The 72,089-nt window shown below is 40.3% G+C and overlaps 1 pseudogene; it reads left to right on the top strand.

Moving 5' to 3' along the window:
- Nucleotides 1-14,546: 14,546 nt before the first annotated feature.
- Nucleotides 14,547-40,951, top strand: LOC120858062 (annotated as a pseudogene).
- The last annotated feature ends 31,138 nt before the right edge of the window (nucleotides 40,952-72,089 follow it).

Below are 72,089 nucleotides of genomic sequence, written 5' to 3'. Positions count from 1 at the left end.
ACCACAAGGGCACTGAGGCTACTCACTGCAGTGAAAGTGAAAGTGTTAGTCGCCCAGCTGCTGCTACTGCTAAGTCACTTCAGTCGTGTCCAACTCTGTGCAACCCCATAGACGGCAGCCCATCAGGCTCCCCCATCCCTGGGATTCTCCAGGCTAGAACCCTGGAGTGTGGTGCCATTGCTTTCTCCAATGCACGAAAGTGAAAAGTGAAAGTCAAGTCGCTCAGTCATGTCCAACTCTTAGCAACCCCATGGACTGCAGCCCACCAGGCTCCTCCATCCATGGGATTTTCCAGGCAAGAGTACTGGAGTGGGGTGCCATTGCCTTCTCCCAGTTGCCCAGCAGTCCTGTCTAACTAACTATTTGTGACCTGCATGGACTGTAGTGCTGTAGGCTGACTGTTCATGGGATTCTCCAGACAAGAGTACTGGAGTGGGTTGCCATTCCCTTCTCTAGGAACGTTTCCGACCCAGGGATGAAACCCAGGTCTCCTGCATTGCAGGCAGATTCTTTACCATCTAAGCCACCAGGGAAGCCCAGTCACTGCAGCGATTCCCACTATTTTGTCCCAGGTGGCACTTTCTGCCACTGCTACTTGAGCTCCTTTTCAAGAAGAATGCAGCTCTCCCTGGGAAAGGAGTAAGAAGACCAAGGGACTATCACATCTGATCCTTTATCACCTCTTCCTGAACATAGAAGAAAAGTTCTATAGGAGGGAACCCTGAGAATTACTCCCAGCTTCATCCTAAACCTGGAATCCATACCTCTTTGCACTGGATTCGTGGTGTATTTTCTACCCAAATATGTGTCTGTCGTTACTGCAACTACCTTCTCTACCACCACAGCTCATCCATGTAACTATTAATAAAAGAGTATAGAGCATCTCTATGAGAATCAGCTGATAAATCCAGTGGGCAAAAATCCACCTAGCTAGGTGACTGAAGCTAGCTTAGACCGAGCACATCCAAGATTTCATTGATACAAGAAAGGGAACAGGCCTTGGTCCAGATGCCCCACCATCTGTTTGATGTCCATAAGAAAAGCATTCCTCATGGTCTTGAAGGATTCTTACTCAAAATGGCAGCAGGATAAAGAATACAAGGAAGCAAAGAATCACATGGGCTCCCAGAACTTGGTGTAGAATATAACGTGTCAGAAGGAGCAGAATCGCACACCCAGTGGTGTGGACCAGAAACTGTGCAAAGCATCCCTGCTTGGCAGCAAAGGAGATGAACGCCAAAAGCAACTCAGATCTGAAGCTGCCGACAAAGAAGGCTCTGTTAAATGAACCCCACTTCACGAGAGAGAGCAGGAAGCAGTTTGTAGTCTGAATGGAAACTAGTCTGCACAACAATGAAAACTTTCTCTGTATATTGTTTGTCTTAAAACTAATCATTTTTCATTGAAAATGAAAGTTTGGAATTTGGTAATTCTTACTCAATATCTCCCCCAACTTTACTTTTTTTCATTTTTCTGTGATTACTAAGAAATAATGGGTTTTAATTAAATATGCTATATTACTAAAGATTATCAAGTTATGCCTTAAATTTATAACTTAATTTGCTATCTTGAAAAACATTAGCAGCTGAGTTGAGGTTTACAAAATTCAAGGAAAGCAGGGAGGGAGGGAAAGAGAGAGGGGAGAGACGGGAAATAATCCACTTGTCTGAAAATTGCAGAATGGTAATCTATACAATGGAATATGTATAGAACCATTAAAATCATTTTCACAAAAAAATAGTCTATGTCATGGGGAAATGTTCATGATACAGAAAGTAAAAAATCCGAAATAATACATTACAAGACAATTTTTCTAAAAAAAAATAAAAATAAAACAACTTAAATACCTGGTAAAAATACCCCAAAATACTCACTTTTTCCCCTTGATGATATGATAGAGGGATTTTTATTTCCTTTATATTTTTCTGTGTGTGCATGCATGCTAAGTCGCTTCAGTCATGTCCAGCTCTTTGCAACCCCAAGTAGCCCTCTGTCCATGGGATTTCCGAGGCAAAATCCTGGAGTGGGTTGCCATGCCTTCCTCCAGGAGATCTTCCTGACCCAGGGATCAAACCTGCAGCTCCTGCATTGCAGGCAGATTCTTAACTGTTCAACCACCAGGGAAGCCCATGTTTTTCTGTATTTTCTACAATATATGTATGTACCTTTTATGTTCAAAAAAAAATAGTATTTTTAAAAGACTATCTCAATCATAAGACTTAAATCATAAGGATTTAAGCATATAAAAAGATAAGGAAAAGGATCAGAGAGGTAGATATTGGCCGTGACTTCCAAGTTCCATCTGGGGTATGACCCTGGAGATGACCCTAGCTGATATTAGGGGTAAGAGTAGCAGGCTGTCACTGACTGATGTTATTTAAGATTCAGATTAGAACCACCTCTTCATTTGGGGGGTTCACTGTTGCTGAAAAGTTCTTTTGAAATTCAGTTGTATTTGAATTAAGTGGGTAAAATTTCTAACCTGAGATTATTCCCTAATCTGGCCATGTCTTATGATTTTCTGCACTGATTAAGATAGGCTTTACAAGCCCAGAGATAAATTTCGTGCACCTATGGACACCTTATCTTTGACAAAGGAGGCAAGAATATACAATGGAGAAAAGACAATCTCTTTAACAAGTGGTGCTGGGAAAACTGGTCAGTTCAGTTCAGTTCAGTCGCTCAGTCGTGTCCGACTCTTTGGGACCCCATGAATCGCAGCACGTCAGGCCTCCCTGTCCATCACCATCTCCCGGAGTTCACTCAGACTCACGTCCATCGAGTCCATGATGCCATCCAGCCATCTCATCCTCTGTCGCCCCTTCTCCACCTGCCCCCAATCCCTCCCAGCATCAGAGTCTTTTCCAATGAGTCAACTCTTCACATGAGGTGGCCAAAGTACTGGACTTTCAGCTTTAGCATCATTCCTTCCAAAGAAATCCCAGGGTTGATCTCCTTCAGAATGGACTGGTTGGATCTCCTTGCAGTCCAAGGGACTCTCAAGAGTCTTCTCCAACACCACAGTTCAAAAGCATCAATTCTTGGGCTCTTAGCTTTCTTCACAGTCCAACTCTCACATCCATAGATGACTACTGGAAAAACCATAGCCTTGACTAGATGGACCTTTGTTGGCAAAGTAATGTCTCTGCTTTTCAATATGCTATCTAGGTTGGTCATAACTTTCCTTCCAAGGAGTAAGCATCTTTTAATTTCATGGCTGCAGTCAACATCTGCAGTGATTTTGGAGCCCAAAAATAGTTTGACACTGTTTCCACTGTTTCCCCATCTATTTCCCATGAAGTGATGGGACCAGATTCCATGATCTTCATTTTCTGAATGTTGACCTTTAAGCCGACTTTTTCACTCTCCTCTTTCACTTTCATCAAGAGGCTTTTTAGCTCCTCTTTACTTTCTGCCATAAGGGAGGTGTCATCTGCATATCTGAGGTTATTGATATTTCTCCGGGCAGTCTTGATTCCAGCTTGTGTTTCTTCCAGTCCAGCATTTCTCATGATGTACTCTGCATAGAAGTTAAATAAGCAGGGTGACAATATACAGCCTTAACATACTCTTTTTCTTATTTGGAATCAGTATGTTGTTCCATGTCCAGTTCTAACTGTTGCTTCGTGACCTGCATACAGATTTCTCAAGAGGCAGTTTAGGTGGTCTAGTATTCCGATCTCACTAAGAATTTTCCACAGTTTATTGTGATCCACACAGTCAAAGGCTTTGGCATAGTCAATAAAGCAGAAATAGATGTTTTTCTGGAACTCTCTTGCTTTTTCCATGATCCAGCAGATGTGGCAATTTGATCTCTGGTTCCTCTGCCTTTTCTAAAAGCAGCTTGAACATCAGGGAGTTCACGGTTCACGTATTGCTGAAGCCTGGCTTGGAGAATTTTGAGAATTACTTTACTAGCATGTGAGCTGAGTGCAATTGTGTGGTAGTTTGAGCATTCTTTGGCATTGCCTTTCTTTGGAATTGGAATGAAAACTGACCTTTTCCAGTCCTGTGGCCACTGCTGAGTTTTCCAAATTTGCTGGCATATTGAGTGCAGCACTTACACAGCATCATCTTTCAGGATTTGAAACAACTCAACTGGAATTCCATCACCTCCACTAGCTTTGTTCATAGTGATGCTTTCTAAGGCCCACTTGACTTCACTTTCCAAGATGTCTGGCTCTAGATTAGTGATCACATCATCATGATTATCTGGGTCGTGAAGATCTTTTTTGTACAGTTCTTCCGTGTATTCTTGCCACCCCTTCTTAATATCTTCTGCTTCTGTTAGGTCCATACCATTTCTGTCCTTTATTGAGCCCATCTTTGCATGAAATGTTCCCTTGGTATCTCTAATGTTCTTGAAGAGATCTCTAGTCTTTCCCATTCTGTTGTTTTCCTCTATTTCTTTGCATTGATTGCTGAGGAAGGCTTTCTTATCTCTTCTTGCTATTCTTTGGAACTCTGCATTCAGATGCTTATATCTTTCCTTTTCTCCTTTGCTTTTCGCCTCTCTTCTTTTCACAGCTATTTGTAAGGCCTCCCCGGACAGCCATTTTGCCTTTTTGCATTTCTTTTCCATGGGGATGGTCTTGATCCCTGTCTCCTGTACAATGTCACAAACCTCCATCCATAGTTCTTCAGGCACTCTATCTATCAGATCTAGTCCCTTAAATCTATTTCTCACTTCCACTGTATTATCATAAGGGATTTCATTTAGGTCATATCTGAATGGTCTAGTGGTTTTCCCTACTTTCTTCAATTTAAGTCTGAATTTGGTAATAAGGAGTTCATGATCTGAGCCACATTCAGCTCCTGGTCTTGTTTTTCCTGACTGTATAGAGCTTCTCCATCTTTGGCTGCAAAGAATATAATCAATCTGATTTCGGTGTTGACCATCTGGTGATGTCCATGTGTAGAGTCTTCTCTTGTGTTGTTGGAAGAGAGTGTTTGCTATGACCAGTGCATTTTCTTGGCAAAACTCTATTAGTCTTTGCCCTGCTTCATTCCGCATTCCAAGGCCAAATTTGCCTGTTACTCCAGGTGTTTCTTGACTTCCTACAATCACTTGTAAAAGAATGAAACTAGAACATTTTCTAACACCATACACAAAAACAAACTCAAAATGGATTAAAGATCTAAATGTAAAACCAGAAACTATAAAACTCCTAGAGGAAAACAAAGGCAAAACACTCTCCGCCATAAATCACAGCAGGATCCTCTATGACCCACCTCCCAGAATATTGGAAATAAAAGCAAAAATAAACAAATGGGACCTAACTAAAATTGAAAGCTTATAAGCAAGGTGAAAAGACAGCCTTCAGAATGGGAGAAAATAATAGCAAATGAAGCAACTGACAAACAACTAATCTCAAAAATATACAAGCAACTTATGCAGCTCAAGTCCAGAAAAATAAATGACCCAATCAAAAAATGGTCCAAAGAACTAAACAGACATTTCTCCAAAGAAGACATACAGATGGCTAACAACGTATGAAAAGATGCTCAACATCACTCATTATCAGAGAAATGCAAGTCAAAACCACAATGAGGTGCCATCTCACGCCGTTGGGAATGGCTGCAATCCAAAATTCTATAAGCAAATAAATGCTGGAGAAGGTGTGGAGAAAAGGGAACCCTTTTACACTGTTGGTGGGAATGCAAACTAGTGCAGCCACTATGGAGAACAGTGTGGAGATCCCTTTAAAAACTGGAAATAGAACTGCCATATGACCCAGCAATCCCACTGCTGGGCATACACACTGAGGAAACCAGAATTGAAAGAGACACGTGTACCCCACTGTTCATTGCAGCACTGTTTATAATAGCCAGGACATGGAAGCAACATCGATGTCCATCAGCAGATGAATGGATAAGAAAGCTGTTGGACATATACACAATGGAGTATTACTCAGCCATTAAAAAGAATACATTTGAATCAGTTCTAATGAGGTGGATGAAACTGGAGCCGATTATACAGAGTGAAGTAAGCCAGAAAGAAAAACACCAATACAGTATACTAACGCATATATATGGAATTTAGAAAGATGGTTATGATAACCCTGTATGTGAGACACCAAAAGAGACACAGATGTATAGAACAGTCTATTAGACATTGTGAGAGAAGGTGAGAGTGGGATGATCTGAGAGAATAGCAGTGAAACACGTATATTATTATATGTGAAACAGATTGCCAGTCCAAGTTCGATGAATGAGACAGGGTGCTCAGGGCTGGTGCACCAGGATGACCCAGAGGGATGGGATGGGGAAAGAGGGGAGAGGGGGTTCAGGATGGGGAACACATGTACACCCATGGCTGATTCATGTCAATGTATGGCAAAAACCACTACAATACTGTAAAGAAATTAGCCTCCAATTAAAATAAATAATTTTTTTTAAAAAAGGAAAGACAAACAAAAAAATAAGATAGGCTTTACAATCATAGAAGCTTTGTCTTACAATAAGATAATCAGACAGAAGACAGTGCCTATCTCTTCATATTGCATGGAAGAAAAATCCAATGAAAACATGTTTCTCAGGATGAAGAACAGAGAAATTAATCCATCTTAATTTTTCTCAAAATTTTTCATCTTCATTGACTGTTCAACTATCCAAGGCCCTTTGTTTGCACTATTAGATCATAAATCTAATTTAATAACATGCAAAAACTAAGCAATTTTAGGTCCAAATGGACTGTTTACTAGTTTTCCTTTCATTAAAAATCATTTTCTTCTTAAAGGAGACTCCTGCTTCTGATTTTACATTTTCTTTCTCGAAGAGGGAGCTGATATTGTTTCTACATACAACTTACATACTGGCAGCAGTAGTACCCAGCTTTATCGACAGTAGCCTTCAAGCCATGGTGTTCAAGGTGCTGGAGGCTCCATTTTCATAGGAATGGGATCTGGGTTAATACAGCAGATCACTGAGGCTGGGGAGGGCTAAGAATGTTTCTAGAGGACTTCTCAGAACTATCAGGCCTTAGTATCTCTGCATAGAACTTGTCCCCCACACCCTATCCTTCAGAGCCAACATTTCTCCAAAATCTGGCATTTGCAGCCCTCAAGGTTTAGATTCCTACTCAACATTTATCTGTGTTTTCCCAGTATCTAATAGAACTCATTCCCTAAACAGAAGCACATTGAGCATCTCCACTGTGCTCAACAGACACTGTGATAAGTGTTGGTTTGAAGGCACTGAACAAGACAGACCCAGCTGCCATTCTCAAGAGTTCATTCAGTAGGGAAAAATAGATGAGAAAAATACTTAAGCCCAATTTCAGTCAGAGTGAGTTCAGTGAGGAAAATCAAGCACAGTAATGAAATAGCAAGTTACAGGGGCAAGAGCTTAGGTTGGGTGAACAGGGAAGGCTCCATTGAGGAGGAAGAATTTAAGCTTAAATCTCAAACAGAGAAGGAGCTGCCATTAACAGAGCAAGGGAGGTGTGCACCAAGATGAGAACTCCAAATTCAAAAGGACTGAGGCAGAGCAAGTTTCGTTCACGAGAGGAACAAGCGGGGAGCTAGTCTGGCTAGCATCTAGGGAAAGGAGGGGCAGACAATATTAGAGAGGTAGACTGAGGCCAAATCATGCAAGATCTTGTAAGAAGGAAGCTCACATTTTATTTTAAACATGGATGGGAAGATGCCAAAGCTGTACTTTCACTGTCTGAAGAAGTTATCATCTCATCTATAAAACTTAGAAAGGATGATTCTGGTCTGTACCATTTTACTTCAAGGCACCCCCAGCACTGGGATTTCCTAACGGACACAGCTCCAGGGTATCTGAAGGTCTTAAAGATGCTCAAAGCCCTACAGTAGCTTCATGAATTAGAGGCAAGCCAATCAGTCCTTCTGTATTCATTTTAATCTAAAATACTTATGCTTTCCCTTTACTTTTGGAAGACATCACAAACTTTAATTGTGGTTAGAGAGAGTATAGCCAAGTTCCACATTCCCAACTGCCTCCACAAGTACCCCCAAGCTCAATCTCAACCCACTCCCACCTGTCCTTCTCTGAAACCCACCTCTCCCATAGCATCCTGCATCCAAGGACCAACAAATTCATTTCTCTAGTTTGAAAAGCCAAGATTTAGGAATTATCTAACACCTTGCACACCTTCACCTCTTATTTAATCCTCGCCGAGTCCTTATAAAACCCTCAATTCCATCTGCTTCTCTCCAGCTCAGTCACCATCATACAGCAAGTATTTCTGAACTGGTCTTCTCACAGTCACTTTTGTACTCCTGCAATACACTGCAGCCTGAAAGGTCTTAAAGATGCTCAAAGAGCTCTGCAACAGCTTTTCAATATGTTTAGGACAGCTACTGAGCCAGCCTACAAGGGTCTGTGTGGTCAGGCCACGTAACTCACTCGAGACTCACTTGTATATCTGTGCTCCAGCCACTCTGGCCCCAATCCATTCCTCAAATCATCTCGAAGTCTCTGCCCTTATTTTTACAACCCATGTCTTTGCTTCACTTGGTTAATGCCTACTGATTTTTAAGATGTCCCCACAAACATCACTTCGTTAGGAAGGCTTTCTTGGGTTTCCCTATTTGATTTTCTCACAGCTTGTATATTCATTTAGCTCTTATGAAAACAGTGGAAACACTGTGCAAAACTAATTCAATAATTTTTATTTCACTTCTTGATACATGCACATTCCAGCAAACTTAGGTTAACTGATGAGTAAGGAAGGACTGAAAGGAATAGGAACACTAGGTTGTCTGGTCTTTCCTTTTATGTTATCATTCTCAGTGTAAGCAACTGGCTAATGAAGGAAAGTAACCAAGTGAAATGGGCAAGATAGACTTCTCTGGTGTCTGACATTTCTTAGAATGCTATTGCTAACTCCCATCACTCAAAGCATGTTCTGGTTCAAATGCAAAGTGTGGCTTCGTGGGTAGGGTTGCCAGAGTTTGCAAATAAAAAATGCAAGACATTTAAATCTGGATCACAGATAAATAACAAATCATTTTTCAGTATAAGTACATCCCAGATATTGGCATGGGACATACTATATCTTAGGGCTGTTGATGCTCCCTGCTTCCTCAGTCCTAGGTATAACCCTTTTTTTCAATTGTGATAAAATACATGTAACATAAAATTTACCATACTAACCATTTCTATGACTCAGTTGCATTAACTACATTCACGTTGTGCAACCATCACCGCCAAACATCCACAGATCTTGCAAAACTGAAACTCCAAACCCCTTAAACACAAACTTCATTTTCCCCTCCCCAAAGTCCCTAGCAACCACCATTCTGCTCTGTGTCTCTATGGATTTAGCTACTCTAAGTGCTTCAAATGATTTAATCATAGAGGTTTGGTGGTGGTGTTTTTTTTTTTTTTACAGTATTTTATAGACAGACTATTTCAGTTAGCATAATATCTTCAAGGTTCACCTATGTTTGCCTAGTGTATGTCAAGATTTCTTTCCTTTTTTAAAAAAAAGAAATTTTAATCTTTTTTCAGCTTTATTGATGTATAATTGACAAAAATTGTATATTTCAAAGGTATACAATGTGATGGTTTCATGTAAGTATACATTGTGAAATGATCACCAAATCAAGCTAACTAGCATTCATTACCTCACATAATTACCTAGCCTCCTCCCCCTCTGGCAACCACCTGTTTGTTCTCCGTATCTATAATTTTGTTTCTGTTTTGTTATGTTTGTTCCTCTATTTTTTAGGCTCCATATATTAGTGAAATCATACCATATTTGTCCTTCTCTGTCTGACTTACTGTCTCACTTATGATACGACCTTCTAGGTTCATCCATGTTGCCAAAAATGGCAAAATTTCATTCTTCTTTATGATTAATATTCTATTACACACACCTACCATATCTTCTTTGCTCATCTATAAGTGGACACTTAGGTTGCTTCTACATCTTGGCCATTGCACACAATGCTGCAATGAATCTAGGGGTGCACACATATTTTTGAAATAGTGCTTTTCTTCAAAAAAGAGCCTGAAGTGGAATTGCTTTATCACATGGTAGCTCTATTTTTAATTTTTTAGGAAACTACATATTGCTTTCCATAGTGGCTACACCAATTTACTTTCCCACCAGTAGTACACAAGCATTCCCTTTTCTCCACATCATCATCAAGATTTGTTTTTTGTTGTCTTTGGGTGATAGATTCTGAGAAGTGTGAGGTAATATCTCATTGTGATTTTGAGTTGCATTTCCCTGATGATTAGCGATGTTGAGCATCTTTTCATGTGTCTTTTGGCCATTAGTAAGGATGTTAGGGAAATGTCTATTCAGGACCTCAGCCCATTTTTCAATCAGGTTGTTTGTTTTTTGATGCTGAGTTGTATGAGTTCTTGGCATATTTTGGATATTAACTCATCAGATATATCATTTGCAAATATCTTCTCCCATTAGTAGGCTACTTTTTCATTTTGTTGATAGTTTTCTTCATTATGCAAAAGCTATTCACTGTGATATAGTCCCATTTTGTTTCCCTGAGGAAATAGATCCAAAAAATATTCCTAAGATAAGGTCAAAGAGCATACTGCCTATGTTTTCTTCTTAGAGTTTTATGGTTTCAAGTCTTACCTTTAAGTCTAATCCATTTTGAGTTTCTTTTTGTACCTGGTGTGAGAAAGTAGTACAGTTTGATTCTTTTGCATATAGTTATCCAGTTTGGGGGTTTCCCTATTGTATAACTTCACTGTATTGTACTTTTCCTTTATATCATTTATGAGTATATTTTAAATTGAATTATTACATTATTCAATCAAGCTTTCCTACAAGTCTATGTGCTCCATGAGGATAAGGGTGTTGTCTTCTTAGTTAGCCATCGCCATGATCATCTAATATTGAGCTGAGCACCTAAGAGATGTTCGACAAATATTTGTTGACTGAATGAATGGGTTGTAACACCCAAGATTGCAATTGCATTCACATTCTATGCATAGCACAAGCTAGGTGCTATGGCAATGTAAAGGATCTAAGTGTGACCCTACCCTCAAGAGGATTTGGAGATGAAAACAGACACATAGTAACAGCGAAGGTGTGAGAAGCACATGAATAACAGAAGCAGCCAGAGAAGGGAGAGATTAACTCTCTAAAGGAGATGGAGGCAAACAGGAAATATGGTCTGAATCCCCAGCTTTCATCTAGGCTTTCGTCAGTCTCCTAACAGATTTTACATCCTACTCAACACTTTAGCTTTCCAAAATGAGGATCTAATTCTTTAATCTATTAATTTGTATATTGAACCAAAGTATATAAAGGTGAAATGGAAAAAAAAATTATCACTTTCATTTTCAAACCTGATATAGTCTTTCTTCTCTATCCAAAGCTGCTTGGGATGCCATTAGAAGATCTCAACACCAAGATCTCTGCTCCAACCTTGCTGTGTGTGTTAGTCAGCTCAGGCTGCCTTAACAAAATACTATAGACCAGGTAGGTGGTTTAGACAACAGACATTTATTTTCCCGCAGTTCTGGAGTCTAGAAGTTCAAGATCAGGTTGCCAGCATGGTCAGGCTCTGGTAAGAACTCTCTTCCTGGCCTGTAGATGGCCACTGTAGGGGATATTCACTGTTTTTACCTCTATCCTCACATTCTCAACACTTCAGATATCAGATACTTGGGGCTTTTTCCCTGACCAGTTTTCCAACCCCAGCTGAGTGTCCTACAACTCAATTCTGACACTAACTGGAGTTGCCACTAACCCCAGAGGATAAAGATTCAGTCCTATAAGACTGCTTCCCTCCTCAGATGTCAATCGCAAGTAGTAGGTTCCCAGGTTACTACCCACACCTCTGTCTGACTTGGCTATAAATCATGTCTCCCGACCTCCATTTCAGGTTTGAGAATTTGCTAGAGTGACTCACAGAACTCCAAAAACAGCTTACTTACAGCCCATTTAGTATAAGTGGTATTTTAAAGGATACAAATGACCCATCAGATGTAGAAATACATAAGTGAACTCTGGAAGCGTCTTTCTCTGTGAGGTTGGGGTGTGCCATGCTCCCAGCATGTGGGTTGTTCACCAGCCTGGAAACTCTATTAACCCTGTACTTTGGGAACTTTTATGGAGGTTTCATCACATAGGCTAGGCCAATTATTAACTCAACTTCTAGTCTTTCTGCCCTCTATGGAGAATGGGGGATGGGGCTGAAAGTTCCAAGCTTCTAGTCATGGCTTGGTCTTTCTGGTGACCAGCCCTCACCCAAGAACCCATCAAAAGTGGCCTTATTAGAATAACAGATACTTCTATGACATGGCTAGATTCCAAGGCATTTTAGGAGCTCTATGCCAGGAACCAGGGGCAGAGACAAGTAACTTTTCTATTATTTCACATCTGTTTTTTTTTTTTTTCCCTGTGTCCTCACATGGTGGAGAGAGAGAGAAAGAGATCAGGCTCTCTGGAGTCTCTCCTTACAAGGACAGTAATCTTACTATATCAGGGACCCAGCCTATGACTTCATTTAACCTTAATTATGTCTCTGTAGTCCCTATCCAGATATAATCACATTGGCAGTTAGGGCTTCCACATATGAATTGGAGGGTGGGGAACACAATTCAGTCCATATTTCTGTGATCTTAATCAAATGCCAAACTACTCCAGTCTTCATTTTCAACCAGAGCCCACAAGCTTCTTGTTTTTGTGTATAAAGTTTTATTGGAATGCAGCCATGCCCAGTCATTTACATGCTGTCTATGGCTGTGTTTGCACTTCAAAGGTGTAGTTGAATAATTCCAACAGTGATCTATCTAACAGCCGGCAAAGGCTAAAACACTGACTAACTGGCCCTATACAGAAAAATTTTGCTGACCTTGTACTTTAGTGATCCCTCAGGACTCTTTCAGCTTTAGGATCCTATTCATCCCTTCGACCTGGAATGTCTTTTAGTTCAAGTCTGCAGGTTCCATAAAAACATTAGTGACCTAATGACTGTTTTAGTGAGTATTAAATGCTTATACCAATAGAGATGTTTTCTTTAATCTCACACTGTAGCTAACCTCTGCACTGTTATTAAGTGAGCTTAAGTAGACATGGAACAAAGTCCTTCCACATAGTAAATGCATTTTATATCTCCATAGCCAAATACATTCCTGCTAAATCATTGTTTTAGGGGCTCTGTTGAGTGCCTAATGTAGCGAGAAAAAACAGAAGTAGAAGTGTTCTGGCCTCACTGGTCTCCCCTCTCTGCTCTTGCATAGCCCCTCTAATCTGCACCACACAGTCTGGGACAGAGATATGCCCCATTTTGAAGTGCTTTCTAGTCACGTCATGTGCATTAGCCTTGTATCCCACACTAGACAGTCAGCAGCTTGGGATCAGGGATCCTGCTTTCTGAATCAAAAAAGTACAGAACTATAGAATTAAAGAGCTGGAAGAGATATTAATAATCATAATCCAACCTTCTTGCTTCACACATGAATAAACCGAGGCCCAGACCAAATAAATAGCTTATCTTACTTCTCGTTAGCTGCCATAATACTTATCAAGTGCTTGATGCACCATTTCTGTGTGGCAAGGACTTGCAAAATGATTAGAGAAGGAAATTAGAAAAGGAAATTAAGAAGAAAGGAAATTTCCTGGGTCTTGACTTGAAAGACTTCTGGTGGTATGTTCTAGAAAGCAATCTAAACTCTACATTTTCAGGTACCTTTAACACAGCATTTTCTCACATGAACACCAACCACAAGAGATACTTCAAGAAAATACGGTCTGATAGTTAAGTAAGTTTGGAAAAGGCCTCATACTGTATAGCTGCCTGGAGAACCATATGTGTATCATTATATCAAGGCTCTGAGAAGCTCTGAGGTAAATATACCTGATTTACACCAAGATGCACAAATACCTGGCAACAAAGCAACTTTTTTTTCATAGAATATCTATCGTCTTCTCAGAAACACAGGGAAATATACAAGAAAGACAAAGTCAGACAAACGTGGAATTTGGTTAAACCCGTGGATAACTGCCCACTATCTAATAATAGGTGAACTCTTTCAAGTCAGGCCAGTACACTGAATAGATTTTCACTCCCACAACCTACATACAACTGAAACACTGATGTTCAGTTCAAAAAGGCAATTATTTTCTTCTCAAAATGAGTGCAATAATATCTTTCCAGTTAAAAGTAGAATCCACTCTATTGGCACCCTGCTAAAGAGTAAATTGAGCTGATGAAGACAGCTATCAGTAATAACCATGGGTGTCAAATGGTAAAAGTAACAAATTAATGGAATATATTTTGAGAGAAGAAAAGGTCTATTTAGGAACTACATGTAACTTGCTCTTCAGGCTTGGTCACAGTACTAATAAGTTGGTGTTTAAAACACCAGAGACTCCCACTGCTGGCCAAGACCGGATAGCAAGGACCAGATTTACCTTCCTAACTAAATCAAAAAGTGGACAAGTATATGAAATAATAGTTTTCAAGGCATAGGACACAGGCAACAAAGAACAATGATTCCTGAAACACAGAAAACAAATGAGGTGAACCATACAATTGACCTAGCTTACTGCCTTGAAAAAGCTCCATGACGCAACACAGAGAGAGGGAATCATGACAGAGCCCAGTAGACAAACTGAGACAAAGAGAGAGCTGGAGTACGGGAAGACCAAGACAGCTAGAATCCATGAGACAGAGTATCAGAGAGAAGAGGTATGAGACATAACTCCAGATATCTGAAGAAGCCACCTGAGAAGATTAAAGGGAGCAATGCCCAGCTGTTCCCACCATCCAGACTGGAAAACCTCATGACTCATGGGGCACTGAGTAGAATGGCTTGCACAGAAGTGACTTGCACTGAGAATAGGGAATAACTGTTTAGTTGCCAAGTCTTGCCTGACTCTTTTGCGACCCCATGGATGTAGCCAGAGGGAATAATTAACCCAAGACTAAATGCTGCCCTGCTCCTCAAAATAACCTTAAAAGCAAGACCCCAAAAGAACAAATGTTTTCAAGTAAGTTAATTGTTCCCATGAACAAGGCTCAAGAATATTAATAGTTATACAAAAATATCCAGGGTATAACAATGTAAAATTCAACGTCTTCTATTCAAACAGAAAATTACCAGATATTCAAAGAACCAGAAAAATACAACCAAAAATGAGGACAAAAAGCAAGTTAGAATTGACACAGTTGTTAGCATTACAGATAAGACATTAAAACAGTTATTACAACTGCATTTCATGTGTTTAAAATGTTAACTAAAGCCATGGTAATACCAAAAGACTCAAATTGAATCCCTATATATGTATATGACAATGTCCAAAATTTAAAAAAAAAAAATCATTTGTGAGAACAACTGGAGTCATTTTTCTACATTCAAATCTCTACAAAATCAACTGCTTTCTTAATTAAGAAAGCAATTGCTAGCAATTTTCAATTTACCAATGAGTTTACAAATTCCAGAAGTTTTACCTGGTCACTCCTAGTGTGGAATTAAGAACTTATTGCCCATGAAAACAATGCTCTTATTTATTGATTCATTCAGCAAACTTCTAGAAGATTGCCTATAAATTGAATCCTTTGAGGATTCAGAGTGTGCAGGACATTGTTCCTATATACAAACAGTATTTTAGTAGAGAAGATACGGATATGTAAAACACAAAACAAAATAAAAAATATATATGTTGATATATGTTAAGTACTAAGATTGTCATTTAGATCAGTATTCCTTAAAATTTGGTCTATGAGCTAGTGAGCACCCCAATTCCCTGGGACTTGCTTAAAATGTAGATCCTTTAGTCTTTCTCCAACTCTCCTGACCCCAGATCTCTGGAAGTGATTTGTATGAACCCCAAAGTCTCAAGGTAATGGCATATGTGATACAAGCAATATACAGTAGAAAAAAAAATTTTTTTTAATCTCTTTCAGCTGCTATGGTCAGGGAAAGGTTTAGAAATTCAGAAATTGATTAAAAGAATTTCATTACGTGGAAACTGAAACTCCAAGCATTTTATGCAAGGACTCTGACTTCTGAATAACAGAGTGCGTGCGTGTGTGCTCAGTCATATCTGACTCTTTACAACCCCATGGACTGTAGCCCACCAGGCGCCTCTGTTCACGGGATTTCCCAGCCAAGAATACTGCAGCGGGCTGCAAGGGTCTTCCTGACCCAGGGATCAAACCCGCATCTCCTGCATTGGCAGGTGAATTCTTTACCACTGAGCCACCTGGGAAACCTGACTGAGTAAGGAACTCTAAAAATCCACTCCTCCCATAAAAAAGCAATGAGAATACTAGCGAAAATTGTCAAAATTATCTTTTTCAGAACTCTAGAAATCAGCCAAAGTTTTTGACAATCCAAGGTGTGTTTATTCAAAACAGTAGCTGAATCTACATAAAAAACCAGGGAGTTTTGTTTAGCCAGCCCTATTCCTATTCCTCTCTCCCTAGCTCTGCAATGATCTGGAAAACCAACAGCCTTGCAATCACAATATCATGAACACCAGCAACCTAGAAGCCCTTAGAAAGGGAAGAATGAATTTGGGGCTATTCAAAAGCCCCATTCCACTATTTGACTTACCTGGCACATCCCTAAAAACCCCCACTTTCATGGTTCATCTTTATTCCTCCTGATTCAGAGCTCATTCAGCAAAAACAGCCTTTTCCCCTTGAGTCATTGTTCAAAAATAATCAGCAGCAATCGCTTAATAATAACTCGCTGAGGCAGCAATAACAGCTGGGACAAATGAGATGCTAACCAAAAACTTAAGAGGAAAAGCTGGAGAATGGGATGTCCAGAGGGAACTGTGAAGGGTTGTGGTGTATTTTGGGATATTTAGAAGGTCTTTTTCAGGGCTGGGTATAATTCTCACCTCTGGCTATGAAGCTCTGGACAAGCAAGAAATAAAGACTAAGGCAGTGTTGTAAACTGTCTGCCACAGCATTAAAAACATTTTCTGACACACACACACACACATCCTTGCTGAGGCTTCAAGATTAATTAGTGCAAAGCATTTAAGGAAATCTCTGTCTTCTCATTAACTGACCATTAAGCTAACTGAGCAGAGACTGCAGTGGCCACACACAACAAAGAATACAGACTTTACAGAATTAGTTCAGGAAAGTCACTAAACCAGAAAACAAACAAAGAAACAACAACAGCAACAAAGCCACAGCAGCAGCAACGGCCAAAACAAACAGCAATAAGCAATCCAGGCGAGCATGAGTAAGGAGGGGAATCTGACTTCCAGAATTCCTATATTACATTATTTTAAATGTTCCAATTTTAACGAAAAATTATGAGACATGCAAAGAAACAAGTGAATAAGACCCATACAGGATGTGAGGGGCAATAAATATCAACTGTTCCTAAAGTAGCTGTGTATCGGAATCACTAGACAAAGACTTTAACTCAGATAAAGATGTTAAAAGAACTAAAGATTCGTGTCAATGTATGGCAAAACCAACACAGTATTGTAAAGTAAAATAAAGTAAAAATAAAAATTTAAATAAAAAAATAAATAAAGACAACTGAAAAGAAAAAAAAAAAGAAGAACTAAAGAAACTTATGTCTACAGAACTAAAGAAGAGTAGAAGAACAATGTCTCACCAAAGAAAGAATATCAATAAAAAGACAGCAATTATTAAAAAGAACAAAATTATTGAGTTGAAAAGTACAATAACTGAAATGAAAAATTCAGTAGAACACTTAGCATATTTGAGTATACAGAGGAAAGAATCCATGACCCTGACACCATAACAATTGAAATTATCCAGTCTGACAATACTACAAAGCTACAGTAATCAAAACATCGCATTGGCACAAAAACAAACACAGGGATCAATGGAAGAGACTAGAGAGACCAGAAATAAACCCACACACCTGCAGTCTACCAACTTTCGACAAAAGACACAAAATATATAATGAGAAAAAAGTCTCTTCAGTGGTGTTGGGAAAGTTGGACAATCTCATGTAAAGCAGTAAAGTTAAAACACACCCTTTTACCATACACAAAAATTGAATCAAAATGACTTAAACATTTAAACAAAAGACATGACACCATAAAATTCCTAGAAAAGAACATACGAAAAACACTCTGACATAAATCATACCATTGTTTTCTTTGGTCAATCTCTCAGGGCAATAGAAATAAAAACAAAAATATATAAATGGGACCTAATCAAACTTACAAGCTTTTGCACAGCAAAAGAAACCATAAACAAAATGAAAAGACAACCTACAGAATGGGAGAAAGTATTTGCAAACTATATAACCAATAAGGGTTTAATTTTCAAAATATACAAACAGCTCATATCACTCAAAACAATAAGCAACCTATTTGAAAAATGGGCAGAAGACCTAAATAGATATTTCTCCTAATGGAGAAATACAGACAGCTAATAGGCACGTGAAAAAATGTTCAACATCGCTAATTATCAGAGAAACGCAAATTAGAACTATAACTAGGTACCACTTCACACGAATCAGAATGACCATCATTTAAAATTCAACAAATAGTAAATACTCGAGAGGGTATGGAGAAAAGGGACCCCTCCTACACAGTTGGTGGGAATGCAAGTTGATGCAGTCACTGTGGAAAACAGAATGGAAGTTCCTCAGAAAATTTAAAATAGAATTATCCTATGATCCAGCAATCCCTCTCCTGGGCACATATCCAGACAAAACTCTAATTCAAAAAGATATACGCATCTCTGTCTTCATAGCAGCACTCTTCACAATAGCCAAGACATGGAAACAACTTAAATGTCTATTGATGAATGGATAAAGAAGATATGGAGAGAAAAGGTAAGATAAGAATATTTGTTAACAGCCAATTGTAAAGGGAAAAATAAGCATTAATCACATCTAAGAAACTCAACAAACTTCAAATGGGATAAACTCAAAGATATTCTCACCCACACATATCATAATCAAACTACTGAAAGCCAAAATATTCTGTACAAGACAGGAGATAAAAAGGACCTGAATTAGATATGCATAGAGTTCTGGGATAACAGGAGAAAGCACAGTTTAAAAAGTTCATTTGGGATTAGGCTACCAAAATAGTACTGGCTTGAAGCGATAAAGGCCTGAACCAAAATAGCAGCATTGAAAAATGGAAAGGAAGGAATAAAATAGAACATTATAAAAGGCAAAGCAGTAAACCTAGACACTGATGTCATTGGCAGGGTGTATGGGGAGCACTCAGAAATGACCCAAGCTTTCAAGTCTCAGTTGCTGCAAGATGGCAAAGGTAAAGAAATCAGGAATAGTTGGTTAGAAAAGGAAAGAAAAAATGGTAAAGAAATCAGGAATAGTTGGTTAGAAAAGGAAAGAAAAAAATATGAAGAGTGTGATTTAGGATATGTGGAATCTGAAGCCCTGAACAGACACAGAAACCACTAGTAAGGAGTTGAAAATGTGGAATTGAGAGAGACGGGAAAGGCTGCAATCCTGGTTTATTCCTACTGCCCTGACATCACGTCCAGTTTAGCATTTGTGCCACACAACAGTGTCCCAATTTGGGCAATAAATTATATGACCACACTATCTCTGAGGGAGAAAGTAAAAAGATGAGCTTAAAAGATCACAGCACAGAACACTGGGAAATGCTCACAGATAGGTGAGAAGAGAAGGGATAAAAATGAGCCATGGAAACAGGAAAACAGAATCAGAGAAATAGGAAAGTATCTTCAGAGAAGAGAACAAGGTGTATGACTGGGGGAAGATGGTCGGCTTTGATGTGATTTTCAGAAACCCCAGGAGAGCAGATTCCATCAAGTGAATTATGAAACGTCCAAATTTTTTTTAATTTTGTCATTCAAGAAAGTAACAAGTTAAAGGATGGTTTATTTTTTAATGCTAGGTATATTTGCTGACTGAGGGGAAAGAACTAGCAGAGATGAAGTGATAGAAGTAAACGCCAAGATAATGAAAACAGTGAGGTCTCAAAGGAGATGAGCACAGCAGGAAAGGAGATGGCAAAGACAGGAATTAAAACATCATGTGAAAGTGAAAGTCGCTCAGTAATGTCCAACTCTTTGGGACCCCAAGGACCCATGGAATTCTCCAGGCCAGAATACTGGAGTGGGTAGACTTTCCCTTCTCCAGGGGACCTTCCCAACCCAGGGATCAAACCCAGGTCTCCCACATTGCAGGTGGATTCTTTCCAGCTAAGCCACGAGGGAAACCCAAGAACACTGGATTGGGCAGCCTATCCCTTCTCCATCTTCCCGACCTAGGTGGATTCTTTACCAACTGAGCTATCAGAGAACCCCAAAACATCATGTAAGTGGAGCTTTTCTTAAAAATAAATGAAGGCAGAAAATGTTTGAAGCAATGAGAGGTTGTGGTAACAGAAAAAAGGAACAGAAAATGAAGGCATTATCATTCCTTGCAGTCAGGGATGGCCCTTATTTATTGAGTGTATTGACTGACAACTTGGATTCAAATTCAGCTCTGCCAATTCTGTTATTTCAGACAAGTTGTCTGACACTCTGTGATTCCATTCCATCATCTAGAATAAGAATAATCATATCATTGTTGTACGGTTGAGTGTACATAAGCAAAAGTGATTGGAATAGTAACACTGAGTGCTTAGTAAGAACTCAATTGTTATTATGTGCCTAGTATTATCTGAAGCTCCCTAAATATCCCACATATAAATGAAACCAGAGTCGACATAATCTTCTGGAAGCTAGGATTTGGGAATGGTGTTGAAAAATAAAGATCAAGAAGATGAGAATGCTAGAATTCTACAGAAGGCAAAATTAAAATAACAACATATCAAGATCCTGGTTAAGGGAGAGACTCCTAAAACCAAAGAAAGTTGATGGTGACTGGTACATGATAAGGATGAAGGGAAGTCTGGGTAGGTGTCAGGGAACATGAGGGGAAGAACTCAGCAAGCTAAATGATGAACTCTCCAATATTCTCACATAATGAAATGCCCTAGTTATCCCCACAAGGTCTGGGAGATTGTAGTAAGACAACATATTACAGAAAGCACTTGCCAATTATGCACACACATGGAAACCAGAGGAATATGCCAAAAACTTCTTTGCTTTCTCATAAAGTCATCTTTCAGTTAATTTAGTCCACCTCAGATAAACCGGCTGAAGTTTCACATTCTCTTTCTGGATTTCTTCCCTCTTCCATCTCTCCCTGCCCCACCTCAACTCACTGGTCCTTTTCTACCCCCTTCCTCTACTTCCAAGTCCCAGCTCCACCCAAGAGAGGCAATATTTCTGTGTAAAGAGACTCCAGGACCTTCAAATCTTTCTCAATTAACATTGACAATATCTTAGAGTAAACTTGTCTGACCCTTTGTGACCCCGTGGACTAAAGCCCACCAGGCTCCTCTGTCCATGGGATTCTCCAGGAGAGAATAAGGGAGTGGGTTGCCATTTCCTCTTCCAGGGGATCTTCTCGACCCCGGGGTGGAGCTCACGTCTCCTGCGGCTCCCGCATTAGCAGGCTGATTCTTTACCACTGAGCCACCTGGGAAGCCCAGAGCAAACTTACTACTATATTAACAAAATCTCTGTCTCTTTATTTCAATTTAGAAAACACATATCTAAGATGAGAAAAGAAACAGAAAGTGGTAAGGGCAAATAAAATCCTGTCCTGTCAGGTAATCATTTTAAATACAAAGTTTGTCCCAGCCTCCAGAACAGTGTCTAAACAAGATCGTCCCCTAATGAATTTTGGATGGATGAATGGATGAATAAATGAATAAACACAAACTTCAAAGTAAAACATGACTGCCTTGAACAGTAATGACGGTTGGCATCTATGATAGTCTTTCCTGAACTTTTTGTTTGCCAACTCACTGTCAGACCTGATTGCACTGAGTCCCAATGTTTCTCACTTCCCTGTATCCACACCTTTAGCTAGTTGTCTTCTCATCTTGACGCTGGGCATGGCCATTTGATTTGCTTTGGAGAATGAGAGAAAGCAGTCAACTGGACTGAGCAGAAGCTTAACAAGATGCTTGTATATTAACTATCATGAACATGAGAACAAGCCTAAGCTAACCTAGTGGAGAAATGTAACAAACACAGGAAGGACACATGACGTGTCCCTGTCAAGTTCATCCTAGGCCCACCAGCCACCAGCCTACCCACCAGCTGATCACATCACTGAGCTCAGCGGAGCCACCAAATTCATGAAATATCATAGTTTTTGTTTGCAACCACAAGGTTTGAAGTCATTAAGCAACAGTGGCTAAATTGTTCCAAATCCCCGCCACCCCCAACTGCATTAAACTGGCAGCCCCACTGCGCCACTCTGAAGGGTGGGGGGACCATTCACACCATCATCTATGTTGTGCAACGCAGGGCCTTTCAGGCTGCACACAGCAGCACCGCTGGGGGAGCACCAAAGTAAATCAAACCCTCTCTCTCCTGCTTGCCCTTCACCTTTAATGATAAAGGAAGAAAGCGAAAAGAAAGTTAAAGGCAGCTTGAGCTACCAAAACTAACTGCATACTGCAAAAGGAACCATTTCACTTGACTGAACAGTTCAAACAAATTTCAGCTCCTGAGCATTTTAAACACAGAGAGAAAACAATATAAATAATGTATGTGTATATGTGTATGTGTGTGTACATACATATATATCTATATGGCTGTTAATGAATCATTTGCAAGGGACATTCTGAATGTAAACTGGTGTGAATTTCTACACTCCTTTCTGGCTTTCCAGGCACAGGTCCCATCAATCTCTAAACCCTGACACCAGGCAGTTCATTGTTTTTCAAATTTATGACATTTTTCAGTCCACTGTTTTTAAACTGTCACCCTCAGTGGGTAGCTGGCACAACTCATTGCTACTCTCAGCTCCCACTGAGCTCATCGCCCTAGGAGTGATGTGCTAGCAAAATTTTCAGTTGACTGATCTCCAGGATGGTAAACACTCTCTGTGTGCTTCCTCTGATGACATCATTAGTTTTGTCCTCCAACCTTATCCAGAACAGAAATAATTAAGATTGTGATTGTCCATCCCAAACACAGATAATGAAAATGAAGGTAATTGAAAACAGAACCAGTCATTCTACTCAATCTCTTGGTAGGATGGAAGACTAACTCTCTCCCAGACATCCCAATAGTTTTATGTCATCTTTGCAAAAACGTCTCTAATATTGCAGGGTCTATCTGGTCTATTGAGAGGCTATTCTGTATCTGGTTCTTCACTGAAAAAGGCTTATTTTGATCTGCTGAATTTTCTCATTTATTTTATGAAATGCATAACTTATGCACTCAATTCTCATCTCAGGAAACAGTCTGATTTCTCCCAGAGTTCTCAAACTAAGTACATGGAATTCAGTGAATGTGGAAGTCAGTTTCTCCCCTTTGACCTCGGTTGGACATTAGGGTGGAGTATGTGCCTGAATGGGCTTCCCAGGTGACTCAGTGGTAAGGAATCTGCCCACCAGGAAGGAGATGTGGCTTTGATCCCTGGGTTGGGAAGATCCCCTGGAGAATGGAAACGGCAACCCGCCCCAGTATTCTTGCCTGGGAAATCCCATAGACAGAAGAACCTGGCGGGCTACAGTCCATGGGGTCGCAGAGTTGGACACGACTGAGTGACTGTTAGGTAGTTAGAATAGAAAAAAGGAGTTCAAAATGGTGGTGGCTAAAAGACAAAGAATGGAAAAGCCTGTGAAAATAGAACAAAGGAAGGTCCAAGGACCGGAGTGAGGACTTCAGGTAAAACAAACATCCCTCCTGGCTAGCCCAGTTTACATAGGGCAGGCCCGGGGGGAGGAGAAAAAACATAAAAAGAGGAGCCAAAATCGAGCTGGGGGCCTCTCTTCTCTTTGGTCTTTTGGGTCAGCATGCCCTCATGCCTTGAGGATGTATTTTCCTTTACTTTCTAAAGAAAACTGACCTGTAACACGGAGCTGTAATACTGGTCCATTTGAGGACTGTAATGCTGGTCCATCCATAGGTTCAGATTTTTGTTGCAACAAGACAGAACCGAGGATATTATACACTCCCCCAACATGACTGAAAAACAACAACATGTACCTGAATGGAGGAATCAGAAAACCAGGATCAGCTGCTTCTGCCTCAAGCAGGGGTGCAGCCTCCACACGTCACAGTCATGTCTGATCCTCAGATTCCTTAGCAACAAAACAAGGGTTTGGATGATTTCCAAGGCACTGAAAGCTTATATATTGGATTGAGCAAAAAGTTCATTTGAGTTTTCTCAACAGATCTTATGGAAAACCCTAATGAACTTTTTGGCCAGATCATTATTATCCACAGATTTTTGTGATGTTTCCATTCACTTTTCTAGAGAGCATACACTTATTTCAACCTTTATCGCATTTCCAATTGATATACCTCCTTTTTTAATTGTTTGCCTGGATAAAATTTTCATGAGTATATTTTTAGTTCCCCCTTCAATCTTGGGGTTGATAGGATCTGAAAAGTAATTGTGCAACTCACTCATTTAATAAACATTTAGTGAGCACTTATTGTGTGCCAGCCCCTAGGCTAGGGGCTTGGGAAAATAAAATGAAAGTGATTATAATACTGATGTTCTTAATTATTTCTCTTCAAAAACACTGAGTGAGAGACTTGATCTCAGCCTCAACCCAAAGTATGCATCTAGTCTAAGAAAATGTTTAATTCAAAAGATCACTATCTTATTCCAGACCCAAGAAGAGACTAAAACCCCTTGCTAATATGGCATTGGCAACACATACCCTCCAGCACATTTTAAAGAGATAGTGTGAAAGTGATTTGAGTTCTGAAAGCGTGTTAGATGCTCAGTTGTGTCCGACTCTCTGCAACCCTATGGACTGTAGCCTGCCAGGCTCCTCTGTCCATGGGATTCTCCAGGCAAGCATACTTCCATTTCCTTGACTTGTCTAGCCAGTGCCTGGTACAGTAGGGAAGAACTATTGTAAGTTTTATCTTTCTACTCCTCCTTCATTTCTTTCCACCTCTTTTCCCCTAAAATTAACCTGACTTCTCTCTCACTCTTCCTACCCTAGCTGTACTCAAAGGGTACATCACTGAAGCAGCAAGATCAGCAAGCATCTTCTTCATCCCCACTTTCAACACTAGTAAACTGACAACTGCCTTCTTTTCTTCTAACCTGACTACATTCCTAACCTGTTATCCAGTACATGCTTACACCAACATAAACTGGAAACCAAGTAGATGAAAGGAAACCTGGTATTATCCACAGTTCGCTATGTTATTAAGAAAGGTGCACTTTTGGACTCTGTGGGAGAGGGCGAGGGTGGGATGATTTGGGAGAATGGCATTGAAACATGTATAATATCATATGTGAAATGAATCGCCAGTCCAGGTTCAATGCATGATACAGGATGCTCGGGGCTGGTGCACTGGGATGACCCAGAGGGGTGGTATGGGGAGGGAGGTGGGAGGGGGGTTCAGGATGGGGAACACATGTACACCGGTGGCGGATTCATGTTGATGTATGGCAAAACCAATACAATATTGTAAAGTAATTAGCCTCCAATTAAAATAAATTTATAATAAAAAAAAAGAAAGCTGTAGAGTCTGATATTAACCAGGAAGTCAAATAATTCACATTTGCAGGAAAATTCTACATCTGCTGTTCTCCATTCCCTGACAAGGCTCAGTAAGATTGAATCTGTTGTGTGACCACATATTTACATAACAGATTTTTCTCTGCTTTTTTGTTGCTTTAACTAATTGATTTAGAATGTAACTCTAATCTCCAGTGCCCCTCCCACCAAGAACTAAGTCTATTAGAATTCAAGAATATTGAAGACTCATTAGTAGTGGTGTATAAGTCATTACAAAAGATAATTTACCACACAAAGAAAATAAATAATTAAAAAGGTTTTCAAACACAGTATTTGGTCAATTTTTTAATGAAATATATCCTAAGAACTAATCACATGGACCACTGCTTTGTCTAACTCAGTGAAACTATGAGCCATGCTGTGCAGGGCCACCCAAGATGTACGGGTCATAGTGGAGAGGTCTGACAAAACGTGGTCCACTGGAGAAGGGAATGGCAAACCACTTCAGTATCCTTGCCTTGAGGACCCCATGAACAGTATGAAAGGCAAAAAAATAGGACACTGAAAGTTGAACTCCCCAAGTCAGGAGGTGCCCAATATGTGACTGGAGATCAGTGGAGAAATAACTCCAGAAAGAATAAAGAGATGGAGCCAAAGTAAAAACAACAATCAGTTGTGGGTGTGACTGGTGATAGAGGCAAGCTCCGATGCTGTAAAGAACAATATTGCATAGGAACCTGGAATGTTAGGTCCATGAATCAAGGCAAATTGGAAGTGGTCAAACAGGATATGGCAAGAGTGAACATCGACATTTTAGGGATCAGCAAAAAATGGACTAGAATGGGTGAATTTAACTCAGATGACAATTATATCTACTATTGTGGGCAAAAATCCATTAGAAGAAATGGAGTAGCCATCACAGTAAACAAAAGAGTCTGAAATGTAGTACACGGATGCAGTCTTAAAAAGGACAAAATTATCTCTGTTCATTTTCAAGGTAAACCATTCAATATCGTGGTAATCCAAGTCTATGCCCCAACCAGTAACACTGAAGAAACTGAAGTTGAACGGTTCTATGAAGACCTACAAGACCTTCCAGAATTAACACCCAAAAAAGATGTTCTTTTCATTATAGGGAACTGGAATGCAAAAGTAGGAAATCAAGAAATACCTGGAGTAATAGGCAATTTGGCCTTGGAGTACAGAATGAAGCAGGGCAAAGGCTAATAGAGTTTTGCCAAGAGAACACACTGGTCATTGCAAACAACTTATTCCCACAACACAAGAGAAGACTCTACACATAGACATCACCAGATGGTCAATACTGAAATCAGATTGATTATATTCTTTGCAGCCAAAGATGGAGAAGTTCTATACAGTCAGCAAAAAAAGACCAGGAGCTGACTGTGGCTCAGATCATGAACTCCTTATTGTCAAATTCAGACTTAAATTGAAGAAAGTAGGGAAAACCACTAGACCATTCAGGTATGATCTAAATCAAATCCCTTATGATTTTACAGTGGAAGTGAGAAATAAATTTAAGGGACTAGATCTGATAGAGTGCCTAAAGAACTATGGACTGAGGTTCATGACATTGTACAGGAAACACGAATCAAGACCATCCCCAAGAAAAAGAAATGAAAAAAGGCAAAATGGTTGCCTGGATAGGCCTTATAAATAGCTGAGAAAAAAAGAGAAGCAAAAAGCAAAGGAGAAAAAGAAAGATGTACCTATCTGAATGCAGAGTTCCAAAGAACAGCAAGGAGAGATAAGAAAGCCTTCCTCAGTGATCAGTGCAAAGAGAGAGGAAAACAACAGAAAGGGAAAGACTAGGGATCTCTTCAAGAAAATTAGAGATACCAAGGGAACATTTCATGCAAAGATTGGCTCTATAAAGGACAGAAATGGACCTAACAGAAGCAGAAGATATTAAGAAGAGGTGGCAAGAATACACAGAAGAACTATACAAATAAGAGTTTCATGACCCAGATAATCACGATGGTGTGATCACTCACCTAGAGCCAGACATTCTGGAATGTGAAGTCAAGTGGGCCTTAGGAAGTCTCACTACAAACAAAGCTAGTGGAGGTGATGGAATTCCAGTTGAGCTATTTCAAATCCTAAAAGATGATGCTGTGAAAGTGCTGCACTCAATATGCCAGCAAATGTGGAAAACCCAGCAGTAGCCACAGAACTGGAAAAGTCAGTTTTCATTCCAATCCCTAAGAAAGGCAATGCCAAAGAATGCTCAAACTACCACACAATTGCACTCATCTCACACGCTAGTAGGGTAATGCTCAAAATTCTCCAAGCTAGGCTTCAACAGTATGTGAACCACGAGCTTCCAGATGTTCAAGCTAGTTTTAGAAAAGGCAGAGGAACTAGAGATCAAATTGCCAACATTTGTTGGATCATGGAAAAAGCAAGAGAATTCCAGAAAAACATCTACTCTGCTGTATTGACTATGCCAAAGCCTCTGACTGTGTGGGTCACAACAAACTGTGTAAAATTCTTAAAGAGATGGGACTACCAGACCTCCTTTCATGCCTCCTGAGAAATTTGTATGCAGGTCAAGAAGCAACAGTTAAACTGGAGATGGAACAACAGACTGGTTCTAAATAGGGAAAGGAGTAAGTCAAGGCTGTATATTGTCACCCTACTTATTTAACTTATATGCAGAGTAGTACATCATGGGAAACGCAGAGCTGGATGAAGCACAAACTGGAATCAAGATTGCCCGGAGAAATTTCAATAACCTCAGATATGCAGATGACACCACCCTTAGGGAAGAAAGTGAAGAAGAACTAAAGAGCATCTTGATGAAAGTGAAAGAGGAGAGTGAAAAAGCTGGCCTAAAGCTCAACATTCAGAAAACTAAGATCATGGCATCCAGTCTCATCACTTCATGGCAAATAGATGGGGAAACAATGGAAACAGTGACAGACTTTATTTTGGGGGGCTCCAAAATCACTGCAGATGGTGACTGCAGCCATGAAATTAAAAGACATTTGCTACTTGGAAGAAAAGCTATGATCAACCTAGACAGCATATTAAAAAGCAGAGACATTACTTTGCTGACAAGGTCTGTTAGTCAAAGCTATAGTTTTTCCAGTAGTTATGTATGAGTGTGAGAGTTGGACCAAAAAGAAGGCTGAGCACCAAAGAATTGATGCTTTTGAACTGTTATGTTGGAGAAGACTCTTGAAAGTCCCTTGGACCTAAAGGAAATCCAACCAGTCAATTCTAAAGGAAATCAATCCTGAATATTCATTGGAAGGACTGATGCTGAAGCTGAAGCTCCGATACTTTGGCCACCTGATGCATCAGAAAAGACCCTGATGCTGGGAAAGAATGAAGGCAGGTGGAGAAGGGGATGACAGAGAACGAGATGGTTGGATGGCATCACTGACTCAATGGACATGAGTTTGAGCAAGTTCCAGGAGATGGTGAAGGACAGGGAAGACCTGGCATGCTACAAATCCATGGGATCACAAAGAGTCGGACACGACTAAGCAACTGAACAGAAAAACAAGCACATGAAATATATGTTTGGAAATGAGAAAGGTGAAGGGAAGGAAATGAAGTTGGAGAATTAAACAGAAGTTCATATACTGCATACTTTCTCCCAAAGAGAATGTAAAACCATGGGAGGATTTTAAGTGTGATCCTATTTGCATTTAAGAAAGGAAACATTGACTGTTTTATGAAGAGTAGACTGGAGGGACCAAGAGAGTTTAGGGCAAAAAGTTAAGAGGTTGGTGCCTATTCCAGCCTCTAGGCTCTCTCCACAACACCAGTATCAAGACATTTTGAGGCTCCTTCACAGCCTTTATCCCTCTGCTTTAAAGCATTTACGTACATGCTTTCTCTCTCCTTCCGGAACAATCTTCTTAAGGTGGGAACTAAGTCACATAGCATCATAATAGCTAGCAATTAACACTTAGGATATACTAGCGCCCTAGGTACAATGTAGGAGACTCCAGTTGGATTCCTCGGTAGGGAAGATCCACTGGAGAAGGGATAGGCTACCCACTCCAGTATTCTTGGGCTTCCCTTGTGACTCAGCTGCTAAAGAATCCACCTGCAATGCAGGAGACCTGGGTTCAGCCCCTGGATTGGGAAGATCCCCTGGAGAAAGGAAAGGCTACCCATTCTAGTATTCTGGCCTAGAGAATTCCATGGACTGTATTGTCCATGGGGTCACAGAGTCAGACACAACTGGATGACTTTCACTTTTCCTTTTAGGTAGAAAACGTTTAACTCCACAGTAACCACATGAGATAGCTATTATTCCCCATTTACCAATGAAGAAATTCTCATTCAGAAATATTTGCCCAAATAAGCTGGTAAATGGTGGCGCTTGGATTCCCACTCAAGTCTGCCCTGCTCCAGGTCTCTCTTCACTCCTGCAGTGATCAATAAACACACACACCGTTGAGTTGCAAGATGTCTGATTCCAATCTTATCAAACTACAGATTTTCTTTTGATGTGTGCTTGCCGACAGATGGGTGGGAAAATGTTAACCATATTTCAGGCTTTTATTTTTTCCTAGAGTATGCTGTACCAGGGGGCTTTTTATTCTCACAGTAAACGTGAAGGTGTGATTTGGGGGGATTCAAAACAATACTGTAAGTACTGAACAGACTTACCAGCAAAGTCAGATGAAAAGGAAAAGTATGCTGGGACCAAAGAGGAAAGCCAAGGCCAGCCAAGAGCCTCAGCGGCAGGCTCTATGCAGTACCAGGAAACATTAAAGGCTGGCATCACTCCCCTCTTAATCCATAATGTGACTGAGCTACAACCCCAGTGGTTTTGAGAAAAAAGAATCAGCAGAATTTTGCAACTTTAATAGAATGTATAAGCAACTAAAAGTTTCAGGGATGCCTTCTCTTCATTACCTCAGCAGTCATACTCTGACCTTGTGGCCGCTCTTTGTGAAAAACACTTTTATGTTTTCTCACTTAAGTAGAATTAACATTTTTCTCTCTGTGGCATGAACTCACGGTAGACGAAAGCTTTAGTAGATAGCAAGTAGTTTTCAATGTTACATTCCTATCACAGTGTTATGGAACAAAACTAATTGTCATCAGGATTGAAGGCAATTCTATTCACAGCAAGATAAATTGGATTTCTAAACTGTGATTTCCATTGTGTTACCTCTGTGCATCATGAAAGTTATCCTGATGTGCACAGCAGTCAGGCTACTTACTTATACAGTGAGGTCCAGCTTTGTGCTGAATCTGTCATCTTTTGCTTCCCAAGGGAGGACAGAAGCACAACAGAAGCATAATTGTAGACCACCATTCAATGGAAGGGGTTAATGAGGATACATTGCTTTAAATATCAGTGTGAACATTCAAAGACTACAAGAAAATAGTCCAGTCCCTTAGAAGAGTAGGCATCCTTGTGAATTACCCATTTCATCACTGTGGAGTTTTATGTGTATGTGAGGTTTTCTCTCTCTCTCTGCTTTTTTAATAATACTTCTTTAGATATATGCATACAGTATAACTGGGCTTCCCAGGTGGCTCAGTGGTAAAGAATCTGCCTGCCAATGCAGGAGACACAAGAGACAAGGGTTCGATCCCTGGGTCGGGAAGATGCCCTGGGGGAGGAAATGGCAACCCACTCCAGTATTCCTGCCTGGGAAATCCCATGAACAGAGAAGCCTGGAGGGCAACAGGCTGTCGCAAAGAGTCAGACACGACTGAGCAACTGAGAACAGCATACAGTATAACTCTTTCAAAATATAAACCACCACCAATAAAAATATCCCATCTTGCAATCTGTAAATTTGGACTCCACTAATCTTAACTTTTAATATATTGAGCAATGTCTTGGGTGGCATTTTCAAAATCTTTTAGAAAAAAATTAGATTTTCTAACGTAATTAATAGATTTAAAATATTATGGAAAACGAGGTGGATAGTGCAAATGTTCATGCTGTTGTCATTAAAAGGCAAACTGGGACTTGCGTGGTGTCCAGGGGCTAAGACTCTGAGCTTCCAACATTGGGAACCCCGATCTGATCCCTAGTCAGGAAATTAGATCTCACATGCCACAACTAAGAAAATAAGTGCTGCAAAAAAGATCAAAGATGTTGCATGCCGCAACTAAGACCCAGCACAGCCAAATTTAAAAAAAAAAAATTGTTTTTAAAGGCCTCCCACCAAAAAAAAAAAAAAAAAAAAAGGCAAACTGGGGATAGTAAAGCTTAGAACCATGGACTTGAGTCAATCCTCTGGGTTCAAACCTTGTCTCACCACTGTTGTGATCTGGACAAATTACTGAACCTTACTGTGCCTCCATTTTCTTATCTGTAAAATGTAGATTATAATAATTCACGCTTCATAGTAGATTGTCATGAAGATTAGAGCTAACAACATACTTAGAAAAATTCCTGGCACACACTAAACACTCAGTGGCACAACTTATTATTACTACTATTATTATTATCTGAAAGCAGCCTGCTTTTTAAACAAATAAGTGATAAACTACTCAGTTCTATCTCAATCACTCCAGCAGGTTAACTTAAAATCTCGCGCAAGCAGTATCATGTTGCCTCATTCACATTTCTAAGCATCTTTGAAAATAAGAACACTGAAGTCCTAAAAAAGAAAAAACAAACTTTTTATAGTTTACTTTTCCCCACTTATTCTTTATTGACAGTAATTTTCTATGTTGAAAGCAAATCCAAGTTATCCAGCCCATTGCTGTTGTTCAGTCACTAAGTCATGTCTGACTCTCTGCGACCCTACAGACTGCAGCATGTCAGGCTTCCCTGTTCTTCACTGTCTCCCAGAGTTTGCTCCAACTCATGTCTGTTAAGTAAGTGATGGCCATCCAACCATTTCATCCTATGTTACACCCTTCTCCTCCTGCCCTCAATCTTTCCCAGTATCAGGGTCTTTTCCAGTGAGTCGGCCCCTCACATCAGGTGGCCAGTGTATTGGAGCTTCAGCACTGGAGCCAAAAAAATAAAATCTGCCACTGTTTCCACCTTTTCCCCTTATGCTCGCCACGAAGTGATGGGACTGGATGTCATGATCTTCATTTTTTGAATGTTGAGTTTTAAGCTAGCTTTTTCACTTTCCTCTTTCACCCTCATCAAGAAACTCTTTAGTTCCTCTTTGCTTTCTGACATTAGAGTGGTATCATCTGCATATCTGAGGTTGTTGATACTTCTCCTGACAATCTTGATTCTAGTTTTTGAGTCATCTAACCTGGCATTTCACATGATGTATTCTGCATATAAGTTAAATAAGCAAAGTGACAATATACAGCCTCGATGTACTCCTTTTCCAATTTGGAACTAGCCCATTGTTCCATGTCTGGTTCTGACTGTTGCACTTGAACTGCATACAGATTTCTCAGGAGGCAGGTAAGGTGGTAGTCCCATCTCTTTAAGAATTTTCAAAAAAAAAAAAGAATTTTCCATAGTTTGTTGCGATCCACAGAGTCAAAGGCTTTAGCATAGTCAATGAACCAGAAATAGATGATTTTCTGGAATTTCCTTGCTTTTTCTATGATCCAGAGGATGTTGGCAATTTGGCCTCTGGTTCCTCTGCCTTTTCTAAGTCCAACTTGTACATCTAGAAGTTCTTGGTTCACACACTGCTGAAGCCTAGCTTGAAGAATTCTGAGCACTGCCTTGCTAGCATGTTAAATGAGTGCAATTATATAGTTTAAATATTTTTTGGCATTGTCTTTCTTTGGGATTAGAATGAAAACTGACCCTTTCCAGTCCTGTGGCCATTGCTGAGTTTTCCAAATTTGCTGACATATTGAATGTAGCACTTTAACACCATCATCTTTTAGGATTTTAAATAATTCAGATGGAATACCACCACCTCCACTAGCTTTGTTTGGTGTCCAATCAATACCTGAGCCTTGTTCCTTTGTGTCCTGTCAAATCCTTATAGGATCTTGGAAAATGTCACCACCTGCAATATTCCCCAGTATAAGACACAAGGTAAAATTCCTTTGTTTTTGGCAAGGGTCATTTCTGTATACTGGAAATTATACAATCATATATCTTATTTGCTAAATACTAAAAGGAAAGGACACATTATACCTTAAGAGTGTTTCAAAAAGAGGTAAAATAAAGAGAATGGAAACAAGTAACAGTTTCGTAGTTCATTTGGATTAAAAAGAATTCCTAATTACACACGATGAGGTTTTCACAAGCAGCAAGTTAGAGAACCTACATTTTTGTGTCAATACAAAACTGCCAAATGATTTTTCCTATAATTTAAATTTTTCTATCTAACAAAACTGATTTTCTTGAGTCCAAGGAGGGTATGTTATTCATCCAGGCAGTATCTAGAAAATATAAATTGTACAATACTTATTGACCTAAGTAAATCTGAATGGCACAGCACTGGGCTCAAGGTAGACTCAAATATTTTTCAAATGAAATGAATGAATCAGAGGAAGACTGGCAGAAACTGATTCCGGGTGATCTGTCTTGCTGGTTGTAATAGAGATTAAGATAGAAATATAAGAAGGCGGAATGGATACCATCCCAAAGCAACACACACACATACATATCTAATACAGAAAGTCCCCTCCATACGAATGCATTCCATTCTGATACCAGGTTCCATTTGTTCAGTTGATTGACAAGTCCAACAAAGGTAGCCTAGGTACCCAACTAACACAACTGGGTATATAGTACTGTACTGTAATAGGTTCATAGTACTTTTCACACAAATAATACATTTTTTAAAACACAAAAAATAAAGAAAACATGCTTAATCTTTCAGTACAGTACCTTGAAAAGCACAGTAATACAGTACGACCGTAGTACAGGAGTTGGCATCAAGTGAACAGACAAGAAGAGTTACTGACTAGAGGAGGGAGAGGAGGTGGGAGATGGTAGAGCCAAAGGATTATCAGCAATAGGAGATGGAGGGCAAGCTTCAATTTCACTCATGCCTGACATTGATGGCATAGGTTCTGGTTCCTTGCTGAAACCAGAGGCACATTTCCCACCTTTGAAAGTTTGCAACTTGAAGATTCCTAGGTAGCAGACTTGTTGTATATGCATTCACATACACAACCTGAAGCAATCTCAACAATTAACATTCAAAATTAATAGGAACCAGGACTTCTCTGCTGGTCTAATGGCTAAAGACTCCAAGCTCCCGATGCCAGGGGACTGAGTTCAATCCCAGGTCAGGAAACTAGATCCTGGTTTCTGCAACTAAAAGATCCCACATGCAGCAAAGAAGATGGAAGATCTTGCAAGTCACAACCGTTGTATAAATAATGACAATATTAAACAAATTGCTTGGATATAATCCACCATTTACAATAGGCTTGATCTGTTCTTAAGGGAGAAAATTTCTCCAATTTATATAGTTTTGGCTTTTAAACCTGAAAAAAAGGAAAGAAACTTTCTGAAGTGTCTACTGAGATAGATCTAAGCTCCTGTATCCCTGTTCATCACATTCAGGTCTAGGGTAACCATGTGTCATCATCATTCCCCAGCACTGGACCTGAGAACTGAGTTCAGTCCTCCCACATGACATCATTATTCCTAAGATCTTTGAAGGCATTTGAAAGCCCTTCAGACTCTCTTATTCTTCTCAGTCCCTGTCCAGTCCAACCAGAAAGGCAGACAGTTGCCAGAACGGTTAGGTCAAGAATTGAAATAAGTGGGGAATATCTCTTTCTACAATGATGAGTATATTCATCCTATGCAAAAAGATAAGTAGATAGAGTAATAAACCTATATTATAATCAAGGGTACTGCTCTCCCTAGTAGAAATAAGCAAGACATTTTCTCCAGATTTTATTTCATATGCCATCATTTCTCAACACTGATTTCTGTTCATAAACAAGTTTCACCGGGAAATTTCCATTTAAGACAGTATATTTAAAGTAGCCCAAAGAGAAACCATTTACACATTCTGCTGTAGTCCTGAGTAAAGTCAATTTCACTGAGGCATTTGGCAAATTTTAAAAAATACTTAAAAGTCATTGAAAAAAGTTCATAATCAGAGGAGATTATATGCATGTTCACAGAGGAGATGCAGATGTTACACCAAGATTTGTCAGGTTGTCAAGGAAAACAACTCAGGGCCAGGGCCAGAAGGAAGGAGTTCTTGTCTCCTAAGGCTAACCTAAGTAAGGGGAAGCACCCCAGCTTGCCTCTGCCAAGAATGCTATTCCATAGCAATTAAAAACTCTGGATGGAATATTGAAAACATCTTTTTTTTAATATAAATATGGGCTCATCAAGAAAACAAAGAGTCCTTAAAACCCAAAAATCAAGAGAAATGGGAAACACAGAGAAGCAGAGCCCCCAAATTAACATTTACTCTGATGGCATTTGCCAAACCCCAGAGTCCTGAAACTTCATCTTCTGACCTTAAAGATCATAAGGGTCAGTCTAAAGTGGGAGGCTCTGTAAGAGATTCCCTCCCTCTATAACACGGAATCACAAAAGGCCACACTCACAACGTCAGAGTGAAGTAGAAATCAGCCAGCCCCAGTTCAAGGAGGCAGCAAATAAAATTGCCTGCCTGCCCTAAATGCTGTCACTAGTTTGGGGGTGGAGGGGGTGAATCTCCCTTGAGAATTCTTAACACAAGCTGATTCTTTCTAAAGCTTGTAGCCCAAACAAATAATACCTTGGAGTGAGAAACCTTAAATAGATACTTCAGGATAAAATGATCTCACATGGGTAATGCCCCGGACATCTAGCAGAAGCAAATGAAAACCCTAGAAGAACCCACCTTCAATGTAGGCCTCAAAAATTCTCATGGATAAAAATAGGAAATCAGAGTCATAAATCCCAAACCAGGGAAAGATTTAACTCACTGTGAAAGGCAGCAGAAACAGCAGACGACATAGACCAACTTGTAAACTTCAAATATAGGAAGAAACCTACAAGTATGTTTACTTTTGTTTAAAAATTTAAAGGGAGGATTGAAACTATTCCTAAGAAGAAAAAGACTTCAATACTCACAGGAAGAAGCAGAGTCTCTGGAGTTATGGCAGGAAAAGAGGAACAGGAAGGGGAAGGGCCACCTCGCCCGCAGTCAGGCATCCCCCAGGCTTCCAGTCTGCAGTGGCTGCTGCCCCACGGGGAGCTTAAGTATCAGGGATAGATACCTGATCGGATACCTGGATGGTTTAGTGGTTTTCCCTGCTTTCTTCAATTTAAGTCTGAATTTGACAATAAGGAGTTCATGATCTGAGTCACAGTCAGCTCCCAGCCTTGTTTTTGCTGACTATATAGAGCTTCTCCATCTCTGGCTGCAAAGAACATAATCAATCTGATTTCAGTGTTGACCATCTGATGATGTCCACGTGTAGAGTCTACTCTTGTGTTGTTGGAAGAGGGTGTTTGCTATGACCAGTGTGTTCTCTTGGCAGAACACTAATAGCCTTTGCCCTGCTTCATTTTGTATTCCAAAGCCAAACTTGCCTGTTACTCCAGGTATTTCTTGACTTCTTACTTTTGCACTCCAGTCCACTATAATGAAAAGGACATCTTTTTTGGGTGTTAGTTCTAGAAGGTCTTGTAGGTCTTCATAGAAACGTTCAACTTAAGCTTCTTCAGCATTAATGGTCAGGACATAGACTTGGATTACTGTGATGATGAATGGTTTGCTTTGGAAATGAACAGATCATTCTGTCATTTTTTAGATTGCACCTAAGTACTGTATTTTGGACTCTTTTGTTCACTATGATGGACACCCCATTTCTTCTAAGGGATTTTTGCCTACAGTAATAGATATAATTGTCATCTGAGTTAAATTCACACATTCCAGTCCATTTTAATTCACTGATTCCTAAAATGACAATGTTCACTCTTGCCATCGCCTGTTTGACTACTTCTAGAGGAAAACAACAGAATGGGAAAGACTAGAGATCTCTTCAAGAAAATTAGAGGTACCAAGGGAACATTTCATGCAAAGACAGGTTCAATAAAGGACAGAAATGGTATGGACCTAACAGAAGCAGAAGATATTAAGAAGAGGTGGCAAGAATACACAGAAGAACTGTACAAACAAGATCTTCATGACCAAGATAATCATGATGGTATGATCACTCACCTAGAGCCAGACATCCTGGAATGTGAAGTCAAGTGGGTCTTAGAAAGCATCACTATGAACAAAGCTAGTGGAGGTGATGGAATTCCAGTTGAGCTATTTCAAATCCTAAAAGATGATGCTGTGAAAGTGCTGCACTCAATATGCCAGCCAATTTGGGAAACTCAGCAGTGGCCACAGGACTGGAAAAGGTCAGTTTTCATTCCAATCTCAAAGAAGTGAAGTCGCTCAGTCATGCCTGACTCTTTGCGACCCCATGGACAGTAGCCTGCACCAAGCTCCTCTGTCCATGGGATTTTCAAGGCAAGAGTTCTGGAGTGGGTTGCCATTTTCTTCTCCAGGGAATCTTCCCAACCCAGGGATCGAACCCAGGTCTCTCGCATTGTAGACAGAAACTTTACTGTCTCAGCCACTAGGGAAGTCCAATCTCAAAGAAAGGCAATGCCAAAGAATGCTCAAACTACCACACAATTGCACTCATCTCACACGCTAGTAAAGTAATGCTCAAAATTCTCCAAGCCAGGCTTCAGCAGTACGTGTACCGTGAACTTCCAGATGTTCAAGCTGGTTTTAGAAAGAGCAGAAGAACCAGAGGTCAAATTGCCAACATCCTCTGGATCATGGAAAAAGCAAGAGAGTTCCAGAAAAACATCTATTTCTGCTTTATTGACTATGCCAAAGCCTTTGACTGTGTGGATCACAATAAACTGTGGAAAATTCTGAAAGAGATGGGAATACCAGATCACCTGACCTGCCTCTTGAGAAATCTGTATGCAGGTCAGGAAGCAACAGTTAGAACTGGACATGGGACAACATACTGGTTCCAAATAAGAAAAGGAGTACGTCAAGGCTGTATATTGTCACCCTGCTTATTTAACTTGTATGCAGAGTACATCATGAGAAACGCTGGGCTGGAAGAAGCACAAGCTGGGATCAAGATTGCTGGGAGAAATATCAATAACCTCAGATATGCAGATGACACCACCCTTATGGCAGAAAGTGAAGAGGAACTAAAAAGCCTCTTGATGAAAGTGAAAGAGGAGAGTGAAAAAGTTGGCTTAAAGTTCAACATTCAGAAAACGAAGATCATGGAATCTGGTTCCATCACTTCGTGAGAAATAGATGGGGAAATAGTGGAAACAGTGGCAGACTTTATTTTGGGGGTGCTGCAAAATCACTGCAGATGGTGACTGCAGCCATGAAATTAAAAGACGCTTACTCCTTGGAAGGAAAGTTATGACCAACCTAGATAGCATATTGAAAAGCAGAGACATTACTTTGCCAACAAAGGTCTGTCTAGTCAAGGCTATGGTTTTTCCAGTGGTCATGTATGGATGTGAGAGTTGGACTGTGAAGAAAGCTGAGCACCGAAGAATTGATGATTTTGAACTGTGATGTTGGAGAAGACTCTTGAGAGTCCCTTGTATTGCAAGGAGATCCAACCAGTCCATTCTAAAGGAGATCAGTCCTGGGTGTTCTTTGGAAGGAATGATACTAAAGCTGAAACTCCAGTACTTTGGCCACCTCATGCGAAGAGTTAATTCACTGGAAAGGACTCTGATGCTGGGAGGGATTGGGGGCAGGAGGAAAAGGGGATGACAGAGGATGAGATGGCTGGATGGCATCACCGACTCTATGGACGTGAGTCTGAGTGAACTCTGGGAGTTGGTGATGGACAGGGAAGCCTGGTGTGCTGCAATTCATGGGGTCGCAAAGAGTCAGACACGATTGAACGACTGAACTGAACTGAATTTGCCTTGATTCACGTACCTAACATTCCAGAGGTTCCTATGCAATATTGCTCTTTACAGCATCGGACTTCACTTCTGTCACCAGTCACATTCACAACTGGGTGTTGGTTTTGCTTTGGCAAATAGATGGGGAAACAACGGAAAGTGAGAGACTTTATTTTGGGGGACTCCAAAAATCACTGCATATGGTGACTGCAGCCATGAAATTAAAAGATGTTTGCTCCTCAGAAGAAAAGTTATCACCAACCCAGACATCATATTGAAAAGAAGAGACATTACTTTGCCAACAAATGTCCATCTAGTCAAAGCTTTAGTTTTTCCAGTAGTCATGTATGGATGTGAGATTTGGACTATAAAGAAAGCTGAGCACCAAAGAATTGATGCTTTTGAAGTATGGTGTTGGAGAAGACTCTTTAGAGTCCCTTGGACTGCAAGGAGATCCAACCATTCCATCCTATAGGAAATCATTCCTGAATATTCATTGGAAGGACTGATGCTGAAGCTGAAACTCCAATACTTTGGCCACCTGATGTGAAGAACTGACTCATCAGAAAAGACCCTATGCTGGAAAAGATTGAAGGCGGGAGGAGAAGGGACTGACAGAGGATGAGATGGTTGGATGGCATCACTGACTCAATGGACATGAGTCTGAGTGAACTCCAGGAGTTGGTGATGGACAGGGAGGCCTGTTGTGCTGCAGTCCATGGGGTCACTGAGGGTCGGACACGACTGAGTGACTTCACTTTTACTTTTCACTTTTCACTTTCATGCATTGGAGAAGGAAATGGCAACCCACTCCAGTGTTCTTGCTTGGAGAATCCCAGGGACGGGGGAGCCTGGTGGGCTGCCGTCTATGGGGTCACAGAGAGTCAGACACAACTGAAGTGACTTAGCAGCAGCAGCAGCAACACAAGTGTGCTACAGACTGAGAGGTGAATTTCCTCTGCTGACACTCAAATGTGTTTTCTGAAAAGGTGTTTGCAAGGAGTTGCTGTGGTTTATCCATCAAGGGATCCACAAACATTAAGGAGATGCCTTCCAAGCAGGGTGAATATCTAGGATTCCCATGCGTCCCAAGATTTCTTGGACAGCCTGGAACTCTTCACCAGAAAAGAAGGGGGTGAAGGCCCAGTTTACAGGTTTCAGTGGAGGCTTTTGGGGCTCCATATACAAAGGACTTCCCTGGTGGCCCAGGTGGTAAAGCATCTGCCTACAATGAGGGAGACCCATGTTCAATCCCTGGGTTGGGAAGATCTCCTGGAGAAGGAAATAGCAATCCACTCCTGTATCCTTGCCTGGAAAATCCCATAGACAGAGGAGCCTGGTAAGCTACAGTCCATGGGGTCGCAAAGAGTCGTACATGACTGAGTGACTTCACTTTCACATACAAAGATGTGCACTCAGATTATTCAGATCAAGGAATAATCAACTTCGAAGGTGATTGACACAATCAAAACCAGCCCTGAAAACAGAAGAATCATCCTGTCCGCTTGGAATCCAAAAGATCTTCCTCTCATAACCCGCCTCTGACCCCGCTTCCGTGCCATGCCCTTTACCTTTCTATGTGGGAACCATGAGCTGACCTGGCTGTACCAGAGGTCGAGAGACAGGGCCTCAGTGTGCCTTTCAACATCACCACATGGTCAGTGAATTTCAAGAGTGGTATATAGCTATCCCCCCAAATTTGAGCAAGCTGAATAATACTATCAGTCATAATAATGGCTAGTGTGGTTATGAACACTTAATGTTTATTTGTCTTACATCTTGCTGTAATAAAGAAGTGTTCTGCATTCAGAGAAAGGCTTTAGAAAAAATTTTAATAGAATCCTTAGAAATTAAAAATCTCATAATTAAAATTAAAACTCAGTGAACAAGTTTACTGTGTGGCTAGACCCACTGAAAGAGCATTTGTGAAATAGACTATAATGCTGAAGAAGTGAGCAAGAATGTGGAACAGAGAAACAAAGAAATTAAAAATAATGAAACAATCGTTAAAAAGCAAAGAAGATAAAGTGAGATGCAATGGGAGATCTAAGTCAGTGAAGTAAGGCAAGAAAACAAAATAAATGAATTTAAGTACTAGAAAGGAAGAAACAACTTTATTTGTGTATGATATATTATCTATACAGAAACCGCTGAAAAAAATCACCAGATTTTTTTTAATAAACAGTTGAACTTAACATGATATCTGAATATAAAATCAATTGTCCTTCTAAACCAACAGCAAAGAGTTCAAATGCATAGTTTTTAAAAAGATAAAATTTATGGCATTTTAAAAATGTGAAGAAGCTAAAAATAAGCACCAAAGATCTTTATAAGAAAGAATTATAAACTTTATTAATAAACATTTAAAATATCTAAATAAATTGAGGCCATGTTAATGTATAAAGAGAATCATTATTAAAAAGATGTCAATTCTCCTCAACTTAATTTACAGATTCAAAACAGTCAAAACTGTAGAGTCTTCTGAGTCTTGACAACCTAATTCTAAAAGAACATGGAATAGAAAACATCCCATAAAGCCTAAGGTATGCCTGAAGAAGAACTAGGTGGGAGAAGTTGTTTTTTAAGTGATACATGAATCTATGTTAATAAGAATCTGTTAATAATCTATGTTAAGATTAACATTAAGAATATGTTAATCTGTTTTAATAATCTATGTTAAGCTATGTTAATGAATATATTGTGGTATTTGCATTGGAATAGACAAATACACCACTAGGACAGGATAGAAACCCAGGAACAGCCCCATGTGTTTGCAATGTGATTTATATTAATAGCAAAGATGTGGAATCACAGGGCAGTGGGAGAAAGCTGGATTTCCAATGGATTCAGTTCAGTTCAGTCACTCAGTCGTGTCTGACTGAATGACCCCATGGACTGCATCACGCCAGGCCTCTCTGTCCATCACCTACTCCCGGAGTTCACCCAAACCCATGTTCATCGAGTCGGTGATGCTATCCAACCATCTCATCCTCTGTCAGCCCTTTCTCCTCCTGCCCTCAATCTTTCCCAGCATCAGGGTCTTTTCCAATGAGTCAGTTCTTCACATCAGGTGGCCAAAGTATTAGAGTTTCAGCTTCAACATCAGTCCTTCCAATCAACACCCAGGACTGATCTCTTTTAGGATGGACTGGTTGGATTTTCTTGCAGTCCAGGGGACTCTCAAGAGTCTTCTCCAACACCACAGTTCAAAAGCATCAATTCTTTGGTGCTCAGCTTTCTTTATAGTCCAACTCTCACATCCATACATGACTATGGAAAAACCATAGCCTCGACTACATGGACCTTTGTTGGCAAAGTAATATCTCTGCTTTTTAATACGCTGTCTAGGTTGGTCATAACTTTCCTTCCAAAGAGTAAGCGTCTTTTAATTTCATGGCTGCAATCACTATCTGCAGTGATTTTGGAGCCCAGAAAAAGTCAGCCACTGTTTCCTCTGTTTCCTCATCTATTTGCCATGAAATGATGGAACCAGATGCCATGATTATACTGCCCCAACTAGTTATCCATATTAAAAAGGGGTGAGAAATCTCACCATACCCACAAAACTCAATTCTATATGGATTGAAAAGTTAAATGTGAAAGGCAAAACCGTAAAATGTTTGGGTGAAAATCTCAAAGATTGTCTTTATGATATTAGGGAAAGGAAGGATTTCTTTAGTAAAGTACACATATGTGTGTACACAAACACACACACACTCCTACCAATAATGATGGGTAAGTTTAAGTAGGTTAAAATTAAGAAATTCTGTTCACCAAAAGATACCATTAAGAGAGTGAAAAGGCAAGGCACAGAGTAAGGACATGAAAAAAAACGACAAAATGTTCCGATCTAGACTATATATGGAATGAATACAAATAAATAAGGAAAAGACAAACAATCTGATAGAAAAATAAACAAGGATGAACAGAAGCTTCATGGAAGAGGAAGATAAAAAAAATGTTCAACAAGCACAGGAAAATTAACCAATCTCTTTAGTAATTCAGTTCAGTTCAGTTCAGTTCAGTCGCTCAGTCGCGTTTGACTCTGGGCAATCCCATGGACTGCAGCACGACAGGCCTCCCTGTCCATCACCAACTCCCAGAGCATACTCAAACTCATGTCCATCAAGTCAGTGATGCCATCCAACCATCTCATCCTCTGTCGGCTGTCTCTCACTGTTTCTATTGATTCCCCATCTATTTGCCATGAAGTGATGGAACCGGATGCCATGATCTCAGTTTTCTGAATGTTGAGTTTTAAGCCAACTTTTTCATTCTCCTCTTTCACTTTCCTCAAGAGGCTCTTTAGTTCTTATTCACTTTCTGCCATAAGGGTGGTGTCATCTGCATATCTGAGCTTATTGATATTTCTCCCAGCAATCTTGATTCCAGCTTGTGCTTCATCCAGCCTGGCATTTGGCATGTTGTACTCTGCATACAGCTACCCCACGTAAAAGGAGTGGTAGCTGCACGGCTGCAGGAGGGCCGAGAGGAGCTACTCCATATTCAAGGTCAGGAGGGACGGCAGTAAGGAGATACCCCTCATCCAAGGTAAGGAGCAGTGGCTGTGCTTTGCTGGAGCAGCTGTGAATAGATACCCCACGTCCAAGGTAAGAGAAACCCAAGTAAGACAGTAGGTGTGCGAGAGGGCATCAGAGGACAGACACACTGAAACCACAATCAAAGAAAACTAGCCAATCTGATCACATGGAGAAGGGAATGGCAAACCACTTCAGTATTCTTGCCTTGAGAACCCCATGAACAGTATGAAAAGGCAAAATGATACGATACCGAAAGAGGAACTCCCCAGGTCATTAGATGCCCAATATGCTACTCAAGATCAGTGGAGAAATAATTCCAGAAAGAATGAAGGGATGGAGCCAAAGCAAATACAATACCCAGCTGTGGATGTGACTGGTGATAGAAGCAAGGTCCGATGCTGTAAAGAGCAATATTGCATAGGAACCTGGAATGGCAGGTCCATGAATCAAGGCAAATTGGAAGTGGTCAAACAGGAAATGTCAAGAGTGCATATCAACATTCTAGGAATCAGCAAACTAAAATGGACTGGAATGGGTGAATCTAATTCAGATGACCAATATATCTACTACTGTGGGCAGGAATCCCTTAGAAAAAATGGAGTACCCATCGTAGTCAACAAAAGAGTCTGAAATGCAGTACTTGGATGCAATCTCATAAATGACAGAATGATCTCTGTTCCTTTCCAAGGCAAACCATTCTATATCACAGTAATCCAAGTCTATGCCCCAACCAGTAACGCTGAAGAAGCTGAAGCTGAATGGTTCTATGAAGACCTATAAGACTTTATAGAACTAACACCTGAAAAAGATGTCTTTTTCATTATAGGGGACTGGAATGCAAAAGTAGGAAGTCAAGAAATACCAAGGCAAATTTGGTCTTGGAATGCGGAATGAAGCAGGGCGAAGACTAATAGAGTTTTGCCAAGAAAGTGCACTGGTCATAGCAAACACCCTCTTCGAACAACACAAGAGAAGACTCTACACATGGACATCACCAGATGGTCAACACCGAAATCAGATTGATTATAATCTCTACAACAAAAATGGAGAAGCTCTATACAGTCAGCCAAAACAAGACCGGGAACTGACTGTGGCTCTGATCGTGAACTCCTTATTGCCAAATTCAGACTTAAATTGAAGAAAGTAGGGAAAACCACTAGACCATTCAGGTATGACCTAAATCAAATCCTTTATGATTATACAGTGGAAGTGAGAAATAGATTTAAGGGGCTAGATCTGATAGATAGAGTGCCTGATGAACTACAGATGGAGGTTCGTGACATTGTACAGGAGACAGGGATCAAGACCATCCCCATGGAAAAGAAATGCAAAAAAGCAAAATGGCTGTTTGGGGAGGCTTTTCAAATAGCTGTGAAAAGAAGAGAAGTGAAAAGCAAAGGAGAAAAGGAAAGATATAAACATCTGAATGCAGAGTTCCAAAGAATAGCAAGAAGAGATAAGAAAGCCTTCCTCAGCAATCAATGCAAAGAAATAGAGGAAAAGAACAGAATGGGAAAGACTAGAGATATCTTCAAGAAAATTAGAGGTACCAAGGGAACATTTCATGCAAAGATTGGCTCGATAAAGGGCAGAAATGGTATGGACCTAACAGAAGCAGAAGATATTAAGAAGGGGTGGCAAGAATACATGGAAGAACTGTACAAAAAAGAGCTTCATGACCCAGATAATCATGATGGTGTGATCACTCACCTAGAGCCAGACATCCTGGAATGTGAAGTCAAGTGGGCCTTAGAAAGCATCACTATGAACAAAGCTAGTGGAGGTGATGGAATTCCAATTGAGCTATTTCAACTCCTAAAAGATGATGTTATGAAAGTGCTGCACTCAATATGCCAGCAAATTTGAAAACTCAGCAGTGGCCACAGGACTGGAAAAAGTCAGTTTTCATTCCAATCCCAAAGGAAGGCAATGCCAAAGAATGCTCAAACTACCGCCCAATTGCACTCATCTCACATGCTAGTAAAGTAATGCTCAAATTTCTCCAAGCCAGGCTTCAGCAGTTTGTGAACCATGAACTTCCAGATGTTCAAGCTGGTTTTAGAAAAGGCAGAAGAACCAGAGATCAAATTGCCAACATCTGCTGGATCATGGAAATGAAAGAGAGTTCCAGAAAAACATCTATTTCTGCTTTATTGACTATGCCAAAGCCTTTCACTGTGTGAATCACAAGAAACTGGAAAATTCTGAGAGAGATGGGAATACCAGACCACCTGACCTGCCTCTTGAGAAACCTATACGCAGGTCAGGAAGCAACAGTTAGAACTGGACATGGGACAACATACTGGTTCCAAATAAGAAAAGGAGTACGTCAAGGCTGTATATTGTCACCCTGCTTATTTAACTTATATGCGGAGTACATCATGAGAAACGCTGGGCTGGAAGAAGCGCAAGCTGGAATCAAGATTGCCTGGAGAAATCTCAATAACCTCAGATATGCAGAAGACACTACCCTTATGGCAGAAAGTGAAGAGGAACTAAAAAGCCTCTTGATGAAAGTGAAAGAGGAGAGTGAAAAAGTTGGCTTAAAGTTCAACATTCAGAAAATGAAGATCATGGAATCTGGTCCCATCACTTCATGGGAAATAGATGGGGAAACAGTGGAAACAGTGTCAAACTATTTTTGGGCTCCAAAATCACTGCAGATGTTGACTGCAGCCATGAAATTAAAAGATGCTTACTCCTTGGAAGGAAAGTTATGACCAACCTAGATAGCATATTGAAAAGCAGAGACATTACTTTGCCAACAAAGGTCCGTCTAGTCAAGGCTATGGTTTTTCCAGTAGTCATCTATGGATGTGAGAGTTGGACTGTGAAGAAAGCTAAGAGCCCAAGAATTGATGCTTTTGAACTGTGGTGTTGGAGAAGACTCTTGAGAGTCCCTTGGACTGCAAGGAGATCCAGCCAGTCCATTCTAAAGGAGATCAACCCTGGGTGTTCTTTGGAAGGAACAATGCTGAAGCTGAAACTCCACTACTTTGGCCACCTCATGTGAAGAGTTCACTCATTGGAAAGGACTCTGATGCTGGGAGGGATTGGGGGCAGGAGGAGAAGGGGATGACAGAGGATGAAATGGATGGATGGCATCACCGACTCAATGGACGTGAGTCTGAGTGAACTCCAGGAGTTGATGAGTGACAAGGAGGCCTGGCGTGCTGCAATTCATGAGGTCGCAAAGAGTTGGACACGACTGAGCGACTGAACTGATCTGAACTGAACTCTGCATATAAGTTAAATAAGCAAGGTGACAATATACAGTCTTGACGTACTCCTTGCCCATTTTGGAACCAATGTTGTTTTTTAGTAATTAGGAAAATGCAATAAGTTATGTCTTAGAGCCATAAGTTATGACTTTACTCCTGCCAGATTTGCAAAAATTTAAAGGTAATGTTGTCAAGTGTTGGCAAGGATGTGGGATAACAGAAACAGTGGTATCTGCTGGTAGGGAGAGTAAATTGGCAAAAATCACTTTGACATTTATATAGTTTATCTGAAGGTGCACACAATGCAGGACCTATCAACTTCACTCTTAGATAAACTTGAGAAGCTCTTGCACATGGGCACTAACTATGTTCAGAGCACCACTGTTTGCTAGAGGAATGGATAAATTATGATATTTCATGTAAAGGAACTCTGCTGACATGAGCTACAGCTACATGCAAAAAAAAGTGGATGAACCTTAGAAACATGTTGAGTGTAAGCAGTTAACAAAGAAAACTTACAATATGATTGTATTTATATGTCAGAAGCATGTAAGCTAAGTATTATATTATTTGTGGACACAGATTTATGTAGCAAAACCACATGGAAAAATAAGAGAATGGTAAACTCAAAATTCAGGGTTGTAATTGTTCTGAATGTGGAGAAAGAGGGTGGAACTTAAAGGACACATGCAGGACTTCATGAATAATGAGGAAGTACAAGTTTTTAAACTGGGTCATGAATTCCTGGCAATTTATTCTATTGTCATTCTTTGGAGATTAAACACATTTCATATATACTGCTTTGTATCTGCAATATTTAATTTTAAAATTTTAAAGATGATAAGACAAATAAGTGATAGAAAATATCTATCATATGTGTAAAAACAGACAAAATGAAAAGCACAATATAAAACAATCTTCTACCAATTACTAAGAGAAAATGAAAACACAACAGAAAAATGAGCAAAGGGTATTGTGCAAATCACACAATAAGAAATACAAATGGCCAATAAATACATGAAAAGACATTTAATTTCACTAATCAGTGCAAATGAAACAGAACTATATTTCACCCATCAAACTGGAAGCATTTTTTAATGTGATAACAGCAAGATTAGTAATGGTATGAAAAATGAACTGACAAAGTCTTGTGGAGGACAATCTGATGTTATATATCAAATTTTAAATGTAAATACTCTTCTGCTCTGCAATTCTGTAACTAAGAACCCATCTGATAGAAATACACATACATTTTGGTCATGTTGTATATAAAATGCTCATTGTAACACTGTAATAATGGAAAATTGGAAACGACTTAAATGTCCATCAATAAAAAATAGTTTATTTAGATTACAAATATATTTTGTCATTTTGAAATGTCTTCAACTACCAGCAGAAATTGTGCCTTAAATAAATAAGGACTCTTTTTTTCTTTTTTTTTATCACATAACAAACTCTGAATGAAACTCATACCACTGTTTGCTCAGCTGCTCCACTTTGTCATCAAGGACCCAACATCTTTTCATCCCTCAACTGCTCTATCTTTGAGTACTGACTGGATTATGTTCTCAGCTCTTTACTCTCTTTGTCTGCAGTGTAACCTTGCAGTGTGCTATAACAGGCTGATGTTAGACTTGGCCTTGCAACCTTGATTGGCCAGTTGAATGTGAGTGGAAGTAACTGTGTATATGCCAGTTCTAAGCCAAGATCATAAGTATCTTGTGCTTGTACTCACCTTCTTGCACTCCTGTGTTCCTTCATTAAAAGAACTACATTAGAGAGCTACTGATACAAGGAAAATGAGGAAATACATAGAACAGACCTGAACCTAACACCCCAACTTGGAGCCACACCCAGCCAGTCTGAAATGAGCCCAGCAGAGCCAGAGATAGCTCTCATACCTCTGAGTGTGGAAACAAAAGTTTACACTTGTAATCCACTGTGATTTCAAGGTGGCTTTTTAGACAGAAAAAATGAAATAATAAGCTTGGCATGTTGACTTTGCAGCCTTATGCCTGTGGCCTTGCGGCCTCAAGATAGTTTCAAGCTCCAGAAATTGCAACTGACTTCAAAGCAGCAAGTGGAGGATGTGAGAAGAATGGCCAGGGCAGAGATAAAGCTCCCTGTGATGCTTTGGCTTTTTTTCAAGGAATAGAGATTCCCTGGACACCTCTCTGCCAACTTCCCCTCACATTTCATAGTCCAGATTGTGTCACATGATCTCTCTAGCTATTACAAAGGGTAGGAAGTACATACTTGCAAAGGGGACTGACTGGCTGGAGAAAAGGCCTACCTTCTCTGAGAACAAGAGATAGCTGCCCTTTCAGTCAGTTCAGTTCAGTCGCTCAGTCATGTCGGACTCTTTGCAACCCCATGGAATGCAGCATGCCAGGCTTCCCTGTCCATCACCAGCTCCCGGAGCTTGCTCAAACTTATGTCCATCGAGTCAGTGATGCTCCCCTTTACCTGGACAAAATCAAGGGCTTACTGGCAAAGTATGTATAACTGTGGTTTCTTCCACATATGTTTTGTAACACTGAGCAAAGCTCAGATAGAATAAGGTAGATTTATACATAGTGATATGAAAAAAAATTAAGGTCATTCAAAAAGAATAGGCAATTGCAAAACAATACATGTAATATTTTCACTCATGTTAAAAAATAAGAAATTCAAGTTAGAGTGCATACATATGTACGTAAATACACTGGAAAGGGTCTGAAAAATACACATCAAACTCTCATAGCAATCACTGCTGAGGAAGAGGTGGTTTGGGAAAAGGATATATTTAAAAGAACCTTCCTGAGAACCTTCTGAAAAACAAATATTGTGTATTAACATATATATGGAATCTAGAAGAACCAACCTATTTGCAGGGCAGGAATAGACATACAGACATAGAGAATGGACTTGTAGACATAGCATGGGAAAGAGAGAGTGGGGCAAATTGAGAGAGTAGTGTGAGAGTCAATTCCTAGGTAGGTCGATAAGAAGTCCAGGGAGCCCAGGCCCGAGAAGAAAGGGGCCTGCAGTCCTTGAGGAGATAGGGGTCTGAAATTCTCGGTTCAGTTCAGTTCAGTTGCTCAGTCATGTCCGACTCTTTGCGACCCCATGAATCACAGCACGCCAGGCCTCCCTGTCCATCACCAACTCCCGGAGTTCACTCAGACTCATGTCCATCAAGTCAGTGATGCCATCCAGCCATCTCATCCTCTGTCGTCCCCTTCTCCTCCTGCCCCCAATCCCTCCCAGCATCAGAGTCTTTTCCAATGAGTCAACTGTTCACATGAGGTGGCCCAAGTATTGGAGTTTCAGCTTTAGCATCATTCCTTCCAAAGAAATCCCAGGGCTGATCTCCTTCAGAATGGACTGGTTGGATCTCCTTGCAGTCCAAGCGACTTGGAGCAAAGGACAAACATCTTTTTTCTCTACATTCCTTGGTCTTAGTCACATAAAACGTTTTTTCTTTAAGCCCATAACTGATGATTACACAACAAACAACTCAGTCAAACTCTGTACTAGGGATTATATAACAACAATGTATCCTGCTTGAGGACAATTTGTCCTTCCTGAAACCCTTTTTTTTAATATAAATTTATTTATTTTAATTGGAGGTTAATTACTTTACAATATTGTATTGGTTTTGCCATACATCAACATGAATCCTTCTGACTAATCCTGTTATCTTAAAATGTACATTATGGGAGTGGGTCTGGTAAAATCTTTACAACCTTGAGACATTCTTTTGATTTATTGTAATAACCAATTTAAAAAGTATATAATTCCTTTGCTAAAGTCTAGCGAGGGGGGGCACTGTCCATCCCCCTTCTGATGTCTATGTCAGAAGCTTTCTCTGTTCCTTTTCTTACTTTAGTAAAACTCTGCTACACAAAAGCTCTTGAGTGATCAAGTCTGGTCCCTGGTCCCAAAGCTAAATCTTCTTTGGAGATACGAATCAGACACCATTCACTGTAAGCTATCAGTAGCATTGACATATATACACTACCATGGTAAAATAGATGGTTCCTGGGAAGCTGCTGTATAACAAAAGGAACTCAGCTGGGTGCTCTGTGATGACCAAGAGGGTTGGGATTCAGGGTGGAGTGGGAGGGAGGCTTAAGAGGGAATGGTAGGTGTTAGTCACTCAGTCCTCTCCAACTCTCTGCAGGGTCTGTCCATAGAATTCTCCAGGCAAGAATACAGGAATGAATTGCCATTCTCTTCTTCAGGGGATCTTCCTGACCTAGAGATTGAACCCATGTCTCCTGCATTGGAGGCAAATTCTTTACCATCTGAGAATATACATATACTTATAGCTGTCTCACATCATTGTACAGTGGAAACCAACACAACATAATAAAGCAATTAACAGTTAGTCAGTTCAGTCCCTCAGTCATGTCCGACTCTTTGTGACCCCATGGACTGTAGCATGACAGGCCTCTCTGTCCATCACCAACTCCCAGAGCCTACTCAAACTCACGTCCATTGAGTTGGTGATGCCATTCAACCATCTCATCGTCTGTCAGCCCTTTCTCCTCCTGCCTTCAATCTTTCCCAACATCAGGGTCTTTTCAAATGAGTCAGCTCTTCACATCCAGTGACCAAAGTATTGGAGTTTCAGCTTTGGCATCAGTCCTTCCAATGAATAATCGGGACTGATCTCCTTTAGGATGGACTGGTTGGATCTCCTTGCAGTCCAAGGGCCTCTCAGGAGTCTTCTCCAACACCACAGTTCAAAGCATCAATTCTTCAGTGCTCAGCTTTCTTTATAGTCCAACACTCACATCCATACAAGACCACTGGATAAGCAATTATATTTCAATTTAAATTCCATATAAGCAATTATATTCAATTTTAAAAGTAAATTTTTAAAAAATTAAATTATATTAAAAATAAAAGTACTTTTTTTGTTGCTCTATGTCCTTACTTCTGTATCTTGAATTCTTAAGAACATACAATCATTTATGGATTGCTTTTTTAAAATTTTACTTTTCATTAAAAACTAAAAGCTGCATAAGTGAGAAAACTGAACACTGAAAGAGAATATGAGCTAGAAGATCTGTAAATTTTTTCTCACTCAAAGGGAGAAAAAAAAATTTTTTTCTCTATAATCCAATCAATTTCTGGCTCCTAGGAAGAAAACAAAATCACTTAGAGAGATGTTTTGTCTGTGCATTGTGAAGTCAAGTGGGCCTTAGGAAACATCACTACAAACAAAGCTAGTGGAGGTGATGGAATTCCAGTTGAGCTATTTCAAATCTTAAAAGATGATGCTGTGAAAGTGCTGCACTCAATATGCCAGCAAATTTGAAAACTCAGCAGTGGCCACAGGACTGGAAAAGGTCAGTTTTCATTCCAGTCTCAAAGAAAGGCAATGCCAAAGAATGTTCAAACTACCACACAGTTGCACTCATCTCACATGCTAGCAAAGTAATGCTCAAAATTCTCCAAGCTAAGCTTCAACAGTATGTGAACCGTGAACTTCCAGATGTTCAACCTGGATTTAGAAAAACCAGAGGAATGAAAGATCAACTTGCCAACATCTACTGGATCATTGAAAAAGCAAGAGAGTTCCAGAAAAACATCTACTTCTGCTTTATTGACTATACCACAGCCTTTGACTGTGTTGTGTGGATCACAATAAACTGGAAAATTCTTAAAGACATGGGAATACCAGACCACCTGACCTGCCTCCTGAGAAATCTGTATGCAGGTCAAGAAGCAACAGTGAGAACTGGACATGGAACAACAGACTGGTTCCAAATTGGGAAAAGAGTACATCAAGGCTGTATATTGTCACCCTGCTTATTTAACTTATATGCAGAGTACATCATGTGAAATGCCAGGCTGGAAGAAGCACAAGCTGGAATCAAGATTGCTGGGAGAAATATCAATAACCTCAGTTATGCAGATGACACCACCCTTATGGCAGAAAGTGAAGAGGAACTAAAAAGCCTCTTGATGAAAGTGAAAGAGGAGAGTGAAAAAGTTGGCTTAAAGCTCAACATTCAGAAAACTAAGATCATGGCAGCTGGTCCCATCACTTCATGGCAAATAGATGGGGAAACAATGGAAACAGTAACAGGCTTTATTTTGGGGGGCTCCAAAATCACTGCAGATGGTGACTGCAGCCATGAAATTAAAAGATGCTTGCTCCTTGGAAGGAAAACTATGACCACCCTAGACAGCATATTCAAAAGCAGAGACATTGCCAACAAAGGTCCATCTAGTCAAAGCCATGATTTTTTCCAGTAGTCATGTATGGATGTGAGAGTTGGACTATAAAGAAAGCTGAGCACCAAAGAATTGATGCTTTTGAACTGTGGTGTTGGAGAAGATTCTTTAGAGTCCCTTGGACTGCAAGGAGATCCAACCAGTCCATCCTAAAGAAAGTCAGTTCTGAATACTCATTGGAAGGACTGATGCTGAAGCTGAAACTTCAATACTGTGGCCACCTGATGCAAAGAACTGACTCATCAGGAAAGACCCTGATGCTGGGAGAGATTGAAGGCAGGAGGAGAAGGGGCCAACAGAGGATGAGACGGTTGGATGGCATCACTGACTCGATGGACATTGAATCTGAGTAAGCTCCGGGTGTTTGTGATGGACAAGGTAGCCTGCCATGCTGCAGTTCATGGGGTCGCAAAGAGTTGGACACAGCTGAGCGACTGAACTGAACTTGCCATGTCTTTAAAATTGAAATCCTTTGTAAAGTCCTATCTCGCTTGTTAACAAGCTTCATTAAGAATGTTAGACTACCCAGCATTAATCTCCACATACCCTAGCCTTCCTAACCGAGCAACTCAGAGACTAGTTTATTTATTGTGTGAAATGTTCATTGTAAGTACATTCTCTTATACTCACATTGCCAGCACATGTAAGCACTTTCGTGTAAGTTCGGTCTGCCTCGGATGAAATCATCCTTTACTTTTAAAACCATGAGTATATAACCAATGATGTTACCAAACCCAAAGATCACTGAGGAAAGAAAAAAAAAAAAAAGAATAGTTATACTAAAAAAAAGTATAGTTCAAAAGATAGCTTTTATAGAAAGTATTTCTATATTCTGAGCAGGCTTTATAATGTAAGAAATTTTTCTGTATTAAATAAATAAGAGATAGGGAAATTGTTTCCTTTATAAAAGATTTTATAACTCTTATGGAAACTTCATTTTACTATATATATAAATACTTGAAACTATAAAATAGTGTCATTTCAATTCCATTTATTAAGAGCTGAACTAGGAATGAAACTGGGATCTGGGTTCCAAAACGATGAGTTAGTTGTGCTTCCTCCCCACAAAAAGCTTGTAATACAGTAAGAAACATAGAAGTAAAGTAGATGAATTTAATCAAATGGGTAACCAACTTTAAAAAGGTAGAAATGTAATGAGACAGAGAAAATTGTGTTTTCCCGGAACTCCTCTCAAGGTTAACATGTGAGGTTGGAAGACAGACTTGGGGAGAATAAAGGAGATCAGGGAAGGAAGATGAGAACCAGAGAGAGCAATTTGATTGGAGACAGGTGATGGATTACTCACCATCCCCTAACCCACACTTCGGTCTCATTCAGTGGTGTGTGTGGCTGGAGGTGTTAATTCCTAGTGGTCCTGCCTTTTATTCTCTTCTCTGAGCCCTCAGCCTCTCCTCCAAACCTGTGTGGACAAAGTATCAGGAGAGAGAGATATTGTAGATGCAGGTTTTTGTTTTTATTTTTTTGAAGTATAGTTGATTGACAATGTTGTGTTAATGTCTGCTATACAACAAAGCAATTCAGTTATACATATATATGCTCTTTTTTTAATATTCTTTTTCATTATGGTTTATCAGCAGATATTGAATGTAGTTCCCTATACTATATGGGGTATTGAATGGGCTCCCCTGGTGGCTCAGATGGTAAAGAATCTGCCTGCAATTTGGGAGATCTGGGTTCGATCCCTGGTAAGAAAGATCTCCTAGAGAAGGAAATGGCAACCCACTCAAGTATTCTTGCCTGGAGAATTCCATGAACAGAGGAGCCTGGTGGACTACAGTTCATGGGGTCACAAAGAGTTGGACATGACTGAGCAACTAACACTTTTACTTTACTTTACTTTACTTGCTATACAGTAAGACCTTGTTGTTTAGCCATTTTATATATAGTAGTTTGTATCTACTGACCCCCAAACTCCCACTCCATCACCCCCAATCCCCTCCCCCTTGGCAACCATAAGTCTGATCTCTATGTCTGTAAGTCTCTTTCAATTTCATAGGTAAGCTCATTTGTGTCATAGTTTACATTCCACATATAAGTGATATTATATGATATGTGTTTTTTTCTGACTTACTTCACTTAGTTTAATAATCTCTAATTCCAACCATGTTGCTGCAAATAGCATGATTTCATTCTTTTTTATGGCTGAGTAGCATTCCGTTGTATATATGTACCACATTTTCTCTATCAATCAATGAACATTTAGGTTGCTTCTATGACTTGGCTGTTGTGAATAGTCCTGCTATGAACATAGGGGTGCACGTATCTTTTGGATTACAGTTTTGTCTGGATATATACCCAGGAGTGGGATTGCTGGATCTCATGACAACTCTATTGTTTTGTTTTTTGAGGAAGCTCCATACTGTTTTCCGTAGTGGCTGCATCAATTTACATTCCCACCGACAGTATAGGAGAGTTCTCTTTCCTTCACACCCTCTCCAGTATTTGTTATTTAGACTTTAATTATAGCTATTCTGACCAGTGTGAGGTGGTACCTCATTGGAGTTTCAATTTGTATTTCTCTAGTACCTAGCGATGTTGAGAATCTTTTCATGTGCCTGTTGGCCAACTGTATGCCTTCTTTGGAGAAATGTTTACTTAGTTCTTCCGCTCATTTTTCTATTGGGTCATTCATTTGTTTTGTTGTTGTTGAGTTGTATGAACTGTTTGTATATTTTAGAAATTAAGCCCTTGTTGGTTACACAGTTTGCAAATAGTTTCTCCCATTCTGCAGGTTGTCTTTTGTTTTTGATTATGGTCTCTTTTGCTGGGAAGCACTTTTATTTTAATCAATGCTGCAAAGTAACTGCAAACTGAGTGAGTTGCTTGCTAAGGCCAGAAACACACTTAAATCCATAATGTGTAGACAAAATACTTTTTTTTAAAAAAGCATTAAGTTAAATTCATGGATTTCCACTATACTATCTCTTCCTTGAGAGGCTGGCACTTCTCTACTGAGCTCCAGACCTACATTCCTCATCACCAGAGTCAATCTCCTCATCTTTGCCCAGCAAACCTGCCTTCCTATCTTAGCAGATCAAACACCATCAACTACTTTACCTTCACCAGAAACAGGGAAGTTAGTCTTTACTCCTCTACAGTGAGTCTCCGTCTGATCAAGTCTACCTACTGAGCATCTTTCAAATGCAACTCTGTAATCTCGGTGCTCCCAGTCACTGCCTTAGCTCAGATCCTTAGCACAGCCCCCTTCCTTCCACAGTAGCTCTCTGTGGTGTCTCGGCTCTAGTCTCATCAGCCTCTAGCTGTTCATCTTTCTATTGCTGCCAATGACCTTTCTAAAATGGTCATTTGATTATGTTATATTACAATTCTTCAATGCTATCATCCACCAAGACAAAGATCAAACTTTTTAACATGGTGAACAAAGTGTGTGATGATCTTTTTCTGCCAGGCTTTTCAGTCTTGTCTCCCATCACTCCCTATATGCAAATCCTATCCTTGACATGTATTCTGACTCTGAGAGCCACATGTACTTTTGCTAGGTCAAATGCTATAGTGAACCCTAGAGACACAAGAGTGAGCCAAGAGAGCATGGCCCAGTCCTCCTGGAACTTAGAGTGCCCTTGCAGGACCCTAAGGGAAGCACCCTCTCCTTGCCCTCTGTACCTCTGCACCTGCTTTTTACTTGCCCCACATCCTGGCTTGTCAGAGGCATAGCCTCGTTGGCCCAGCCAATGGCTGACTGGGTGAGATAATTATTTAACCCCTGTAGGCCTCAGTCTTTCATCTATAACATGACTAGGTAGCCCACATGATCTTTAAAATTTCTCCCAATTTTTGCAAGTGATAAATCTAAAGAATACTTCTAAATTTCCAAATTAGAGAAGAAAGAGTCCTCAGAAATGTCCCAACAAATAGTGATGTTTAAACTCTTGTAACATGTTGAAACTGCCAAGTTTTCCTTTGCCATAAAAGAAGGGATCCAGATTTCAAGCAAGATCTGTTCTCCACTGACTCTTAGGCTGCAACACCTAATTAAGGTGTAGCTTTATCGAACTAACACCCTTCATAAATTAGAAAGCGCTAAAGAAAATGCTTCTGTCATTCCTTTAACTGTGCCTGTGCTATTTTTCCATGAAGTCATTATATAAGTGCATTCCCTGAATTTCAAGGGAAAGGAAGATGACCTCACCTCTGAAAAGCTGTTTCTTTTGTGTCTAACAAAAGGAAAGTGGGCCTTTGGCATTTTTTTTGCTGGACACCTCAAATCCAAATTTATACCATTGAATTACAAATAAGTCTCCTAGAATAGGATCAGACAGTGCCAAACTGTCTTCAACCCAAAATAAAGCTAGCTTTGATATATTTTTAACCTAGGTTCATAAATTAACTTTCAGAGAAAAACCCATATTTCAAGCTGAAATAAAACTGTGAAACACATATAATTAACCAAATCATGAACAGTTGTCATTTTGATTCTTTCACTAGACTTTTAAAGGGAAAATGTTATCAGATACATTTTTTAATGTATTATTATTGTGCTGGTGTCAATTTCCCAGTTTTGATATTGAACTAGGGTTATATAAGATGTTTACTTCAATAGCTAAGGGAAGTTGGATGAAGGATACATGTGACTCTCTTTACAATTTTTGCAACTTCTTATGAGTTTATAGGGGGCTTCCCTGGTGGCTCAGATGATAAAGAATCCTGCAATGCAGGAGACCCGGGTTTGATCCCAGGTCAGGAAGATCCACTGGAGAAGGGAATGGCAGCCCATTCCAGTATTTTTGCCCGGAGAATTCTACGGACGGACCCTAGGGTCACAAAGAGTCAGATACGACTGAGCAACTATATAGGATAGGATGAGTTTATAATTATTTCAAAATAAAAGCCAGGGTCTACCTAATGAATAAATGAATCTAATCAGAGATCTTCAATGGTTGTTAACATCACAAAAAGAGAGATAATCGGGTATCATACACCTCCCAGTAGAAGCATAAGTCCATCCACTAATAGTGAGTGAATGTCACTTAGTCATGTCCAACACTCTGTGACCTCGTGGATATACAGTCCATGGAATTCTCCAGGCCAGAACACTGGAGTGGGTAGCCATTCCCTTCTCTAGCGGAACTTCCCAACCCAGAGATGGAACCCAGGTCTCCTGCATTGCAGATGGATTCTTTACCAGATTCTTTACTCATCCATGAATGAGTCTTACCAAAAAGCAGCCATGAATTTAATCCAATCTCCATCCAATGACCAATTTGTAGGAAAATAAAGAGCAGAAGAATAGACTGAGAGATATCACAAAAGGGTACAATCAGCAAGATCCAGATAATGGGAAAATCTACAGAACAAATGATCTTGTTTTTTCAATAAATAAGTTGCAAAGAGAGACAACAAAGATAGCGATGGGGAAAATCTGGGGATAAGAGCCTTAAAGACACATCAACTAGCCTCAATGCATGGGCCTTATTTAGATTCTGCTTTGAACAAACTGTTAAGACTAAAAATCTTATTGGATTTAAGAAATGATTAGGCATTTTAACACTCACTGAATATCTTATAATTTTTTAATGTTAACAAAAAAAGTCCACATTTTATATGTATAATACTTTTATTGAAGTGTATTAATGGCATCTTCTTAAGTGTTTAAGTGTTTTGTATGGAGGGTGCAGTCCCTGAATTGTGGTATCTAGACACAATGGAGAAGGCAGTGGCAACCCACTCCAGTAATCTTGCCTGGAAACTCCCATGGATGGAGGAGCCTGGTAGGCTGCAGTCCATGGGGTCACTAAGAGTTGGACATGACTGAGCGACTTCATTTTCATTTTCCACTTTCATGCATTGGAGAAGGAAATGGCAACCCACTCCAGTGTTCCTGCCTGGAGAATCCCAGACAGAGTAGCCTGGTGGGCTGTCGTCTATGGGGTCGCACAGAGTCGGACACGACTCACGTGACTTAGCAGCAGCAGCAGCAGACATAATAATGACCTAAAGCCCTGGCCTGCAGGGAGCACCTGGTCACCATGAGGAAAAGAAAGCAGGAAGGTTGAGAATTAGACACTAACTTAAATTTGTCCTCCTCTTCCAGTGAGGTTCCACAACTCTCCAGTTGAAATATTAAACACTTGGCAAAACTAAATACCAGATAGGTTTCTTTCATCAGCCTGGGTGGTTCCAGGTGTGCAGGAGTGAAGAATATCCAAATAGAAAACTCTCTGCTCCATTAGCATGAGATATGGTTGAGAAGAAACTTCGATTACCACTCCTGTTACTGTTTGTTATCTGGACAAATTATCACTTCCACCTAAGTCTCCTACAGTTCTCAGCAAAAAAAAAAAAAAGTAAATGGTTTAGGGCAGTGCTAACTAAATTTTAATTTTAGAAGTCTCAATATGTTAAGTATGTTTTGTTCAGGAATTTTTCAGCAAGACTTTTGACAACTACCTCTTTCAGAAATATTTCTCTGTGTGATATTTGATGTCCTTTGGGAATTTGAGAGTAGAGATGAAAGTTTACTAAACCTAGTTCTTAGGAAATAGCTGAGATTTTATAAACACACCAAGACTTCCCAAGGGTAAATTGAATTGGGGTGATGTCCCTAATCCTTCCTTTTAATGGGGCTGCTCAGCTGCAATAAAGGATGGGAGATCCCTTGGGATTGCAGCGAGAGAGAGAAAAAGAGGTGGCTGTTATGGTTGGTTTTTTAAATCTCAGAGAGAGAGGTATATAGATTTATATGGAATTCATGTATTTGCATATAAACCCAAATGTCAGTCTCTGCCACCCACCCCACACACACCCACATTCCCCCCTGCCCCGCTCAAAGGGAACCTCCCTCCAGTATAATTTTCCTTTCATCAGCTCCTGCATGAAATTTAAGCTGCAGCTTCTTTGTACCCCAGGAGCAACTGTCATTCATTGCCAGCCACAGCCTGCAACCTTGGACCTCAACCTGCTGCTCAACACATCAGGAGGTTGGGAAGTGGGGCAGCCACATCTCCCTTTGCTGCCCACCCCTTTATTCCCTTGAATCATCCCTAAACCTGGTTCTTTGAGTCTGTCACATCTTGCTAAAAGGATTGCTTGCAACAACACAAACAGTTGGCAATGAAATATTAAATATCCTGACCATCAGCCACTCCACTTAAATTCATTCATAAAGAAATATGTATTGATCATCTACAATATGCCAGATACTCTGATAAGCTTAAGGGTTGTACTGGTCAGAGTTAAACTACAGATAATAGAAATTATACCAACTAGTTTAAACAGAGAAGAGTTTTCAAAAGAATTTAGATGCCCCCCCAAAAGTCACTGGAAAGACAAGAGAAGCCTCCAGGCTAAGCAAAGCAGCCAAGATAATGGGTGCTCAGATCTTTTTTTGAGAAGAAACTTGCTTTGAGGAGCATAGTTAGCTGACAGCTGCCATTTGCAGACACCACTGCAGGGAACAGACAAGGCCACATGTTCTCCAGGCTGCCCCCAGGCCCTGACTGAGCCCAATGGGGGTTCTAGATCAGGCTCCTCCTGCCCAGTGCTGGTTCTTTTAGTGAGCAGTCTTTACTCAGAGACTCCCAATCAGCCTGGCCGAGATTTTCTCAGAACTACGCTACAATCTGAGGGTCCCCCTTCCTTCCCTCCAGATGTCAGAACTTCATCATGGTCTGAAACTTTCCCAGCCCACTCCAGTGGTCTCCCTCTTGGTTCTTCACAAGCACTTCCCCCAGTAAATTTCTTGCACATTTAACTCCATCTTGATACCTGCTTCCCAGCCCACCTGAACTGACTCTCTGGGCCTCCAAGAACAACTCCCAGAACAATGCAACAAAAGTGGTCCACCAAAAGGGCCACACATGGTCAGGAAGCCAGGGAATCGGACCACTCCAACAGCTAGGTTCAAAGAACCACCTGTCTAAGTCACCACATCCTGCTTCTCAACATGCACAATGCTGGGGAAGAGTCTCCACTACAGTTGCCACGAGAGAAAAAAATTCCACCACAGGACCATGCCTGCCAGAAAAAGAAAATAACAGGAATGGCAAAAATGTGGCCTCTTCCTCACAATGTTCATGCTGGCACCTCAAGTCATCTTCAGTGTTCAAACTCTACTGAGGTTGGATAGCAGGCCAGAATGTATTTCTCAAAAGGAATACTGATCTGGAGAGGATGGAAGAACTTTGTTCAAAAACCTAAAGGTTGATCAAGTATTTATGATGGAGTTTGCCAAGGACACTTCCAGAACCACTGAATAAGTTGGGTCATATACTTGTCTTTTTCTTATCGATTTTAGAAAGTGTGTGTGTGTATATATATGTATATATAGATATAGATATAGATAGATAGATATCAGTTCAGTTCCGTTCAGTCGCTCAACCACGTCCGACTCTTTGCGACCCCATGGACTGCAGCATGACAGGCCTCCTGTTCATCACCAACTGACGGAATCTACTCAAACCCATGTCCATTGAGTCAGTGATGCCATCCAACCATCTCATCCTCTGTTGTCCCCTTCTCCTCCTGCCCTCAACCTCAAGGTCTGTTCAAATGAGTCAGCTCTTCGCATCAGGTGGCAAAAGTATTGGAGTTTCAACTAAACATCAGTCTTTCCAGTGAACATTCAGGACCGATTTCCTTTAAGATGTACTGGTTGAATCTCCTAGCAGTCCAGGTGAATCTCTAGAGTCTTCTCCAACACCACAGTTCAAAAGCATCAATTCTTCGGCACTCAGCTTTCTTTATAGTCCAATTCTCACATCCATACATGACCACTAGAAAAACCATAGCCTTGACAATATGGACATTTTTTGGCAAAATAATGTCTCTGCTTTTTAATATGCTATCTAGGTTGGTCATAACTTTCCTTCCAAGGAGCAATCGTCTTTTAATTTCATGGTTGCAGTTACCACCTGCAGTGATTTTGGAGTCCAAAAAAATAAAGTCTGCCACTGTTCCCACTGTTATCCCATCTATTGGCCATGAAGTGATGGGACCAGATGCCATGATCTTTGCTTTCTGAATGTTGAGCTTTAAGCCAACTTTTTCACTCTCCTCTTTCACTTTCATCAAGAGGCTCTTTAGTTCTTCTTCACTTTCTGCCATAAGGGTGGTGTCATCTGCATATCTGAGGTTATTGATATTTCTCCCAACAATCTTGATTCCAGCTTGTGCTTCCTCCAGCCCAGTGTTTCCCATGATGTACTCTGCATATAAGTTAAATAAGCAGGGTGACAATATACAGCACTGATGTACTCCTTTCCCAATTTGGAACCAGTCTTTTGTTCCATGTCCAATTCTCACTGTTGCTTCTAGACCTGCATACAGATTTCTCAAGAGGAAGGTCAGATGGTCTAGTATTCCCATCTCTCTAAGAATTTTCCACAGTTTCTTGTGATCCACACAATCAAAGGCTTTGGCATAGTCAATAAAGAAGAAATAGATGTTTTTCTGGAACTCTCTTGCTTTTTTGATAATCCAGTGGATGTTGGCAATTTGATCTCTGGTTCCTCTGCCTTTTCTAAAACCAGCTTGAACATCTGGAAGTTCACGGTTCATGTATAGTTGAAGCCTGGCTTGGAGAATTTTGAGCATTACTTTACTAGCGTGTGAGATGAGTGCAATTGTGTGGTAGTTTGAACATTCTTTGGCATTGCCTTTCTTTGGGATTGGAATGAAAACTGACCTTTTCCAGTCCTGTGACCACTGCTGAGTTTTCCAAATTTGCTGGCATATGGGTGCAGAACTTTCACAGCATCATCTTTCAGGATTTGAAATAGCTTAACTGGAATTCTGTCACCTCAACTAGCTTTGTTCATAGTGATTTCTCCTAAGGCCCACTTGACTTCACATTCCAGGATGTCTGGCTCTAGGTGAGTGATCCCTCCATCAACATTATCTGGGTCATGAAGCTCTTTTTTGTACAGTTCTTCTGTGTATTCTTGCCACCTCTTCTTAATATCTTCTGCTTCTGTTAGGTCCATACCATTTCTGTGCTTTATTGAGCCCATCTTTGCATGAAATGTCCCCTTGGTACCTCTGATTTTCTTGAAGAGATCTCTAGTCTTTCCCCTTCTATTGTTTTCCTCTATTTCTTTGCATTGATCACTGAGGAAGGCTTTCTTATCTCTCCTTGCTATTCCTTGGAACTCTGCATTCAAATGGGTATATCTTTCCTTTTCTTCTTTGTTTTTGGCTTCTCTTCTTTTCTCAGCTATATGTAAGGCCTCCTCAGACAACCATGTTGCTGTTTTGCATTTCTTTTTCTTGGGTATAGTTTGCTCCCTGTCTCCTACACAATGTTACAAACCTCCATCCATAGTGCATCAGGTACTGTCTATCAGATCTAGCCCCTTAAATCTATTTCTCACTTCCACTGTATAATCATAAGGGATTTGATTTAGGTCATACCAGAATGGTCTAGTGGTTTTCCCTACTTTCTTCAATTTAAGTCTGAATTTGGCAATAAGGCGTTCATGATCTGAGCCACAGTCAGTTCCCGGTCTTGTTTTGGCTGACTGTATAGAGCTTCTCCATCTTTGGCTGCAAAGAATATAATCAATCTGATATTGGTGTTGACCATCTGGTGATGTCCATGTGTAGAGTCTTCTCTTGTGTTGTTGGAGAAGGTGTTTGCTATGACCAGTGTGTTCTCTTGGCAGAACTCTATTAGCCTTTGCCCTGCTTCATTCTGTACTCCAAGGCCAAATTTGCCTGTTACTCAGGTGTTTCTTGACTTCCTACTTTTGCATTCCAGTCCCCTATAATGAAAAGGATATCTTTGGGGAGTGTTAATTCTAGTAGGTCTTGTAGGTCTTCATAGACTACTGTAGGTCTTGTCTTCATAGACGTCTTGTCTTCATAGACTACTTCATAGACTCTTTTAGGTCTCCAACTTCAGTGTCTTCAGCATTACTGGTCAAGGCATAGATGTGGATTACCGTGAAAATGAATGGTTTGCCTTGGAGATGAACAGAGATCATTCTGTCGTTTTTGAGATTGCATCCAAGTACTCCATTTCAGACTCTTTTGTTGACTATGATGGCTACTCCATTTCTTCTAAGGGGTTCTTACCCACAGTAGTAGATATAATGGTCATCTAAGTTAAATGCACCCATTCCAGTCCATTTTAGTTCACTGATTCCTAAGATGGCAACGTTCATCTTGCCATTTTGATCACTTCCAATTTGCCTTGACTCATGGACCTAACATATCAGGTTCCTATGCAATATTGCTCTTTACAGCATTGGACCTTGTTTCCATCATCAGTCATATCCACAACTGGCATTGTTTTTGCTTTCGCTCCATCTCTTCATTCTTTCTGGAGTTATTCCTCTCCTGTTCTCCAATAGCATATTGGGCACCTACTGACTTGGGGAGTTCATCTTTCAATGTCCTATCTTTTTGCCTTTTCATACTGTTCATGGGGTTCTCAAGACAAGAATACTGAAGTGGTTTGCCATTCCCTTCTCTAGTGGACCACATTCTGTCAGACCTCTCCACCATGACCTGACTGTCTTGGGTGGCCCTACACGTCATGTCTCATTGTTTCACTGAGTTAGACAAGGCTGTGGTCCATGGGATCAGATTGGTTAGTTTTCTGTGATAGTGGCTTTCAGTCTGTCTGCCCTCTGATGAAGAAGGATAAGAGGCTTATGAAAGCTTCTTGATGGGATAGACTGACTGATGGGGATACTGGGTCTTGTTCTGATGGGCAGGGCCATGCTCAGTAAATCTTTAATCCAATTTTCTCTTGAAGGTGGAGCTCTATTCCCTCCCTGCTATTTCAGTTCAGTTCAGTTCAGTCACTCAGTCATATCTGACTCTTTGTGACCCCATGAATTGCAGCACATCAGGCCTCCCTGTCCATCACCAACTCCCAGAGTTCACTCAGACTCATGCCCATTGAGTCAGCGATGCCATCCAGCCATCTCATCCTCTGTTGTCCCCTTCTCCTCCTGCCCCCAATCCCTCCCAGCATCAGAGTCTTTTCCAATAAGTCAACTCTTTGCAAGAGGTGGCCAAAGTACTGGAGTTTCAGCTTTAGCATCAGTCCTTCCAAAGAACACCCAGGACTGATCTCCTTTAGAATGGACTGGTTGGATCTCCTTGCAGTCCAAGGGACTCTCAAGAGTCTTCTCCAACACCACAGTTCAAATTTCCACACCACAGTTCAAATTTCCCTAACCCCTTTCAAATTCTGTATTTTCTTTTTCTTGGCCTGTCATTTGGACAAGATATCTAGTACAAAGTTGAACAGAAGTGTAATAGCATAATTCTTGCCTTTTAAACAGAACGTTTTTAACTGTTCATCATTAAATATTGTCAGTTCTTCACCAGATCCACCCCTTCATAGTCTGCTCTGTGATGCCAAGGCTGCTGCTGCTAAGTTGCTTCAGTTGTGTCCAACTCTGTGCGACCCCATAGTCGGCAGCCCATCAGGCTCCTCCTTCCCTGGGATTCTCCAGGCAAGAACACTGGAGCAGGTTGCCATTTCCTTCTCCAATGCATGAAAGTTTAAAGTGAAAGGGAAGTCGCTCGGTCGTGTCCGACTCTTAGCGACCCCACGGACTGCAGCCCACCAGGCTCTTCCATCCATGGGAGTTTCCAGGCAAGAGTACTGGAGTGGGTTGCCAGTGCCTTCTCCGGATGCCAAGGCTGGGAACCTATTAATACATGCTACATTTCCCAGACTCCAACTTTTTGTTAGATTCTGTCAATGAGAGATTGGAAGGCAAAAGAAGGGAAGACAGGACTTCCTGATTTCTATACTGTTGGCATTCCTCCTATAGATGACAGCTTCAGCTACTAAGTAAGACTTTTGACAACTCAAGCACTAAACCCCAGGATGCCTCCTCAGTGAGCAAAACACTAGTTCTGCAGCACCACCTCTCAGTCACTGACCGTACGGGCCCCTTATGGGCCGGAAGGTGGCCTTCCTTAGAGATATTAAGATATGCAAGTGTATTAAACGAGTTGAGAATATTCCCTATTTTCTATTTCTAAAATGGTCTAAATGTGATTAATAATATTTTACTTGAATATTCAATAGAACTTGCCAGTGAAGCCATCTGGTATAGTGTTTTCTTTCAGGGACAATGTTGAACTACTGATTTGAATTTCTTAAATCATTATAAGACCATTTAGGTTTTCTATTTTTTAATAGAAAGAAAGACTTTTTTGAGAATTTGTGTTTTTCAAGAAATGTGTTCATTTCAGCTAAAAAATTATAGGCAAAATGTTTTTCATCATAGTTTTAAATTTTCTTTTTAACCTCTACATCGTCTGTGGTGACAGTCTTGTTTTTTCTTCCAAATATTTTCTTTTTGTGCCTTCTCTCCTTTTTTAATATTCTTCTCAGAGGTTTGTCATTTTATTAATCCTTCAAAAATACAATTTTGTCTCTTTTGATACTTTCTATGATAGCTTTGTTTTCTATCTACTATATTTTTATAGCAGATATCTACATGCTATCTGCTATATTTTTATAGCATGCGTGCATTCATGACTATATTTTTTTTCACAGTACTGTTTTGGCTTCATCTTACAAATTATTTGCTTTGTGTTATTGTTTAGCATTTTGTTTTTATTATAATTTCTTCTTTAATGCATAAACGTTTTTTAGATTTGTGTTTTTTAAATTTTACAGAATTGTGGGTACAATATTCTACCTATGTCCTTTAGACCAAGATTGTCAATTACATTGTTAAAATGTGCGATTTTTATTTTTATATCTGATTAATTTATTAATTACTGGGAAAGAGAGGTTAAAATCTCCAACTCAGTTACCAGATATGTCTGGCAGCTCGACCTCTTGTCTCTTTGCCTTTCTGTCAATTTTGCTTTATATATTTTAAAGTATGTTGTTAGTGTATATCAGCTGAGAATTTTCATATCTCCATGGCGAACCAAACCTTTATCATTATGTGGCAACACTCCATCTCTAATAATAAATACTATTTATCTTAAAGTCTCTTTTGTCTTACTTGATATAGTATATCATCTTATCCTGATCTGTGAACTTTATTATATTTATCAATCTACGTAAGGAGTTGAAAATGGTAGCCATATCCCAGTCTCTCTGATCAAGAGGCCCAAATGACTCCAGCACCTTTTTCTTTCCTTGCTAAAGCATGATAGCATCCAAATGAGTCTGGGTAGTTTCTCCTTGCAAGCACTTTCAAATAATCACCTTTGTCCTCAAGGCAACAAGGCAGACTTTCCTCCTCCACGCTTCCATTCGGTGGCCCTATACCAATATAGATGCCTATATCCACTATATTACAAATATAGGCATTGCTCCTTTACTGCTGGTGGCCAAATTGTCAGTGTCTGAAAGCTGCATTGGATGAGGTTCCACCTGCTCTGAGTAACAAGGCCCCTAAAAGGGTCCTATACTTATAGTTGTCTTTTTTATCAGTTAAAGCATACAAATAGCCTCTTCCAAATATCTTAAGTTGAAATAGTATCCTTTTACTAACTCATCTATCAACATTATTATCAACATAAATCTACTCATCTTACCGAATAAGATGGCTACCATACCTAATTAAACGAATGTGTTAGAAGATAGTTGACTGAAATCTAAATCGCTTTGGATGTCAAAAAGCTTTCTTCTAATCATGTGTCTTTCATGATGACATGCTGAGTGTAAGGTATAGCAGAGATGACACAATAAAGTGGGGAAAGTATGCTTCAGAACAAAGTCTCAGTTCTCTGATTTGGCAACTGTGTGACCTTGGGCATGTTAAGTAATCTCCCTTTCCTAGTTCTTCATCTGTAAGATGAAGATGAAAAGATATACCTCAAGGGACTTCCCTGGTGGCCCAGTGGCTAACGCTCTGCACTTGCACTACAGGAAGCTCAGGTTTGATCCCTGGCTGGGGAACTAAGATCCCACATCCACATACCGCACAGCCAAGAAAAGGATATATCTCAAAAAGCTGGTAACGGGCCAGCTCCACCCCTTGCCTGTCTTTACTGAAATAAGTCTAGATTATGCCTAAGCAGAACAGCACTGAGTTAAAATCCAGTGAAGTCTTGCCATGGCCACAGGACTGAAGTCTTAGCTGAAACTTGAATCATCAAGTTTTAAGTTAAAAACCAAAAAGGCTCTACTGGTATTCCTCAATGCTAACTAAACTTCACACTCACGTTTTTCAATTGATAAAGCTAAAAAAACTAATAGCTATGGCATGGCCTGAAACCTTGGCAGCTTTAAGTTAGGATTCAGAAGATGTTAGAGAGCAGCACCTGCTGGCAAACTGAGATACTGCAGCCCACTGGGTTTTTCAGTGAAATAGACAGTGAGGCCAGTGAAAATCCTTTGTCCCAGAGGTGGTCCTACATTCATACAGAGGGGCAATCCTCCCGCCCATCTCTCGATCATCTCTCAATAACCAAGACCTGCCTGTCTGCCTCCCAAACAGCTCTCAGAGTCTTCCACCTTCCACACTTGGTCCCCATGCTCAACACCCCAGTTCAAGCTGCCACCATTACCCCCTGGATTCTAGGAACAACCTCCTCAGTGATTTCCCAGATTTCAGTCTGTTGTCCACTGGAAATAGTCCTTTTTGTGTGGTCTTTTTTACACAGCACCATTATGATCTTGTCACTCCCTACCCTGCAATTTCTTACTGAAGAGGTTAATCTTTTACTGAGTTACCAGATTTTCCTCTTCACCATGGTGGTCCTCCTTCCCTCCAGCATCATCTCTGCACACAGCTTCCCTCCACTCTGCTCCAGCCACAGTGAATGTCCCTCAGTTCTGGTCACCTCACACACACACCCTGTATCTCACACACACAATCTGTATCCTGCCCTTCCCTCCACATCCTATTATCCCCTTTACCTTAAATCTCTTCATCCCCATCCCACTCACCTACCTCTTATTCACCCTTCACCTTAAATTTCATTCCCCTGGAAGGACTTTTTTTACCTCTCTAGAACGGATCAGGTTCACTTGCTTTAAATTTGAAACTTGTTCACCTATTAAACCTGCTGTGTAATTGTCAGCCACTCTGTCTAGAATGTAAGCTTTATGAGGACAAAACACATGACTATTTTGTTCACCACGGTGGCTTCAACACATGGTATAGTGCCTTAGCAGAAACTTAATAAATATTTGTTAAGGTGTTGAATTGAATTGAAATCTAGTCTATATTCAATTGAACTACATAAAATCGCCTTTCTAAGGTCAAAATGGTCAAATATTGGCAATTATATATGTTCAACCTAATAAATGCTGGGAGAAGAAAGGAGCCTTGAACGATTGACAGAGCTACTGGAAAAAAGTCAATAAATGTCTTTCTAAAAGGCACTTTTAGATTTTCACTGAAATCCATATCCTGGGCCCTATGTGTGTGCTTGCTCTCTCTCCAATCGTGTCCCACTCTTTGCGACCTTATGGACTGTAGTCCACCAGCCTCCTCTGTCCATGGGATTTTCCAGGCAAGAATACTGAAGTGGGTTGCCACGCCCTCCTCCAGGGGACCTCCTTGATCCAAGGATTGAACCAGTGTCTCCTGCATTGTAAAGATTCTTTACCACTGAGCCACGGGGGAAGTCCATCCTGGGCCATATACACAATTAGAAATCCATGAATTCGGAAAGTGACCTTCAAAAGGAAAAACCAAACATCTGTGCTAGCCCTTAAAAACGCAACTACCAAAAGTTCATTTTCTGACCTTCGTGAGTATTTTGGCTAAAAATAACTTTCTGACCTCACTGTGTCAAAGCGCCGATCCTAATTGACCATGTGCACTAAGGAGTTAAATCTAGAACATTTCTCATTCTGCCAAATGCTCGTTGCAGCTGTTACCTTATCCGTCATTCACCGTGTCTCCCAAGTGGACATCGTCACTCATCCTGTCCGGCCCCAGACCATTTCCTTCATCTGAGCAGGCAATTCAAAAGAAGCAAGCCTCTAGTTAAATAAATGCATCCGTATTTCCTCTGGAATTTGTTCATACTTTCAGATAAACAAGCTCAGTGAGAGAGAACAGGGTAACAGGCTCCAGGACAAAAGGAAGTCTGTCAGGCAGATGTTGCTTTGTGCAGCCGACCATGCCTTAAAAGCTTCACATAAGACTAACAGAAGGCAGAGGGCCAGGGTAGAAGGGAAATTTTTTAGCCTATTTAGTGCTTTCTCTACTTTTAAATGAAGAGGGAGCCTGGCCCAATTTCCAGGTACAACGGATTCCTCACAAACTTTCAGTGATTTGGATACTTTTATGTATTACAGTCCATATTTTAAATTCCACATTTTAAATTATTTATTCTTACTAAAATATACTGGCTTTCTACTTCTGTTTATTACCATTATGGCTGAAAACAGATTTTCTTACTTAACCTCCGTTCCCTGTGTCTTACTGGTCCCCAAATAATTATAGTTTACGCTAAAACTTATCCCACTTTCTTCCCAAGGGAAGGATGTAGAAAAAAAGAAAGAAGAGCAAGACAAAGCCTTGGGGGTCACCAACATTTAGAGGCTGATTAGAGAGGGAAAGGCCAGTAAAGGAGATGGAAAAGTAACAGCCAAAGTAAATCATTAAATTGTCCTAATTAATAGCATAAAAATGAAACCATCTAAATGTCACAAAATGCCATATATTAAATCAAGAATGGAATACCTATATAACTGAAATCCATGAAGACATTAAAATGATTACGAAGACCTGTGTTTATTGATTTTGGAGGATAGTTATGAGACATTAAATGAAAAAGTGAGTCTCAAAACAACCTATATAGTATGATTTCATTTTTTTAAGTTAAAAAATCTGGAAAGATACATGCCCAAATGATAGTGATGGATTTTTGCAAATGTTCTGTTTCTGGTTTTCCTACAAAGAACATGTATTGTTACATAATAATAAATTTCTTTTATTTATTTGATTGGGGTAAGGATTGAAAGGGCTTCCCTGGTGGCTCAGTGATAAAGAATCACCCTGCCAGTGCAGGAGACTCAGGTTCAGTCCCTGAGTAAAGAAAATCCCATAGGGAAGGAAATGGCAACCCCCTCCAGTATTCTTGCCTAGGAAATCCCATGTTCGAGACTAGTGAACTATAATCCATGCATGCACGCTCAGGCACTTCAGTCATATCCAAATCTTTGTGACCCTATAGACTGTAGCCTACCAGGCTCCTCTGTCCAACTGGAATGGCTTGCCATACCTTCGTCCAAGGAATCTTCCCAACCCAGGGATCAAGCCTGAGTCTCCTGCCCTGCAGGGGGATTCTTTTACCCACTGAGCCACCTGGTAAGCCCTGGACTAGAGTCCATGGGGTCGCAAAAGAGTCAGACACGACTTAGTGACTAAACACCAACAGCAAAAAATAGAAAAGGTGCTCTGTGCCTACAAAGTTAAGGGCTTGTCCATAGCAATGCCCTTACATTTCAACCATGGAAGTTTAGCCTTGATTAGTCTTAATCTCCCTCACTGAGCCTTACATTTTGTAGGCTGCAATAGAAGTAACTGAAGTTAGGAAAGTTGGTAAAAATTTAAAATGTAACTATGTCATCTAAGAGAATAATATTTTATACTGGCATTTTTCAAATATTTTTAGCCACAGAAGTTTTATTTAAATTAAATATTTTAGGAAATCCAAAAGCAGGCTAAAATGGAACTACTGCAACTGAGGGGAGTAAGGAGAGAGTAGACCCCAGCTAGTGTGAGTTCCCATGGGAAGAATAATGATATCACAGTAGTAAGAGAGGGGCAGCATCCTGTAAGGAACGGAGCATATATCCGGGAGCAGATTGCCTGGGCTCCAATTCTGGCCCCACCACTAACCAGCTCCGTATGTTTAAGCACTTACTATGTGCCAGGCAATGCGCCAAGTGCTTTGTATGT

This window comes from Oryx dammah, unplaced genomic scaffold (genome assembly GCF_014754425.2).
Source record: "Oryx dammah isolate SB20612 unplaced genomic scaffold, SCBI_Odam_1.1 HiC_scaffold_29, whole genome shotgun sequence".
Taxonomy (NCBI): domain Eukaryota; kingdom Metazoa; phylum Chordata; class Mammalia; order Artiodactyla; family Bovidae; genus Oryx; species Oryx dammah.
Note: the sequence above shows the minus strand (reverse complement) of the source record. Positions and strands in the feature narration are given on the sequence as shown.